At 33.7% G+C, this 72,089-nt stretch overlaps 1 long non-coding RNA gene across 1 annotated transcript; it reads right to left on the bottom strand.

The window, feature by feature from the left end:
• Nucleotides 1-34,462: 34,462 nt before the first annotated feature.
• Nucleotides 34,463-62,380, bottom strand: LOC102136531 (uncharacterized). Its single transcript, XR_279148.3, has 5 exons — nt 61,416-62,380; nt 60,602-60,677; nt 54,272-54,322; nt 39,715-39,815; nt 34,463-37,668 (listed from the first exon to the last, which is right to left on the bottom strand). It is a non-coding gene; the product is annotated as an uncharacterized lncRNA (long non-coding RNA).
• Nucleotides 62,381-72,089: the final 9,709 nt, after the last annotated feature.

The raw sequence follows: 72,089 nt of genomic DNA, 5'->3' as shown, positions 1-72,089 counted from the left end.
ATCTAGGACCACTAAGTTGACAAGTTGTATTGAATGCTTTTTGGTCGTGAGTGTGGGTCGCAATTTTTTTCTTCTCTATATACCACTTATTTTTGGTTTGGAATCAGATTTTTAGATAGTGTAATGTGACAGCTCTAAGATGTGGTATATTTTATTTTTGAGGGGTTCTGTTGTTTGTTTATGTGCGTTCCTAACTTAGCTGGATTTATCACTGTGATATTTGTTTCCCTGCATTGTTTCCCCCAAGTGGCTATCTCTCACCAGATTTTATAATTTCCATTTATGGTTTTTAGCACGGCTAAAGGCCAGTCTTGCGGTTGTATAGTTTATTGGTCAGCCAAGATTTTGACAGCGGTTGTGCTCAAATAGTCCAGGCTCTGCTGGCTGAGCTATATGTTGTTGACATTCAAACTTGTAACCAGTTCTTAAGTGTCTCTTGAGTTTCATATTTTGTTTTGCTCTCTTGGGTCTCCTGAATATATACAGTTATCAGTTAACCAGGGGTTTGGGGATTTCTGAAGAGATTCTCATCCGTATGTATTTCTCACTTCTATTTTCTTCCCATTAAATTTATGATCAGTCTGCTAATAACTCTAAAAAGACTGATAAACTGCTGATTTTCTCGATCTGTTTTTTGTCTCCCATTCTGAATTGAATCATTCACCTTTAGCAACTACAGATCCCCCACCCTCACCACCACATCCTTGAGGCAAGAATCTACTTAGCCCGAGACAGTAGGAATAGGAGGAAATAGGGGAATGGGTATGATGGCCAAAAACTCAACACATTTCTTACACAACACTGTAAGAATTTTTTTAAGTAAATTCTCATATTTTAAACTTCATTTGTCAATTTTCAGTGCTCTTAATGATTGTTCTAGAAAATTGCCTCCCAGATTTTCTTGTTTTCTACAAAGACAAATTATACGACCTCTTTCTGTTGCCCCACCAGAAGTTAGAGACTTATAATAAGTTTACCTAACTTAAATTCTTTCTTTTCTTTTTCTTTTTCTTTCTCTTTTTTTTTTACTACTTGCTTTGTGGCCTAACATATGTTCTACCCGGGGTATGTTTCTTGTGCGTAAGAGGAAAATGTGTGTACTGCTATTGTTATATGGAGTGGTTTGTATGTGTCTGTTAGGTCCAAATAGTCTATACTGTTGTGGGTACTGATGTCTTCTACTATCATTGTATAAGTGTTTTGTTTTGTTTTTTCCTCTTCAATTCTGTCAATGTTCGTTCATGCATTTTGGAGTTCTGATGATGGGTACCTATATCTTTATAATTCTTATGAATTCTCCATGAATTGAGCTTTCTCATGATATTTTCCCTTTTCAGCCTCTCATAATAGATTTTGACTTAGTCTATTTTGCGCGATGTTATACAGAAGCCCTGCTGTCTTTTAATTACGGTTTATACAGACCAGTTTTCCATCCTTTCATTTTTAACCTATGTCTGTCCTTGTATCTAAAGTAGACAGCATATGATTGGATCACGGTTTTATGTTAATTCATCCTGCCAATTCATATCTTTTGAATTATAAGTTTAATACATTTACATTTAAAGTAATTCCTGAAAGGGGAACAGTTTTGTCAGTTCTTTTGTTCGTTTTCTGTATGTCATAGATTTTTATTGTCTCTTTACCCTTACTACTGTCTTCCTTTGTGTTTATATTTTTGCAGGAGCATGTTTTGTGTTTTGAATCACTTCTTATTTCCTTTTCTGTATATTCTGATATATTTTCTTTGTGGTTATCATGGAGAGTACATATAATGTCCTGAAGTTATAATAATTTTAAATTAATATCAACCTAACTTTAGTCACATACAAAACCTCGACTCCTTTTCACCTCTGCTCCTCCATTTTGTCATAGACTTCATAATTTACATTGTATATATTGCATCCAATTAGCATAGATTTAGGCTTATTTTTATGCATTTGTGTTTGCATAATTATAAAATAAAAATTAACAAGGCACAGTAGCTCACACCTGTAATCCCAGCACTTTGGGAGGCTGAAGCAAACAGATCACTTGAGGTAAAGATTTACAGACCTGGCTGGTGAACATGGTGAAGCCACCTCTCTACTAAAAAATACGAAAATTAGCCAGGCAGGCTGGCAGGCGCCTATAATGCCAGCTACTTGGGAGGCTGAAGTGGGAGGATCACTTGAACCCAGGAGGTGGAGGTTGCAGTGAGCTGAGATCATGCCACTGCACTCCAGCCTGGGCAACAGAGACTCCATCTCAAAAACCAAACAAACAAATAAACACGAAAACCTATAGGAACAAAACAATACAATTATGTGTGCGTGTGAGTATATTGATTTTTTTATTTGTCTGCATACTTACCTTTACTGAAAAACTTAATATTGCATATAGCTTCAAGTTATTCCCTAGTGTCTCCTTATTTTAAAATTAATAACTTCTTTTATCATTCTTGCAGAGCAGTTTTATTAATAATTAACTCCCTAAATTTTTGTTTATCTAGGAGTGTCTTAATTTTTTCCTCAATTTTGAAGGATAGTTTTGCCAGGTGTATGATTCTCCACTCATAGCTACTTTTTTCTTTCATCACTTAAAATATCATCTCACTGCCTTCTGGTCTATGTGGTTTCTGAGAAGTTCACTGATACGTTTACTGAAAATCTCTTGTATGTGATGAGTTACATTTTCTTTCTGCTTTGAAGATTCTTTTTTTTTTTCTTTGTCTTTCAAAAGTTTGATTATAATGGATTTCTGTGTGGGTCTTTTCGGTGTATCCCACTTGGAATTAATTAACTTCTTGGATTTGTGTATCATACTTTTTTCCTCAAATTTTGGAAGTTTTTCGCTATTAATTTTAAAAATAGTTTATCTTCTCTCTTTTCTATTATTCTCCTGATGATCCCATAATGCACTTCTCACAATGAAACTTCCTGGTTTCCATAAGTCCTTTAGGTTCTGTTCACAGTTTTTCATTGTTATTTTTAAATTTACATGATTTCTTCAAGTTTACTGATTATTTTATCTGTTCAAATTTTATGTTGCACCCTTCCAGCGAATTTTTCAATTCAACTATCATATATTTTGGGTTCCGAATTTCTATTTAGTTTTTTGTATATAATTAACTTGTTTTTGTTAATATTCTCATTTTGTTCATGAATCATTTCCTGATTTCCTTCACTATTTTTCTCATGTTTCCCTTATCTCTTTGAGTATATTAAAGACAATTATTTTAAAGAGTTTTTCTAGTATGTCTACTGCATGTGTTTTTTCAGACTGATTATGTGATTATTTTCTTCCTTTAAATGGGCCATGATTTCCATTTCTTTGTGTGACTTATGCTCATTTTTGAGAATTACACATGTTAAGAAACGGCCAAGTTCCCCAGCCTGGACAGTATGGTGTAGAAGACCTTTGCTAATTAGTGGTTTTTTGAGCCTTGATAGCACTCTGGGGTGAAGGATTAAGATTTTGTCAGGTATAATTTTTAGATATGCTGCCTATCTTAGCCCATGTGTGTGCTTCTTTATTTTTCCCAAAGTTGCTTTAAGTGCTTTAATTCCTGCAAAAGTCCCACTCTAGCCTCCTCTCAGTGTCTTAGATATTTTGCTTTATTCTGTTACCCATAGCCTCTTGCCTCAGGCATGCATGGGTCTGATATTCCCCTGTAGTTTCCATGTACCATGATACCGCTGTCTCTGCGCCTTCCAGCCTAAGAACCTAATTATGCTGCCATTCTGCTCTGATCTCTACATCATATGAGACAGATACTGGTCCTTCAGGCAGATTACAGATGGGCCAAATCACTGCAAATAACTTTCCCTGTACTTTTTTTTCTTTTTTTGGCTCAAGGGAAGTAACCTGAAATTGTGCAACTTTCTCCCTTCTCTGCCACACTGGGAAAGGAGTAGGGCGAGGGTGTATAAACATGCCACACATTTTCCTACCATTTTCCATGTGACTTTTTCTTGAATGAGTGTTTTTACGGTTGCTGTAAATCTTGGAATAGTTTCGAGAGTTCCTGTAAAGTTTTATTTATTTAGACTATGGTTGTATATTTGATGTTTATATGTGGTAACAAAAGTCTGAAGCTTACTCTCAACTTAGTTTTTTAAATGTATCATAAGATTTTGTATAGAAAATAGTGACTTCTCATCTTTAATAGTTAAGACATCTCATTCTTTAGTTATTTTTTTTTTATTGAGGTATAAAAGCACTTCAGTAGAGCAAAGAAGTCTCAACATACTACTTTGGTTGTGGAAATATAGATTGCTAGCTTCTTTAGTCTAAGGAGTGCTTATCTAGTTAGATCTATGCATATATATGACTGTCATCTCTTGAGATACTTGGAATCAAGTGTTTTTTTATAGGTGGAGTGCTCATTGCTGCCTATTCAGAACTAAAATGACATTTACCTTTACTCATGTGGAGATGCCTGATAACTCATATTTATCACATACTTCACAGTCATGAAGACTGAACACAATGGATCTTTCTTAGATTTATCTTGTAATCTCTCTTTGATTCCTTTTGGTGGTCGATTGGGGAAATATAGAGAAAGTATTAGCTCACAAGATAAAATAACTTATGTTTGGGTAATTATCCTGTATTAGTATATTTGAAAATATCTCCTATTTTTTTAAATAAAGAAACACACTACTATAAGCCCCTGGCCATTAAATGTCTTTGTTACCATGGCCACATGTTTTTACCGGTGTAAAGAAGATAATTTTCAGTTGCAAGAACTATACACAAAGCTTCAATTCATGTATTAAACATATGCACATGTGTTATAAAGCTGTATAGCACAGTGAAGAGCACAGTGATTGGATAAGAGCATGGATTCTGGCCCTAGACTCCCTGAGTTTAAAGCTTAGCTTTATTACTTACATATGTCCAGACTTATCTTTTTCAGTATTAAAATGGTGGTAAAAGTATTATTTAACAAAGGTTTGTTATTAGAATTAACTTGTTTAAGTCCTCTTAAAATATAGACTACTTCTTGAGTAACAATATACCTTTCATAAATGTTATATAATCTATGTTTTTAGATATAGGTATGTGTAGCTATGGATGTATACATATTTGGGAAAAATCAGAATTTTCCAAAACTAAATAAAATGCCCAAGTTCAATTTTACTCACCTACAAATTTATATCATTATTTTATTTAATTTGACTTCATATTCAAAATATTACTTATAGATTTTACGTTCAACACAACTAAATGCAAATACCCATATATTCATGCATAAATATCATGTTCATTGAAATGCTGGATTTTCCCAATGAGAGAAACCAGTTTAGGTTTATTTGTTACATAAATAGGATGACTATAACTAGGGTGGATATAAGTAGAATAATAAACACCTTTAAGAGGAAAATTGGTAAAATAATTAGTTATGCTATGATTACATGCTTAATCCAGGACTGTTCCAGAAAATTTAGGGGGTAAATATTTAGTTTCAGGGTCCATAGTTCTACGGCTAATTGTGAAATCATCAGGATATAATTTGAAGTTTCAAAAAGATCATAAATAAAATATAGATAAAATAAATATTACCAAAACAGAAACCGTATCATAATCCAGTCTTGGCCCTAATTGTATTAAATTGGTTAGCCCTACATTATCTATTTAACAAATATTGAATGAACTCTCTATTATTGGATCTAAAAAATTGGATGCTTTTATAATTTTAAAAAGATAATGGACAAAAACATGGAGTATCACATAATATTTAATTTTTTTAAAAAAGATGGATAAACCAGTATGAACAATCTAGAAAGCTTCAAACTCAAATATGTCACTAGTAATATTAAATATGTAAAAATGAAAGACTACTCACAGTGACAAAGAATGTCAAATAAGGATAAAAATAAAATAGTTTTGCTATTTACAAGACACACCTGTTGAAATAAAACGTTGTAAATATAAATAAAAGGGTGGAAAATTTATCATGTAAATACAAAAGCAAGACAAAAAATAAAACCTACAGCTAACATCACACTCAAGGGGGAAACTGAACGCTTTTCCTCTAAGACCAGAAATAAGACAATTTGCCCACTTTCACCGCTTCTATTAAACACATTACAAACAGTTTTAGCCAGAGCAATTACGCCCAAAAAATAGGCATCATAATTGGAAAGCAAGAAGTACAATTATCTCTTTTCACAGACATGATTTTATATGTAGAAAACCTTAAAATCTGTCTCTTTCTCTCTTCTCTTTCTCTCTCTCTCTCTGTTCCCCTATCTTCTGTCTCTCTCTCTCACACACACACAAATGAACACATACACACAATGATTAGAGCTAAAATAAATTCAGAAAAGTTTCAGAATAAAAATTACCATGCAAAAATCATGTTTCTGTATACTAACAATGAACAATCAGAAAAGGAATTTTTAATAATTCATTGACAATACTATCTAAAATAATAAAATACTATACTACAGGGCTACAGTAAACAAGACAGCATGGTACTGCTGCAAAAACTGACACATAGATCAGTGGAACAGTAAGGAGAACCCAGAAATAAGACCACACCTACAACTATTTGATCTTCAACAAACCTGACTTAAACAATGGGAAAACTATTATCTATTCAAAGAAAGTTGCTAAGGTAACTGACTAGCAATATGCAAAAGATTAAACCTGGATTCCTTCCTTACACTTTATAAAAAACAAACACACGACGGATTAAAGACTTAATGTTAAACCCAAAACTATAAGAACCCTGGGAGACAACCTATGCAATACTATTCAGGACATAGAAACAGGCAAAGGTCTCATGATGAAAATGCCCAAAGCAATTACAACAAAAGCAAAAATTAACAAATAGTATCTAATTAAACTAAAGAGATTCTGCACAGCAAAAGAAACTATCAAAATAGTAAACAAACCACCTACAGAATGGGAGAAAATTTTTGCACACTATGCATCTGACGAAAGTCTAATATCCAGCATCCATAAATAACTTAAACAAATGTACAAAAAAAGCAAACAACTCCATATAAAAAGTGAGCAAAGGACATGAACAGACACTTTTCAAAAGAAGATATGCATGCAACCAACAATCATATGAAAAAATGCTCAAAATCATTGGTCATTAGAGAAATGCAAATCAAAGCTACAGAGAGATACCATCTCACACCAGTCAGAATGGCTATTACTAAAAAGTCAAAAAATAACGGACTCTGGCAAAGTTGTGGAAAAATATGAATGTTTACACACTGTTGCTGGGTATGTAAATTAGTTCAGCCACTGTGGGAGTCAGTGTGGCAATTCCACAAAGACTTAACGACAGAAATAACGTTTGACCCAGCAATCCCATTATTGTGTATATACCCAAATAAATATAAATTATTCTGTTATAAAGACACATGCACATGTATGTTCATTACAGCAATAGTCATAATAGCAAAGACATGGAAACAACATAAATGCTCCTCAATGATAGACTGGATAAAGAAAATGCAGTACAAATACACCATGGAATACTATGTAGCCATAAAAAAGAGAGATATCATGTTCGGTATAGGGACATGGATGGAGCTGGAGGTCATTATCCTTAGCAAACTGACATAGGGAAAGAAAAGCAAATACTGCATGTTCTCACTTATAAGTGGGAGCTAAATGATAAGAACACATGGCCACATAGAGAGGAACAACACACACTGGGGCCTTCAAAGGCTAGAGGGTGGGAGGATGCAAAGGATCAGGAAAAATAATTAATGGGTACTAGACTTAATACCTATGTGATGAAATAAACTGTGCAACATACCCTCATGACACAAGTTTACCTATGTAACAAATAGGCCCTTGTAACTCTGAACTTTAAATAAAAGTTTAAAAAATAAGAAAATACATAAACAATAAAGGATGAAAGAGGCTTATAAACTGTAAAGCATTGCTGAAGAGAATTAAAAAACACATAATTATGCAAATATTGGTGAAATATTCACACGTACCCAAAAAATAAAAGATAAAAAATAAATTAATTAAAGGAAACACAAATAAGTAGAAAGACATCCAGTATTTATGGATGAGAAGAATTAATAATATTTTAGATGCCAATACTAGCCAAAAAAACCTACAGATTTAAGACAGTCCTTAGTGAAATCCCATAGATATTTTTGCAGAAATAGATAAATCCATTCTAAAATCCATATGGAATCTCAAGGGACCTCAAATAGACAAAAGAATCTTATTTAAAATAAAACAAACCAAACAACAATTTGAGGCTTATATGGTTTGCCGGTGTCCTCACCTAAATCTCATCTTGTATTGTAGTTCCCATAATCCCCATATGTTAAGGGAGGGACTCAGTGGGAGGTAACAGAATCATGGGTGTAATTACCCCCATACTGCTCTTCATGTGACAGTGAATGAGTTCTCATGATATGATGATTTTATAAGATGCTTTTCCCTCTTTGCTTGGCACTTCTCCTTCCTACCATTATGTGAAGAAGGACATATTTACTTCCCCTTCCACCATGATTGTAAGTTTCCTGAGGCCTTGCCAGCCGTGTGAAACTATGAGACAATTAAACCTCTTTTTCTTTATAACTTACCCAGCGTTGGGTATTTCTTATAGCAACATGAGAACAAATTAAACAGTAAATCATACCCAGTAATGGGGTGCTGTTGTAAAGATACCTGCAACTGTGAAAGCAACTTTGGAACTGGGTAACAGGCAGGGATTGGAACAGTTTGGAGGGCTCAGCAGGAAAAAGGAAAATGTGGGAAAGTTTGGAACTTCCTAGAGACTTGTTGAATAGCTTTGACCAAATGTTATTAGTGATACAGACAATAAAGTCCAGGCTGAGGTGGCCTGAGATGGAGATGAGAAACTTGTTGGGAAGTAGTGCAGAGGTGACTCTTGTTATGCTTTTGCAAACAGGCTGGTGACATTTTGTCCCATCCTAGAAATCTGTGGAACTTTGAACTTGAGAGATGATTTATGATATCTGGCAGAAGAAATTTCTAAGTGACAAAGCATTCAAGAGGAAGGAGAGCATATAAATTTGGAAAATTTGAAATCTGACAATGCAATAGAAAAGAAAAACCTATTTTACTGGGAGAAATTCAATCTGCTGCATAAATTTGCATAAGTAATGAGGAGCCAAATATTGATCTCCAAGATAATAAGGAAAATGACTCCAAAGCATGTCAGAAACCCTTGAGGCAGCCCCTCCCATCACATGCCTGGGGGCCTACAAGGAAAAAATGGTTTCATTGGCCAGGCCAAGGGCCCCCCTGATGTGTACAGCCTAGGGACTTGGTTTCCTGCGTCCTGGCCTCCCCAGCCATGGCTAAAATGGGTCATGATACAGCTCAGGCCAAGGCTTCAGAGGGTGCAAGCCCCAAACTGTGGCACCTTACATGTGGTATTAAGCATGTGGGTACACAGAAGTCAAATATTGATGTAGGGGAACCTCTGTCTAGATTTCTGAAGATGCATGGAAATGCCTGGATATCAAGGCAGAAGTTTACTGCAGGGGTGGAGCCCTCATAGAGAACTTCCGTTAGGACAGTGTGGAAGGGAAATGTGGGGTGGAAACCACCACACAGTGTCACCACTGGGGCACTGCCTAGTGGAGCTGTGAGAAGGCGGCCATGGTCCTCCAGACCCCAGAATGGTAGAACTACTGGCAGCTTGCACCATGAGTCTGGAAAAGCCACAGACACTCAATGACAGACTATAAAAGCAGCCAACTGGTGTGGGGGAGGGTGCTGTATCCTGCAAAGCCACAGGGATGGAGCTGCCCAAGGCCAGGGGAGCCCACCTCTTGCCTCAGTGTGACTAGGAAGTGAGACATGGAGTCAAAAAAAGATGATTTTGGAGTTTTAAAATTTAATTACTGCCTCATTCAGTTTCAGACTTGTATGGGACGTGTAGCCCCTTTGCTTTGGCCAATTTCTCCCATTTAGGAAGGGCGTATTTACCCATTGCCTATACCCTCACTGTATCTAGAAAGTAACTAACTTGCTTTTGATGTTACAGGCTCCTAGTCAGAAGGAACTTATTTTGTGCCAGATGATACTTTGGACTTGACTTTTGGGTTAATGCTGAAATGAGTTAAGGCTTTGGGGGACTGTGGGGAAGACATAATTGTGTTTTGAAATGTGAGGACACGAGATTTGGGAGGGGCCATGGGCAGAATGATATGGTTTGGCTATGTCCCCACCCTAATGTCATCTTGAATTGTAGTTCCCATAATCCCCAGGTGTCATGGGAGGGACCCAGTGGGAGGTAATTGAATCATGGGGGTAGTTACCCACATGCTGCTGTTCTCATGATATTCTTGAGATCCAATGGTTATATAAGGGACTTTTTTCTCTTTCTTTGGCACTTCTCCTTCCTGCCATCATGATCTTGTGAAAAGGATATGTTTGCTTCCCTTCTGCCATGATTGCCAGTTTCTTGAGGCTTCCTCAGCCATATAGAAATGTGAGTCGATTAAACCTCTTTTCTGTATAAATTACCCAGTCTCTAGAAGTTCTTTATAGCAGCATGAGAATGAACTAATACAGAGGCTTCATGTTTCCTGCCTTCAAACTTATAAAATTATATTATCAAAATCTTGTGGTGCTGCCATGAACACATATGTATAAACTAATGAGAAAAAACAGAGAACACAAAAATAAACACTCACTTACGTGGTTAAAGAATTTTCAAGAGTGCAATTTAATGGAGAAAGGACAGTCTCTTCAATAAATGGTACTAGGAAAACTGGATATGCACTTGCAAGTAGAAAATGTGGTTAGAATTTTACCTTACAGAATATGCAAAAACTTAACTGAAAGTGAGTCAAAAATCTGATTATAGATGCTAAGGCTAAAAATTATTATTATAATTTTTAATTTTTGTGGGTAAATAGGAGGTGTATGTGTTTATGGGATACACAACCTATTATGATACAGGTATGGAATGCATAAAAACCATATCATGAAAAAATGAGGCATTCATCCTCTCAAGCACTTATCTTTTGTATTAAAATCAATCCAATTACTCTTTTAGTTATTTTTAAATGTATAAGAAAATTATTTTATTAATTATAGTCTCCCTGTTGTGCTATCAAATAATACATCTTATTCATTCTTTCTAAATATTTTTTGTATCCATGAACCATTCCAACTGCATTCCCTCCACCCCACCCCACCCCATAACCTTCCCAGCCTCTGGTAATCATCTTTCTACTCTCTATCTGCATGATGTCAATTATTTTGATTTGTAGATGCAACAAATAAGTGCAAACATGTGATGTTTGTCATTCTCTGCCTGGCTTAATTCACTTAACATAGTGACCTCCAATTCCACCCACAGTGTTTCAAATAACAGAATCTCATTCTATTTTATGGCTGAATAGTATTCCATTGTGTATATATACCACATTTTACTTATCCATTTATCTGTGAATGGACACTTAGTTTGTTTCCAAATCTTATCTATTGTGAACAGTACTGTAGAAAATATTGGAGTGCAGATATTTCTTTGATATGTTGATTTCCTTTCTTTTGAGTATATACCCAGCAGTGGGATTGCTGGGTTGTATGTTAGCTCTATTTTTACTGTTTTTAAAGAAACTCCAAACTATTCTCCATAGTGGTTGTACTAATGGACATAACTACCAAAAGTTGTACAAGGGTTCCCTTTTTTCCACATCCTCCTTAGCATTTGTCATTGCCTGTCTTTTGGATAAAGTCATTTTAACTGGGGTGAGATGATATCTCATTGTAGTTTTGATTTGCATTTCTCTGATGATCAATGATTTGGAGTACCTTTTCATATGCCTGTTTTCCATTTTTTAATATTTTTTCAAGAAATGTCTACTCAAAGCTTTTGCCCAATTTTTTATTTGATTATTATGGTTTTTTTTTCCTATAGAGGTTTTAAGCCTGTTGTATATTCTGGTTATTAATCCCTTGTCAGGGGGTAGTTTATAAATATTTTCTCCCATTCTGTGGGTTGTCTTTTCACTTTGTGGATTTTATTTGTTGTGCAGAAGCTTTTTAACTTGATGTGATCAAATTTGTTTATTTTGCTTTGATTGCCTGTGCTTGTGTAGTAATACTTAAGACATTTTTGCCCAGTCTAAAATCCTGGAAAGCTTCCCCAATGATTTCTTTCTGTTGCATAGTATGAGGTCTTAAATTTATGTCTTTAGCTTGAGTTTTGTGTATGGCAAGAGAGAGTGGTCTAGTTTCATTATTCTGCCTATGGATATCCAGTTTTCTCAGCCCTATTTATTGAAGAGACTACCTTTTCCCCAGTGTATATTTTTGGTAACTTTGTTTTAATTAATTCACTGTAGGTGTGTGGATTTCTTTCTTGGTTCTCTATTCTGTTCCAGTGGTGTATGTGTCTGTTTTTATGCCAGTAATATTCTTTTTTTTGGTAACTGCAGCTCTGTAGTATAATTTGAAGTCAAGTAATGTGATTTCTCTAGTTTTGACCTTCTTTGTTCAGGATAACTTTGGCCATTTGGGGTCTTTTTTGGTTCCATATAAATTTTAGCATTGTTTTTCACATTTCAGTGGAGAATGTAATTGATAACCTGAGAGAGGTAGCACTGAATATGTAGATTTCTTCGGAAAGTGTGGACATTTTAACTATATTCATTCTTCCAGTCCATGAACATGGAATATATTTCCATTTTTTTGTCTTCTTCAATTTCATAGTTTTTATTGTAGGTATTTTTCACTTCTTTGATTAAGTTAATTCTAACTTATGTGTGGGTATCGTAAATGGAATTACTTTTTAAAATTCTTTTTCAGATTTTTCACTATTATCATATGGAAGTGTTGCTGAGTTTTGTATGTTGATTTTGGGTCCTGAAACTTTACCAAATTAGTTTATCCGTTCGACTAGTTTTTTGTTATTGTTGTTGGGGTCTTTAGGTTTTACTAATATAAAATCATATCATCTGCAAACAAGAGTAATTTGATTTCTTCCTTCCCAATTTAGATGCCTGTTATTTCTTTATCTTGCCTGATTGCTCTAGCTAGGTCTTCTAGATCTGCAGAGAAAACATCACTGAACTCAAAGATACAATAATAGTAATTGATCAAATTTAGACATAGACAAAATAAGAAATGAACAGAACCTTTGGCATATGTAGAGCTATAAAGAAAACTTCAAACATGTGTGTCTTTGGAAAGCTAGAAATAAAGCTAAAAGAGGGTGGGGCTGAAAAATTTTTTTTAAAAATAATGGCTATCAAATTCCCATATTTGGAGAAACATATTAACCTTCAGTTTCAAAAACTGAGTAAGTACAAAGAGAATAAATTAAAAATAAAACCGATGCCAAGCTACATCACAGTCAAACTTCTGAAAACTAAAATTAAGAATGTTTGGAAAGCAGACAGGGAAAAACAATGTATTACTAATAAGGGAAAACATTTGGAATGGCAGGGTTTTTTTTTTTATCAAAAATTCCAGAGACAAGAAGAAAGGTCCACAACATTTTTCTAGTGCCAAAACAAAACAAAACAACAAAAAGAAAACTAGCTACTCACAATTATTTATCCAGCAAAAGTTATCCTTCATATATAAATGAAAATCAATAAACTTTTTCATTACATATGTACCCTAAAAACTAGCCAAAGTGCATTTTAAATCAGAACAGAAATAAAATAGAATGAACCCTGTGGTCAGGCATCATGGCTCATGTCTGTAATTCCAGAAGTTTGGGAGACTGAGGTGGGTGGATAACCTGAGGTCAGGAGTTTGAGAGCACCCTGGCTAACATGATGAAGCCCTATCTCTACTAAAACTACAAAAAAATAGCCTGGTTTGGTGGCAGAGATCTGTAATCCCAGCTACTCAGGAGTCTGAGGCGGGAGAATCGCTTGAACCTTGGAGGCAGAGGTTGCAGTGAGCTGAGATCATGCCATTGCACTCCAGCTTGGGTGACAGAATGAGACTGTGCCTCAAAAAAAAAAAAAAAAAAAAAAAAAAAAAAAAAAAAGTAACATTGGCAAAGAAGAAATAACAGAAGAAACAAAAATATAGGTAAATATAACAGATTTATCTTCTGTAGTTTTTAAAATTATGTTTGATAGTTGAAACAAAAATTTTAGTGCTGTGTCATGTAATTATCAATGAATATAGAGTAAGTATTTAAGGAATTGTATTATAAATAAAGAAGTACAAAATGACATAAAATGTTTAGGTTTTCTATACTTTATTTGCACTGGTAGATGCTGCGCTGGCAAGTTATATTTAATATATAAATATATATTATATAACTATATATATTAACTAGAGCAGCTACTAAAAATGTTATACATAGAGATAAGTTCAAAAACACTATAGACAAACAAAAATAGAAATTTAAAAAAATTCCACAAAACCATAGGAAGGCAGAAAAAAGAAAACAGAAATAAAAATAGAGAATAAACAAAAAAAAGGTAAACTTATATATAAACTTATCAATAAATACACTAAATATAAATGATCTAAATACATTATTTAAAAGATAGAGATTAGTGCAGTGGATAAAACAAAATGACCCAGCTATATGATGTTGTGCATTAGCTCTATAGGGATGCCAGAGCAAAGTACCACAAACTGGGTAGCTGAAAACAACTGACAGTTGTTCTCTCATGGTTCTGCAATGACGAAATCAACATTCAAGATGTAGGTAGGTCCATGCATATTTAGGAAAGAATGCATATTTTCCTCTACTAGCTTCCTGTGGTATTTGCCAATTGTTGGTGTTCTTTGACTTGCAGCAACAGCACTTCAAATTCTTATTCTTTAGTTTCATGACATTCTCCCCTCAAGTGTCTCTGTCCAAATTTCTCTCTTCTTACAAAGACACAAGTCATATTGGATTAGGGATCTGTCATTCTTCAGTATGATCTCATCTTAACTAATTACACCAACGATGTCCTTATTTATAAATAGGATCACAATTTGTGTACTAGAGGTTAAGACATCAATGTATTTTGGAGTGGACAAAATTCAACTCATAACATGTAGGAAGGCTAAAAGTTAAAGAACAACAAAAAAGATACAGTATGAAAACATCAATCAAAGGAAATTAAGCATGAGCACATTAGTATTAATAGACAAGGAAGATACCAGAGCAAAGTTATTTATGGGATAGATAGTTGTCAGTACGTAATGTTAAAGGGGTAAATCCACCAAGAAGACACAGCAATCCTAAAACTACATGCACGAAACAATTAACTCCAAAATATGTGAAGCAACATTGATAAAACTGAGAGAAGAAACAGACAAATCTACAATTTTGGTGACTGACAAATCAGCAAGATGCTAGAATAACTCAACACCATGAACTGATAGCATCTAATTGAGATTTACAAAATGCACCTTCCAACAACATAAGAATACACAATTTTTCTCAAGTCCTCATGGAACATATGCACTGAGAGACTATATCCTGGGCCATTAAATAACTTATAAAGAATTTGAATATAAGATATAAAAAGTGTTATTTAACCATAATGGAATTAGACTAGAATCAGTAACAGAGAAACACCAGGAATGTTTTCAAACATTTGGAAAGCAACTAGTGCATCTCTAAATAATCCAAGGGTCACAGTCAAAGACCAAAGAAATTTTATAGATAGATAGATAGATGGATACATTACAGGTATAGATATATAATCAAAGGGAATATAAACAGAAACAATTCATATATATCTAAATAAAACTGAAAACATAGCATATAAAAATTTGTAGAACACAACTAAAGTTATGCTGATAGTGAGGTTATAAACTGGATGCTTATAAAAGGAGAAAAGGTTTTAGATCAATAATCTAAGTTTCAACATCAAGAAATTATAAAAAGAACAAAATAAATCTAAGGGAAGAAGAAGAAAGGAAATTGTAAAGAAAGAAGCACAAATCAGCAAGATTAAAATATAAAAATAGAGAAAGTCATTAAAACAAAAATCAGGTTATTTCAAAAGATTATTAAAATAAATCTCTAGTAATTTGGACAAGGAAACACAGAGAAGATATAAATTACTAATATCAGTAAGAAAACAAGAGATGTCACTACAGTTGATGCAAATATCAGAATGAGTAATTATGAACAACTCTGTATAGATTAATTTGACCGTTTGGAAGAATTGGACTAATTCCTTACGCAGTGAAAACTGGCAAAACTCCATGTGAAACAGAATATTTGAATAGTCCTATAACTATTAAGTGAACTGAATTTGTAATGGTAAACTTGAGGTAAAAGAAATCTCCAGGCCCAGGTAGTCTCACTGGAGAATTCTACCAAATGTTTAAAGAAAAATTAACACCAGTTAAAAAAAAGTATTTTACAGAAAATAGAAGAGTAATTTCTATCTCATTATATGGAGCAGAATAACCCTGATACCAAAACTAGATAATGAAATCTCTAGAGGAGAAAATTATATACCAATATTTCTCATGAATATTGATGACAAAATTCTTAATAAAATATTAGCAGATAGAATTCAACAATATCTAAGTACCATGACCAACTTGGATTTATTCCAAAGATAAAAGGCTGCTTCAATATTTGAAAATCAAACAATGTAATCTCTCTTTTTATCAGGCTAAAGAAAAATAAATCATATGATAATTGATGCAGAAGAAAATGAAAATATTCAACACCCATTAATGATAAGAACTATCAGAAAAAAGGTAATAGTAATTTCCTCAGGTTGATAAAAACAATCTACTCCAAATCCTCATCTATATCTAAAGTCATATTTAATGGAAAGAAATTGAATGTTTTTCTTATGAGATTGGGAACAAGGCAAATAGAGCTATTTTTGCCTTGCTATTCAACATAATACTGGAGGTTCTAGCCAGTACTACAAGACATACAAGGAAATGCAAGGCATAACAATTGGAAATAAAGAAATAAAATTATCTCTAGTAGCAGATGCTGGAATAGTCTACGCAGAAGATCTTGTGATGAGCAGGTGTACTTGTTCCCAAGGTCTTCAGTAATAAAGTGCCCAACTGGGTAGTTCAAAATAACAAAAATATATTGTCTCACAGTTCTGGAGTCTAGAAGTCTGAAATTAAGGTGTCACCAGAGCCATGATCCCTCTGAAACCTGTCAGGCAGAGAAGGGGCAGATACTTCTCTGCCTCTTATCCCTCTGGTGCTCGTTGGAAACCCTTCGTACTCCTTGGCTTGTAGGTACTTCACTTCAGTCTCTATCTGTTGTGGCATAGCCATCTTCTCTCTGGACATCTCCCTTCTCTTATAAAATCACAGGTCATATTGGAGTAAAGACTTACTCTATATCCAATATGACCTCATCTTAACTAATTACATTTATAACAACTCTATTTTTTAAATAAGATCACATTGTGAGTTACTGGGAGTTAGGACTGCCACATACTATTTTGGGGGAACACAATTCAATGTTTAACTGCAGCAAAAGCCAAGTGAGGGATAGCTATTCAGAGAGCCAAAAAAAAAAAAAAAAAGAAAAAGAAAAAAAGAAAAACAGAGTTTAAAGGAGGACATAGTACCTTTACAGTTTTTAGTTTTGTTTATGTTTTCATTTTTGGGTCTCTCTCTGTCGCCCAGGCTGGACTGCAGTGGTTTGATGTCAGCTCACTGCAACTTCTGTCTACCTGGTGCAACCTCTGCCTCCTGGGCTCAAGCGATTCTCCTGTTTCCGCCTCCCAAGTAGCTGGGACTACAGGTATGCACCACCACAACCCGCTAATTCTCATATTTTTAATAAAGGCAGCCTTTCACCATGTTGCCCAGGCTGGTCTTGATCGCCTGTCCTCAAAGGATCTGCCTGTCTCAGCCTCTCAAAGTGCTGGAATTACACGCGTGAGCTACCATACCCAGCCTTTCACACTGTTTTAAGAGACTACCAACATTCTTTTTTTTTTTTTTTTGGCATAGCTGTACAGTCTCTGACTTACAGTGGTTTGGTTTATGACTTTTTTTAGTTTGTTTTGCTTTTAGGATGTGTTTCTCAGGAGGTAATTCCATTATAAGTTGAGGCGCATCTGGATTTACAATGATTCAATTTATGTTTTTTAACTTTACGGTGGGTTTTGGGGTATCAATTGCATTTTCAACCTAGGAATTTTTACTTATGATGAGATTATTGGGACCTAACCCTATCACAAGTTTAAGAGAATCTGTATTTATTTTTCTCTTAGACTCCCCATGGAATAGAAGTGTTGTTCAGTAGAAATAATCAGGAGTTGAAATCATACCAGGTAAAAAATAGAAGCAGTAATTTTGAAGGTGCTGTCAGGAGAGTTATTGAAGTGGTCATGAACTCTAAAGTTATAGAGGCGACTATGTAAAGATAAGAGATAAATGTACGTAGTATAAAATAGAGGATTCAAAGCGCTCATGAATGTAATGAGGTCAAAGACCAAGTCAATGTAACTGAGAACTGGAAAATGAGGAAGTTGTGGTCCAGGAAGAGAGTGTTTGACTTTAATGCCTAACAGCTAGAATAGTTCTGTGATTATGGGCTCAGGACATGCATAGGAGGATCAGTATGTGAAAACAGCAGAGTTGCTTATTTTTATAGCTGTGAAATGAAAGAATTTAGAGACAAGGGGAGTGGATTTATCATCTTTGTTATAGCATCACCTATGATGATGACACAACTTGGCCTGAAAAAAGTGTTTCAGTCATATTCCAAAGTCTCCTTTAAAAAAGAGAATGACCAAGTAATCAGTATATAATAATAGACCAAGAAGGGTTAAATATGGTATGACTTGGATATATGAGCCCATGTAATGGGTAAAAAAAAAAGGGTTTGGAAAAAGCATTAGGGAACAATACACACATGTGAATTACACAGAGTATGGAGCAATAATTAATGTTGAGTTGAATATTGCTGGTAATGTTAAGAAGCATAGGTAAGGAATTGAGGCTTGAGAAAGAAATCAATATGATGGGACTTTGAATAACCCTTCTCTAATGCTTTAATTCTACATCCAATCTAGAGTCATGAGATGTTCCTTTCTAATAAATATTAACATATTATTTTATTACTTAGGATGGAAGTTTTTCTCTACTTGGTTATATACTTCCCTGGCCATTTTCTAAAGTACACTGCAAATATTTTAATAGTTTCTTGATAACCACTTATACATACCAAATTTACTTTCCCAGAATAAAGTGCTAACCTAAGGATTTAGCTATTTGTATCAAATAGCACTTTCTGGGAAAGTGCTAACCTAAGGATTTAGCTATTTGATACAAACTGTATACTACAGTTTATTATTGGCATACTATTCCTTTAGAGTTAGTTTTTATTATAGACTGCTGAGAAAGATGATACTTTTAATTTGTTGTAGCTTTAATTTCAATAAAGAAATATTAGTAAAACCTTACCTGTTTTACTGCTACCCGTTTCCCAAATATCTGTTGATGTTTGAAACTACTTGCCCTTGCACGAATGGCATTAAATCCAGCATTTTTTTTTTTTAATTTCTTTTGATTGTGTGGATTTCAAAGGAGTATGGACATGTAATCAATCCCCTACTAAGTACACAGAAAAAGAAAACTGGAATATTTAGGAACAAACTAGTAATCACTACATATAGTACTAATAAATCTGTAGAAAGAAATTTCTTAATAGGACCCATAAATCCCTAGGAAGTCTAGTAAATTACAGGTCTGTATAAACTCTTTGAAAATGTTATAAAATGATAAGTTTTTGGATATATCCATTGCCTTTGTCATATCATCAAAGGTTCATGAAGTTCTTTCATTAAAAAAGCATGTAGAAATCATATTATGTATCCAGAAAGTAAAAATATACTTACAAATAGGAAAAGTACTGAAAATAACTGTGTAGCACTTTACCCATAAAAAGTGACTATATTTGAAGTATTCTAGAATATTTTAGTTTGGACCATATTTCTTATCCCAAAATTTCTGTGTAATAATAGGCAATATTACTTCTTAGGAATTCTAGATTGTTCCATCTCATCTTTGCAGCAGTAAAATCAGGACATATGCTGATTAAGGGAATTGCTTTAAATTCACTGGAACAAATACCATCTTGTCTTGTAACATTAATTTTAGAATGATTCTCTTTTTCCATTTAGCACATCTAGTTCTAGGTTAAATGATGTATCTGTGATCTCGGAAAAAAACCAAGGTAGATGAAGAGTTATATTCCATACTAAATTGAAAGTTTCATTCTCTTTTTTCAGGCTTTTAAAGCACAGGGCAAGTTTATATTGCTCTTTGCTATTTCTTCTCTTTAAGAAATAATCCACTTTGCCATCAAAATAGAGTAGATGAATCTGGCTCATTAAAAATGTTGTTATAAAAGTGGTTATGATGATGCAGATTAATTTCCAACCATTCAGTGCTTTAAAAACTTTAAAACATTTATTATTGCCATGTTTATGTGCTGTGCTATTCAGTAAAATGACAGCAACATTTTATCTCAAGCAGATAGAGAATAATGTATTTTAAAGATACATTTATTGGACATTTTACTGAAAATACAGGGTTGTAATAATGCATACAACAGCATTATCATAAATAGTAGCTATAGTAAACAGCAGTTAAAAAGATTTTATGGGAAAAATAGCTAAAAAACCGCTTTCTCTCCCAGTCTAGGATATGTATTTTGAAACTGTTAGAGAATTCTCCTAAGTCTATATAGTTAATGGGATGTTTGCATTTTACTAACATAAGAAAAAAGTTGATAAAAAATTCTCACTGCGATTTTTGAATGTCAGAGGTTCATATATTTTTTTCTAGCTTAATTTTGTAAGCAGCGCCTATACATTCAAATTAAAGTAAGAAATCAAAGACATTACCTAGAGTAAAACAAATCCTGTTATTTTTCCCTTAATTGCCTAGATTGTTTATGTACGGAAGTGTTCAGGCTTTAAAAAAATCTAGATTGTTGTGTGAATTTCTCACTCCCCATATTGTTATTGAGATTGATTAATTTTTGATTACATAAACATGGTGGGATTAAACTGGAATTTTTGACCGGAAATGCATTATAAAACATAAGATTAGTTTCGTAAAGAACACAAAGAATTTGGAGAAGATTTTTTTAATTGAATGGATTTTTTAAATAAAAAGGATTGAGTAAACATTTATATATTAGCAAATGTGAGTTTACAATCTTTCTTTTTATATTTCTTATAAAATAGACAAGAGATATTAACGTCACCCGTTATAAAGGGCAATCAGAAAAGCCACAAGGTTTAGGCTGGGAGAGAAGATATGTACTTCACAGCTCCCATGAGATTTATGCCACATAAAATAGACTTTTATGACCCTGGATGAGATTGTGTTTTAGTTTCAGACATATCCATTTTTTATGGTCATTAAAAGTTATTGAGTTAACTGCTCATTATACAGTTTAATCTGCACCCTTAGTTTTGATCTACTTTCAGGACACCTGAAGTACTTAAGTTAAATTAAGAGCTCTTCCAAAACTTTAAAAATGTGTACAATTTGGCTTCAGGTATAAACGTGGCTGAAATTCAGAGAGATTTTGCTGACTTGATGAAGTGATCCTTCAGTTACATACATTACAAATATATTTTCCCAATCCATTGCTTCCATATTTATTGTCCCTAATAATTTTTTGAGGAAAAGTTTCTAATTTAAAAGCAGTCTAGTATATTAATTCATTTACTTTAAGACTTATGTTTTATACATCCTTTTTAACAAAATTTTCTGTACCACAATTCAGGAATGTATTCTCTTAGTATTTTTTGGAAGCACTGGGGATCTATATTTCTTGTATATTTGTATCAGTGATCCACTTGGAATTGATTTTAGGTATAGGATTATGGTATGGTGGAGTCAAGCTTCACTGAGGTAAATTCATAATAGAATTCTAATATTAAATAAACGTGTAATTAATGAACATATCAAAATTAAATTACAGAATATCTTGATAAAAATGTCCAAATGTTGAGGCTACCTGTGTATTCTAGAGATGTCAAAGCCTTAATATGTATAATTCATTATGAAGAAAGGAATAAATTTTATACAATATGCTTTTCAAAATGGCCAGACAGTATGTAGCTAATTGAAACAAAAATTAAAATTAAAAAAACCCCTTGACATTTAAAATGATTAACATGGAAGTTTGATGTTTAAAGTAAGTAATTCCCTCATTCCTTATGTTGGATTCAAATTTTGTGAAATGAAGAGGGCCTAACTGAATTCTGACTATCATGATTTGTTTTATATGCCATATTTCCTTACCGAAGCTTCCCAGTGAATCTAAAATATTAAAGTGGATTTTGATAATTCTTCTGGATAGCAATTATTTCAGATTTGCTTAGGGCCTCCACTGATGCCTCCACACTATTTCTCTTCCTCTTTCATGTAAAAACTCACTTGCATTTTGATCTTGTCATTTCTAGATTAGCTGTATTCAATTTCTAATTGTGTCTATCTCGTATAATAATCACTTGATCACTCATTTTATTTACTAAAAAAAGTTTGTATCTATCTTAAGACTTACTGTCAAAGGACAGTTGCATCACGTGAATATAATGACAATCTTTTTTTCTTCTTTCTATTTTTCTTCCTTCTGTCTTTTTCCTTCTGTCTTCCTTCTCCTTATTGCACTGTGAGTACAGTGTTAATTGATGTGGTGATAAACAAGCATCTTTTTCTCATTCCTAATCACAGGAGAAACTTCCAATATTTCAAAATTGAGTATGATTTTTGCAGAGATTTCTAGGTGCTGTTTATTGAATAAGAAAATTTTATTTCTGATTACTAGCTTCTGCAATGAATAGACATATAACTTTGAAAATTACTGTATTTTCCTGAATTTGAGTACATAAAACTTTCCTTTCTTATACTTTTAATATGGTAAATTACAGACATTTAATTTCTATTGTTAAACCAATTCTAAAATCCTAGATTAAGTGTATTTGGTCTTGATTTTCATGTGTTACTGGATTTGACTTACTAATATTTTGTTTGGGATTTTATTTTTCTGTATTCTTGATAGAAGTCGACTTAGAATTTATCTGTTTCACTGACTGTATCCTAGTCTGGTTTTGTTATTAAAATAATAATGACCTGATTTTTTTTTAAGATGAGATTTATTTCTTATCTTATTGTTATTCTAACAATTTTATTTGAATAGTTTTATTTTTTCTTTAACTATTTGGAAGAAATTGCTGATAAAGTCAACCTAGACCTATAGATTACTTTTTTGAAATATTTAAAAATATGAATTCAATTTCTTTTACAAATACAGAACTGCTTAACTATACTATTTGTGTCAACTTTGAAAATTCTACTTTCTAGGAATTTGTTTTTGTCTTCCAAAATATATGGGCAGTAAATTGCTCAATGTCGAGTCCAGTTCCCGGTGACAAACCTATGAGTGATCTCTCAGACCTCACCATAGATAATTTCAGAGGTTTTAAATGAAAGGCAGGTAAAGCTAGGAAAGCTGCCCTTCCCACACCACAACTGGTGCAGCTAGTGCACTGCAACCTCTAAAGGAAGCTACAGTCAAGATATCAGCACCCTGGCCGATCATGGTCTTTCACATATTTACCTTCCCGGTCTGGTGGTGCTCTGATACCTAGGGCTCTTTATCTGAGGTATTTCTCAGGCTCTTCTGAGCAGGCCTCCTGATAGTAGGAGGAGAGGAAAACGTAAAAGGCGCTTTTTCTCACTGATGCAATCTCCAGTAGTTTTTTCACTCCTATTGCCCCCTGCACTCCAACGTACCTGCCATAGTCCATAATAGTGCTAGAGATTTTTTCTTGAAGATCTCCCCACAGTGATACAAACTCCACATCTGCTCTCATCCACCCTACCCTGGAGTATGCATCATTTCATGTGGGAAGATGGAAATGGGGAAGTTGGAGCTTTCACTGGATTTAGGGTGTTGCTTATACCACCGCAATAAGTGATAAAGGGCTTAACCCATTCACTTTTGGCTTATTGCTTTGTTGTAGTGGGTTTTTTTTTTGTATTATTTTTGTTTATTTTTTAAGTTGTACATTTATTTTTTATATTTTTATATTTTTTAAATTTTACTTTAAGTTCTGGGGTACATGTGCAGAACATGCAGGTTTGTTACATAGGTATACATGTTCCATGCTGGTGTGCTGCACCTATGAACCCGTCATCTATGTGTTAAGCCTCTCATGCATTAGGTATTTGTCCTAGTGCTCTCCCTCCCTTGCTCCATACCTCCTGACAGGCCCCAGTGTGTGATATTCCCCTCCCTGTGTCCATGTGTTCTCGAGTTCAACTCCTACTTATGAGTGAGAACATGCAGTGTTTGGTTTTTTGTTCCTGTGTTAGTCCGTGTCCCTGCGAAGGACATGAATCCGTCCTTTTTTATGGCTGCATAGTATTCTGTGGTATATATGTGCCACATTTTCTTTATTCAGTCTGTCATTGATGGGCATTTGGGTTGGTTCCAAGTCTTTGCTATTGTGAATAGTGCTGCAATAAACATATGCATTCATTTGTTTTTATAGTAGAATGATTTATAATCCTTTGGGTATATATCTAGTAATGGCATTGCTGGGTCAGATGGTATTTCTGGTTCTAGATCCTTGAGGAATTGCCACACTGTCTTCCACAATGGTTGAACTAATTTACACTCCCACCAAGAGCGTAAAAGCATTCCAGTTTCTCCACAGTCTTGTCAGCATCTGTTGTTTCCTGACTTTTTAATAATCACCATTCTAACTGGTATGAGACAGTATCTCATTGTGATTTGATTTGCATTTCTCTAATGACCAGTGATGATGAGTTTTTTTCTTATGTTGACCACATAAATGTCTTCTTTTGAGAAGTGTCTGTACATGTCCTTTGCCCACTTTTTGATAGGATTGTTTGTTTTTTCTTGTAAATTTTTTTAAGTTCCTTGTAGATTCTGGATATTAGACCTTTGTCAGATGGGTAGATTGCAAAAATTTTCTCCCATGGTGTAGGTTGCCTGTTCACTCTGATGATAGTTTCTTTTGATGTACAGAAGCTCTTTCATTTGATCCCATTTGTCAATTTTGGCTTTTGGTACTGGTACCAAAACAGATATATAGCCCAATGGAACAGAACAGAGGCCTCAGAAATAACACCACACATTTACAACCATCTGATCTTCCACAAACCTGAGAAAAAAACAATCACTGGGAGAGAATTTCCTATTTAATAAATGGTGCTGGGAAAACTGGCTAGCCATATGCAGAAAACAGAACCTAGACCCCTTCCTTACACCTTAATACAAAAATTAACTCAAGATGGATTAAAGACTTAAATGTAAACCCAAAACCATACATACCCTAGAATAAAACCTAGGCAGTACCATTCAGGACATAGACATAGGCAAAGACTTCATGACTAAAACACCAAAAGCAATTACAACATAAGCTGTACATTTATTCTTTAAATTTTATTTGTATAAATTTATGGGGTACATGTGCCCTTTAGGCTTACTGCGGTAATGAGCTATTTCAGTCACCTGAGTTAGAGCTTAGCTCTAACTCTCCCAGCTGAACTGAACTCATGACAAATATATTAATAACATGTAATTACCATTATATATCATATAATCTATAATTATCATTATATATCATATAATCTATTGTATAATAAATAGATTAATAATAGTATTATTTGTTTGACGTCTCTGGAAGCCACGATACTTTTTTTGCATTAAAGAAATCCTCCTTTGAATCTTCTCTCTCACCCTTTCTCTTTCTAGATGAGTCTTTCTAGAGATTGCATTAATTTTTCAAATCCAAATTTGTTATCTATTTTCTCTTTTACACATTTGTTTTATTCACTTTTTTGATAATGATTTGCTTGACAGTTTTATCAATTTCTGTTACAATTCCATTAATATCTTCTGCCTGTTTCCTCTAGATGCAATCTTAACTCCTAAGGATGAATACATAATTGATTTTCAGCAAATTTTTTCTGATACACATAGGAAAGGGTATAAATTTATCTTCTGAATGCCTTTATCTGCATGACATCATTTATTATGCTTTATTTGTATAATTACCCAGCCCAATTTTTCTTTCTTTTTTTTTTTTTTTAAGAGACAGTCTTACTCTGTCGCCCAGGTTGGAGTGCAGAGGGGCGATCTCAGCTCACTGCAAGCTCTGCCTTCCGGGTTCACGCCTTTCTCCTGCCTCAGCCTCCAGAGTAGCTGGGACTACAGGCGCCCGCTACCACGCCTGGCTAATTTTTGTATTTTTAGTAGAGACGGGGTTTCACTGTGTTAGCCAGGATGGTCTCGATATCCTGACCTCGTGATCTGACTGCCTCGGTCTCCCAAAGTGCTGGGATTACAGGTGTGAGCCACCGCGCCCAGTCTCAGCTCAATTTTTCTAATTTGTATTTTTTTTTATTTTGATCCATGGATTATGTCAAATGTTGCTACTTACATCTCAAATATCTGGAGGATTGTTTTTTTTTTTATTTTTCTGTTTCTTTTTATATTCTAGTTTAATTTTATTGTAGTCAAATAATTGCCTTTATGATTTAAAATTTAAAAATCTTGTTGAAGCTTTTTTATGGCCAAATATATGGTCAGCTCTGCTAAATGTTTAACGTGTAGACCAGAAAAAAAATGTGGATTCTGCATTGTCTTACATATATCAAAAGTTTAATTTTGAACTGTGTTCTGATTATTTTCTGTTTAGTTTTGTATCATTTATAGCCTACTTGTTCCTACAAGTAGGAGGTGGTGTCTCATTATGGATTTTATTTGCATTTACCTAATGTCTATGATGTTGAGCATCTATGTGTTTATTGTCCATTTGCATATCTTCCTTAGAAAATATCTTTCATGTCCTTTGTTCATTTTTAGATTGAGTTTTTGGTTGCTGTTGTGGAAATGTAAGAGATTTAAAAATATATATTCTAGATACTAGACCCTTATCAGAAATATAATTCATAATTTTTTCCATTCTATTGTTGATTAATTGACTAATTAGCTCAGGATATTAACATTTTATTCTATTTTTTAAGTCATAGTACCTGGAAAATAGTAGTCACTCAATAAATGTTTGTTTAATTGATGTAATTAATTAGATGGTGACACCTTAGTAATCTTTTGATATGCATTATGACATGTGTGTTTTACTTTGCCCATTACCAGATATTTTGCCTTTCAAAATATATTTGGAGTTATATATTTTAAATATTTAAATACTTAATTGAAATATTTTAAAAGACACTTTGAGTCAGTAAAATCCATTGTTTGAGAATAATGACTTAAATTTCTACAAATCATAGTATGCTTAGGTAGCATTTAACTTATAAATATCAACTACTGGGAAAAATAATTTTTAAAATATAAAATTTTCCCGAGTTTCTCATCACACAGCTATGAGCTAAAGAAAGCTATTGTATTTGTTTTAAATATAGTTGCTTTATTATTTCTTAAGTATCCTGTCATATTTCAATAATCACTTGCTAAAAACATATGAAACAAAATAAGGGAGTCAAAACAGGAAAGAAAATGAGACATTTTTCATAGATTGTACAGCTTAGATATTTCATTATTTGACCTAGTTAAAAAGTTGGAATAAGTCAGATAGGCATTATCTCATTAATTTCTACTGTTATATTTCATATATTCACAGAACAATAAATGCACTTTTTTTCTATGTATTTCCTTTCAAACATACGAGATAATATCTAAACCAATTAAGTCAGTAATAATTGGACTCGTGTTTCTTAGAAAACGACAGATTGAAAATATGAACATTGATATTTGTAGATATAAAAAGTATAAAATACATAGTATAATGATGCCTTTTGAATTTTAGCTTTAGAGATAATTATTTCTTTAGCTTTATTTCTTGTCTTTTGTTTGTTTGCTTTTGGTAAGAGGAATGAAGTATGAGAGCTTAAGAGACTTGTCCAAATTGACCCAATTAGAAAATAATGAAAGCCACAAAATAGAAAAGCATTTCCATGAATTTTGTCACGTAAAGTGTATCTGACAAACCTCTGAACCAGCAATTCTAAGCCCAATCAGATAAATATGCCATGCAAAATAATTATGTTCTCATGTGCCGAAATAAACTAATTATTCAGTGAAAATAAAATAGTCAAGAGTTTATAACAAAGAACAGAAGAAATAATCAAGTTGGTATTCAAATGAATAGAATACCATAGATTATGATCTATTGAAGGAATATATAGAAGGAACAATGTTAAATCACTTAGGTATTAAAAATATCTAATGACAAAGTGGTTTTAATTTGTGGCTAATATTTCATGAGATAACTTTTTCAAGGTTCCGACAACATATTTATAAAGACTCAGAAGTAAATAAATAAATGCTCAGACAAATTTTTAAAAGATAGTTTACAAATCTACCTCTTGCCAATATCTTGAAGACATTTTGATAATTTGGCCAAGCCTAATTTATTATACTTGCTTTATTTTTGTAAAAGCTATCAATATTGATTTGAAGGACAGAACTCCCAGTAAGCAACAATGAATGGTGAATAACTCCAACATACAAGTGCCTAGCATTAATACAATTTATCTATGATGTCAAATAATATACTGATACATGCCGTGTTAAAAACATGGAAAACCTTATTGGTAGTGTATCATGTGCATTTGAATTCTACATATACCCCACTTATTTCGGTTGTCAGGCAAGTATCAATAAAACTATGAGAAGATGCTTTTCAAATTCCCAGTGCTAGTGAATAGCCATATCATGAAAGTCGAATAGTATCTTTGTTTCCTTCTCTCCCTCATCCCTTGCACACACACATAAATTCACACACACAAAGTTGGCAAGTACTAACAATTCTATAGTCTAAATAGTTGTAAAATCTCTTATGTCTGACCCTGCATCAGTTTTTACGTAAATTATCCTCACCTCCCAATGATCACCCTTCTCCAGTACTGTCAGTTTGAACAGGATAATTTACATAAAACATTAATTTGATTATATCACTCCCTTAGCTAACCTATTATTAAAAGGAGTTCCATTTATTATCTTTGAGTTGTTTTACCTTATATCTTGTGATCTGACCTACTTGCTATATCTTCCTGACCTACTTGCTATATCTTTCTTTACTGTGAATTTTGTACCCCATACTCCTCATAGGTCATTAAATAATTTATTCAAAATTATTTAAGAATGGATTATTTATTATTTATTGACTTCTATATCTTCATTAACTAAAATTATCTAATGACTTCTCATAGGTCATTAGATCATTTATTCGAAATTATTTAAGGAACAACTACTTTGCACATGGCACCATGCAGGAACTGGAAAGAAACTATGAGACAAATATTTAAATGAGAATATTTGGATATTTATATACATTTTACTGTACTTTGCAAACAGCACTTTTTAAATTGATAATTGTGGCAACCCTACATTAAGCAAGACTTTTAGTATCATTTTACCAACAGCGTATGCTCACTTTGAGTCTCCTAGTCACATTTTGTTAATTTTCATAATATTTCAAACTTTTTAATTAGTATTATATCTGGCAGGGTGGTCTTGATTACTTATCTTTGTTATTAATATTGTAATTGTTTTAGGGCACCATGAAACATGTCTGTACGATACGGCAAACTTCATAAATGTTTTGTCTGCTCTGATTGCTCTTCAATCGGCCTTTTTTTCTGTCTCTCTTCATTTCCTCATGATTCTGTATTTCCAGAGACACTGCAATATTTAAATTCAGGCAATTTAATTATTCCACAATGGCACCTAAGGGTTCGAGTAAAAGAAAGAGTTGCATGTCTCAGTTTAAATCAAAAGCTGGAAATGATTGAGCTTAGTGAGGAAGGCATGTTGAAAGATGAGATAAGCCAAAAGCTAGGCCACTTGTTCCAAACATTTAACTAAGTTGTGAATGCAAGAAAAAAGCTCATGAAGGAAATTAAATGTGATATTCCAGTTAAGTGATAAGTGATAAGAATGTGAAACATCCTTATTGCTGTTATGGGGAAAATTTTAGTGGTCTGGATAGAGGATCAATCAGTCACAACATTCCATTAAGCCAATGCCTAGTCTAGAGCAAAGCCTTAAGTGTAACTTTATGAAGGCTGAGAGAGGTGAAGTAGCTGCAGAAGAAAAATCGGAGGTTAGCAGAGATACATTCCTGAGGCTTAATCAAAGAAGTGATCTCCATAACATAAAGGTGCAAGGTGACATAGCGGGTGCTGATGTAAAGCTGCAGCAAGTTATTCACAGTATCTTACTAATATCATGATAACAGCGGCTACGCTAACCAACAGATTTTCCATTTAGATAAAACATTCTCATACTGGAAGAAACTGCCGTCTAGAACTTTCATAGCTTGGAAGTAGAAGTCCATGCCTGGCTTCAGAGATTCAAAGGACTCTTTGTTTAGGGAATAATGCAGCTTTATTGACTTTAAAGCCAATGCTCATTAACCGTTCTGAAGTTCCTAAGGCCCTTAAGAATTACAATAAATCTTCTCTACCTATGCTCCATAAATGAAACAACAAGCCTGGATGACAGTACATCTATTTGCAACATGGTTTACTGAATATTTTATGCTCTCTATTGAGACCTACTGTTCAGGAAAAAAGATTTCTTTAAAAATATTACTGCTCATTGACATGACCATTAGTGCACCTGGTCATCTAAGAGCTCTGATGTGAAAGTACAGATTAATGTTGTTTTCATGCCTGCTAACAGAACACTGATCTGCAGTTCATGGATCAGGGAGTAATTTTCAACTTCAAGTCTTATAACTGTAGCCATGGATAAAGGATAAATTTCAAGTCTTGTTTTATTTAAGAAATATGTCCTGCAAGGCTATAGTTGCCATAGATTTTAATTTATCTGATAGATGTGGGAAAAGAAAATTGAAATCCTTCTGAAAAGGATTAATGATTTTTAGATGTGATTGAGAGCATTCAAGATTAATTGGTGGAGGACAGGATATTAACATAAATGGGAGTTTAGAAGAAGTCGACTCCAACCTTCATGGATGACATTGAGGGGTTCAAGACTTCAGCAGAGAAAGTAACTGCAAACATGGTAAAAATAAAAAGAGAACGCTAATTAAATGGCATCTGAAGATATGACTAAATTAGTGCACTCTTATGAAATTTAAATGGATAAGGAGTTATTTTGAATGAACAAAAAACGTGGTATCTTGAAATGAAATCTATTCCTAGTGAAGATGTTATAAACATTGTCTAAATGAGAACAAAAGGTTTAGAACATGCCATAAACCTAGTTAATAAAGCTGTAGCAGGGTTTGAGAAGATTGACTCCAATTTTGAAAGTTCGATTGTGGATGAAAATGTAATCAAACAGCATCATAAACTACACAAAAATCTCTCACAAAAAAAAGAGGCAATCAATGCAGCAAACTGCATTGTTGTTTAAAGAAATTGCCACAGCCACCCAAAATTTAACAATCATCACCCTAATCAGTCAGCAGTCATGAACAAGGCAAGATCTGCCACCAACAAAAAAGATTATGACTCATTGAAGGCTCTGGTGATTAGTAGCATTTTTTTTTAAGCAATAAAGTAGTTTTAAATTATATACATTTTTAAGATAAAATGTTATTGCACACTTAATAGACTACATTATCAGGTAAATGTAACATTTATTGAACTGAGAAACCAAAAATACTGTGTGACTCACTTCATTACAACATTGACTTCAGTGGTCTTGGAGCAAACTCATAATATGCCTGCAATATGACTGTATTAATATTCCATATGGACAAAAGGGAAAATATAGTAACCCTTAACCCTATCTATTATAAAATATGCTCAGTATGGTATCATATTTTTAATTTCAGAAAATGATAACAGAAATACTAAAATGACATTAACCACAAAAATAAATGCCCACATTATATATATGTATATATATATGATTTCTAAAATTTTGTGACAATATTAGACATATTTTTATTACCCAGAAAAAATATTGTGAAAATGTTTTATCACAAATATATTATTTTACCAAACTTTTCAATAATTAAATGTTATATAAAGTATGTGGCCTCAACTTGGAGCAGAAAACACAGGAACAACATAAAAGCAAATAAAAAAGTGATGTTGACTTACATCAGAAATAATTTCAAGATAGTATAACAATTTTTTTTGAAGAATTAAAATTTATGACTCTGTAACAGAAACCAGAATGAACAAAGTAAAATAAATTTAAAAGTGCTCCTACTGGAAAAGCACCAGTGGTAAATAAATACAAGTTTCTTTGCTCCTAGGTAAATAAATGGAAAGGTGAAATGGCTTTTAGTGCTTTATTTTTATTTTTTTTAGGTCTCCCTAAAAGGTCTCCCTCTGTCACCCAGGCTGCAGTGTTGTGGTACGATCGTAACTCTTAGAGCCTCAAACTTATGGGCTCAAGTGATCCTCCTGCATCAGTCCCCCAAGTGACTAGGAATACTACTTGCCTGCATGTATTATTGACACTATGTGCATGACACTATGCAAAGCCAATTTTTAAAAATTATTTTATTGTAGAGACAAGGTCTTGCTATGTTGCCCAGGCTGGTATTGAACCACTGGCCTCAAGCCATTCTCCCACCTTGGCCTCTCAAAGTACGGGGATTACAGCATAAGTTTCCACACCTGGTCTTCCTTTTTGAAAGGAGAAAAATAATGTAGAAATATGATGTAACGTATGATTTATAAAATATAAACCATGTTATATAAAAATTACGGTAATAGACTCAAATATAATAGAATAATAAGGAATTAGAGAAAAACATGAAGAAAATAGTATGAAATTCTTTGCGAAAAATCACATTTTTTCATATGCTATTTTTTCATATGCTATTTTTTAAAAAAGAGATAATAAAATAAGTGGAAAACATACCAGAAACATTAAAATGTGCACAGTAAAAGGAAGAACACAGTAAGAAAGCATTAGCAAACTAACACAAGAACAGAAAACCAAACACCACATGTTCTCACTCATAAGTTGGAGTTGAACAATGAGAACACATGGACATAGGGAGGGGAACATCACATACCGAGGCCTGTCAGGTGTGGGGGTCTAGGGGAGGGATAGCATTAGGAGAAATACCTAATGTAGGTGATGGGTTGATGGGTGCAGCAAACCACCATGGCACGTGTATGCCTATGTAGTAGAAATACCTAATGTGTATACTATGTAACAAAACTGCACATTCTGCACATGTACCCCAGAACTTAAAGTATAATAAATAAATAAATAAGATAATTAAAACCAAAGTTAGCCTCATAACGATAAATGTAAATGGTTTAAATTATTTCAAAAGTAAATGACACTCAAAATTTTTGTGTGTGATGTGTTAAATAACCATATGCGATTAAGATGAGGAAAATCTAAACTAAGCACATAAAATGCCTTATTGTCATCTACATCTAGATTTTCCAGATCAATATTCTTTGGTCCTTTGTAAGATATAGTTTCCCTTTTTCGTGTTAAAAACAAAACTATTGGTAGAATAAGCTGTATATTATCTTTTCAGAAAAAAGCCTAAATTTCATATGCTCACCAAATTCAGCCATAATTTTGTGTTAATATAATGAGGCCATTATTATTTTTCCTGTTAATTTTTTATGGTACCACTCTTAAACATTTTTGAAAATTGTTGAAAAATAAAATGAGCACAGCCAACCAAAAGTACAGTATGAAATGTTTTTTAGTTTGCACTCTAAAGCAATTTCAAGTAAATTAAACTGAATTGAAATAGTAAGGAGAAAAATCACATAATGAAAATTCAAATTTTCCATATTTATTCTTGATGGGTGCAAACATATAACTATAGTGTGAAATCAATAAAAGAAAATATAGCAACAACATCACCTTGGTATAATACAATATTAAAGTCTTAACATCTGATATAAAAAGTTAGCTCCTCATGGCAATATCCACAGAGACATTAGGGAGCATAACTTAAAATTATATTTCTTGGGTATCAAATGCTTGAGGTCCCAGAATATGCCAATTTTCTGTCAATATCTGCAACCCAAAGATCTATTACTTACTTGGGAGAGCATCTCATCTTTCTACAGATCTCACTGTCACCCAGGCTGGAGTGCAGTGGCAAGAATTTGGCTCACTGGAGCCTCAACCCATCTGGGCGCAAGTGATGTTCTCTTCTCCATTCAGCCTCTGAGTAGCTGGGACCACAGGCACATGCCACCACATCCAACTAATTTTTTTTTTTGTATCTTTTGTAAAGATGAGTTCTATTTTGTCTAGGCTGAGAGAATTGCCTTTTTAAAAATGATAAATATTTTCGTATAGGAGAATTGGAGCAAAATTCACCCCTAGTTATCTAAAAGATTATATCTTATAATCTAGTTATCAACTAGATTATAAAAATAAATTAAACGAATGTGTCTCTTAAGAAAGGTTAAGTATATGGACATCACAGGCAATTGTACTTTTTAGATTGCATAGTGTGTGTATAAAATTAAAATAATGTTTATATAAAATAAAATATAGTAGAGGAAAATGAACTGGCTTTATAGAAAATACAGAAAAAATGTGCCCTTGTTCAACTGTTTATTACCTCGATATTTGTCAAAGTATATCACATATTTTAATTATTTCAAATTAGAAATTAGATTAATCTGAATAGAATACGATGTAGCTTGAGTAAAAAAGTCACCCATCATTCATCCTGAGTGAAAAAAAGACAGTTATATAGGCCAGTCAAGTGAGTTTATTTTATACACAAGCCCACACGTGCACACATACCTCAATTGCTTATCACAAAATGTCTGTAAAATGCCTATTATACTTCAGTGTTTTGAGAAAATATTTCTCAGAGTTGTTAAGTAACCTGCTCCATTTTAAACGACTAACTGATGACAGTCTGAGATCCAAAACTAATTCTGTCTGATTCAGATATCTGTCTTTTGTTTATTTTGTTTTTGCTTGTAATTTTTTGGTTTGTTTTCAAAATACTTGAAGGTATGTACAGTTCCATTACCAGATGGATTTTAGTGGGAAGCAGAGATGGGGAGAGAATGTCAGTTTTGGAGTGACCTTAACAGCTGCTACTAGATGCATAACCGTAAGTTATAAAGGAATATAAAGGAGAATGCCTACAATCATATCCATGTCCAAATAAGGCCTTCATTCCCAAACTCAGGCCATTTTGAAAATAGTTGGGGGTGGGGATGTGAGACCATATGATATTTTAGAGACCATATGACATTTGAGAGACAATATAACATTTATTTTTGTTTCCTAAAACACAGAAAGCATCTCATGAATAACTCAATTTAAAAACAGGTAAAATGAGGGTTTACATGGGTAGCCTGGGAGACACCTAATAATTCCCACAAAAATTAACTATTTCTTTTAAAAACAGGAAAATGGTTAAGGCTTATTGTTTTGATGTCTGTAATTTGAAAAGAAAGCAGAGGGGAAAAGAGGCACCATCATAAACACTCTCAAATTTATGTCTTGGCATAATGTAGAGAAAAAAGAAAATCCATAAAACTTTGAGTAAATACATTGTTTCAGTACACAAGATAAGACACCATATACTCCTTTACAGCCAAATATTGATTCCACACTCAGTCTTAGAGTGAGGAATAGAGGGAGAAAGTGCCAGGAAAAGACTGGTGAAATGGAGGATGAAGATACATGAGATAGCTCACTGATACCAGCAAAGCCTTGGTGGCTCCGTGCTGAGTTAAGGAAGAGATTTGAAAGCAAGGATATTTCCCTGGAGGCAGTAAAACTGCCTCCTGGAAAGAGAGCAAGCTATGGGGTTAGACGTTTAATAAAATTTTAGGTGAGAGAAAGAGTCCAGGACTTTCACCTAAATTGCACACCAGTTGAGCTCATCTGCTTGTTGTCCACATACTCAGGCTAGGGAAAAAGTGGGCATATTTCAAAACTCAACCCTTAAATTGTAGCTTGATGTGAAAAAGTAGAGACAAATTCGCCCATGCTACATCAAAGTGTAAGAAGTGTCCATCTTAAGCTGGGAAACCTGAAAGTCATGGCAAGTATAAAATCACTTTTTAGTAATAAGACAAGGAAAAAAATAGCATAAAAGAACATGCAAACAAAGTATTAGGAATCCATCCTATGAAATGCAAGTTTTAAAAATGACACAGTGTCCAAGAATAATTATACAGAAGGATGCAATTAAAACAAAAATTCCAAGAATCCATCAAGGACAGACACACAAAATTAACATGAAATGAGAAATTCAGAGCCAAAAAATACATATGTGGCTAAAATAACAGTTTACAAAATAACATAATTAGAAATAGCAAAGAAAAGAAAAGTATCTGTAATGTAAATAATTTTAAACCATTTTATAGAGTCAATGTTTGGCAAGGTTGTCCACAAGTAAATACTTTTTACTTTTGTTTGTGGCAACCCTACATTAAGGAAGTCTGTTAACATCATTTTACCAACAACATGTGCTCACTTTGAGTCTCCTAGTCATATTTTGTTAGTTGTCATTGTATTCAAACTTTTAAAAATTAGTATTATATCTGGCATAGTGCTCTGTGATTACTTATCTTTGTTATTAACATTGTAATTGTTTTAGGGTACCATGAAACACATCTATACAATATGGCATTGTAAATTGGTGTCACTTTTGCACAGGAATGTGGTAATATGGAGCAAAATTTAAAGTGTTTGTATGATTTGACTCCACCATAATCTCAAAATTTAATCTAGAATATACTAACAAAAACATGTCAAGTTATGAATAAGAAGGCTTCTCATAACACTACTTGTTTAGCATCAGATTTCCAATTTATAACAAATTGGAAACAACCAGGATGTCTCTAGCTAGTAACCTAGAAAAATATGTAACCGATTAAAAATTTAGATAAAACTATATCTTTTGTGTGTATTGGGGATATATGAATAATAGTCACACTTCTGAAGAAATAGATACAGATACCATAAATATGAAGAGCTTTCTTATTGACAAAGATGACGCTAACAATGTGGCATAATCACTAGTCAGTTTAACTACTTTATTCCCAGAATTAAACATATCCATGTGTCATTAAGGATCTCCACAGGGTAATAGTGAACCCTGCTTTAGTAAACTCATTAAATTGTGAAACAGAATTAAAATAAATTGAGAACAGAGTGCTCCCAAAAGAGGTAGCGACTTGAGACACAGGTTCACACCTTTATTTCCTCTCTCTCACCGATCTGATAACTCTCTGCTTCCTGAGGGAGAAGGACACAGATGATAATGAAAAAAAAAAAGTTATCCTCTTGTTAACTGTACTGTCTGAAGGAATGAGTGGAAGTTTTTTTTCCTTGAGCCATGGCCAGAAACAACTAGAGGAATAAAATATTTCCTCTAATGATGTGAATAAAGCAAAGTGTGGAGCAATGTTATCTTACAAGCATCTTTATGCAAATTAATGCATTTTTTTGTTGTTATTTGACATCTCACTTCATAAATGAGATTCAACCTGCATGTAGGAAATGAAAAAGATGATCTTGACTTAAAGAAAACTAACATTTCATCCATAAAAGTAATTTTTGATTTATGGGCTGAACTTGCCCATAAAAACGTTGTGAAAAAGAAAGTTTATCTTCAACTTTCTTCACCTTCCTGTTTCCTTTTCTATGTTTCCTTTTTGCTTCCAGATCCCACTATTTTTTTCTAACAATATTCTTTAGGCTATATGTGTCCATACATTTCCTGGATCTTCATCTCTTATCACAGAATGTGGAGTTAGTATCTTAAGTCATTACGTATCCTTAAAAAAACCAGGTAGATCCATATTAAACAGGGTTTCATAGAAAGGTATGGATTTGAATTCTGTTTCTTTCCTTAGTGTTCTAGATGTAATTTATTGAGCAAGTTACTTTAGGTCCATTAGCGCCATTGTTTTTGTTTTTTCCCATACTTAAAATACAAATATCTATAATTAACTACAGTTTTTCTTATTAAGAAATTCCTAGATGAGTGGACATTTAATTAGATTTTAATTATTAAGCAAAAGCAGGAAATACCATGACATTTTTCCAATGGTGGCTATCAGGATTTAGAAATAGTCCATTAAAAGGCTTATTTTTAAGTGAATTTTTCTTCCTGGAGTCCATGGGCTATGTATCTTGATATATATATATATCACAGTTGTATGACTATAGACCTGACCACGTCATAATCAGGAGACCACAAGGTGAATTGGAGACATACTCAGTTAACATGTGCAGTTCTAAAGTATTTTTAAATATCCGTATGATCATTTGGTTTATTTGCCTAAAAACAACCATTAACACATGAAAGAATTTTGTGAAAAATCCCTTGTCAATGTGAATTAATTATTCTTGACCATTTAAGAGAAATACCTATATAATAGCTACCAAAATTGTTAGACTAAACCAATTAGTTGGAGTAAGGATGCTACATAAAAAGATTAATTCAGTTATAAATTAATTGGCCTAATACCAGTTAATATGGAATTTCCTTTATATAGACACAGCCTAGCATTCCACACGAAAATGCACTATACTGTGCCAGAAAGAAAATAAAATGAATGCATAAAGTATTAGCAAAAATTGTTTTAAAATATGTAGTAACAGTTTATGACAGACTATCAGTAAGAGAATTGTAAATTTGGAAACAAAATCTCATTCTTCTCCACTTAATCTCTTCTTTTTCTTCTATTTTTTATTAAAATATTTCAAACATCTGGAACTTTACCATTTAGGAACTTTGTGGTTAATTTACCTGGTAGAGCATATTGACATGTAACTCTCAAAATTATTTGTTGTGAACTATGTCTGAAACCGTGCATTGCTGTTCTTGTATCTATCTACTTTATAATCCTTTCACTCTCTCTCCCCTAAAATGTGCTGATAAAGCTAGCATTATGTAAATGTTACTAGTTACTATAATCAAAGAAATGCTTCTACGCAGGCATTTTCCCTTTCCATTCTATGAACACCCACATACAGTATGTGTGTATATGAACACACATATACATATGTGCACACACACATATTATTTATTTTTAGAAATGAGCCTAATCATATATAATATATATATTATATATATGCAAGAGACACAGCTTTAAATTATACAGAATGACTAAGTTGTCATAGAGCCTGCTATCTGAGTGGAAGACTATATATTGGATTCTTTTTATAGCCAACCAAAAAAATAAAAAACAAAAAACAGAAGCCCCTCCCTCCAATGTTTGTCATTTAAGTCCCAACTGTGCTGTAGCCTTTAACTGTGTAAGACAGCAAGACAGCACATTTTGTAGATTAAACCAATAAACTCACAAACATAAAAGAAACAAATCTCATAATTGCGGATTTCAATTAAAGGAAGGGAGATCAAAGCAAACATTCTGCTGGAAATTACACAGCTGCTATCTATACAAAATGAGAAAAACGTCTAGAGCCAGCCATAATTTTACAGAGGCAAAAAAAAAAAAAAAAAAAAAAAAAACCATGCAGCAAACCCTGCAGTAGGACAGATTGTCTATGCTCCTCACGTCCCAATCAGTAATACAGAAATATTGAGTAATAAATTCCTTGCCTCTCTCCATCTGAAAAGCTCCCACCATCTGTGAAAGACAATTTGTAACAGCCTCAATATTAAGATTCAGTAAACAGACAATCACTCCCCTCGTGCCAAGCCGTGGCTACATTTGGAGAAAAGCATAAAGCAAAACAATTAGTAACACCGAGACCCCTCTATTACAAATTATCCAGCCACCAAAACAACTAGTTTCAATTGCGGTTTCCCTTCAACTGGAGAGGAATGCAGGAGATCCTGCATATTTGGCTACCTCCGTGGCCCATGCGTAGGCCTCATTCTAATGCGTTGAATTATTATTGATGGCTGAGGCAGTTCTGCTCTGCTGGTGAACCAATAATGTCAAGGCACTACCTGCAAGATTAATTATAGGAGAGAATAGGCTGAGGTTTCTTGGGACTGAGACATTAATATAGACTGAGCATCAGTTTCAGGGGATTCAACAGACAGCTGAACTAACGCCTCAAACAACGTGACTCGCACTAAATCCCGGTAGCTGTATCTTAGCAGCATGTGGAAGCTTAGAACAATTGTTTTTAACTATGAGGTACAGCGCATTCTGTATAAAAAAAAAAAAAAAAAAACCCTAAAATACAAAATCAACGGTTCTACCTGAGTTACAAATTCAACCTGAGCTTTGCGGAGAGCATAGATGATACTATTTATTTCACCACAAAGAAAAGGTGACACCACTTTCCTCATGCGTTTGTCCTTGGAACATGTAAAATATGTTCTTATTTACTGCATTTTCTAGGGTTTTGAGTAGGGTGACAAATCTTCCTGGTTTCCTTGGAAAAAATCTCAATTCCCACTTGGTATCCTGGAGTGATTATTAAAAACACACACATTTTATTCTTAAACTCTCGTGGTTTGGATGATAAGTTATACAGTCACTTTAGTTCTAAGGCATATGGAGCCTGAAGCATTTTCTCACTGTGGCTATAGCCATCTTTTATGTAAATATTTTATTTGCTTGTCATATGCAGGTATTTGTACACTTTCTTGGAAATAAAAATTTTAAAGAAGCTGAAGTGTGAAGTTAAATCGAAGGATATGCTACATTTGTAATCTTAGTGAAATTTAACTTGGGGCTTCTGCTTCATTTTGGCAAATTCAAAGTTGTATGATATAAAATTATATTATATATGTGTGTGTGATACATAAATGTATATACAAATATTTAAATATATGTATATACCCATATGATATCAGGTAACATTCATTTGATTCTTAATTCTTAATCTGTACTAGACACTCATCAAATGATTTTACATATTCTAATTCTTGCTTTATAGATAAATAGATATGTGTGTGTAAATATTTATGCATATATATAGATGTATGGAATCTGTATATATCTATATGTATGTGTATATAAATATTCCATAAATCTATATATGTATGTGTATATATGTGTGTATACATATACAACATATATGTGTATATATACACATATACATATACACATATATGTGTATATATACACGCACATATATACACGTGTGTGTATACATATATGTATGTATACATATATACACATATAAAATATGTATGGAATCTCTATATACTCTCTATATTCTCTCTATATATTTTATTAATATTTTCAACTGAAAAAAGTGAGGCACAGATGGATGAATGATCATGTTCATGGTTACAGAGTGAGCAAATAGTAATGTCCAGATTCAAATTAAAGAACTCTGTCCTTAGTGTACAGTCTGTAACCAGTTAACAAGCTCTTATAATTCGTATGTGTATGCATTTAATACATGCATTGCGGAGGTTTCTGTATCAGTCTCACTATTTAAATCATCTGGAGTATACCAGAGAAAACAAACCATGGTAGCAAAACTAGTAAGGCTAAAGAATTACAACCATGCACTGCTGAATTTGTTATTGTAACTAGGAGGCCATTTTGTATTCTAACATGGAATCGTTATCTCGAAATAATTTATTTTACTTTGCAAGTTAATGCTATTCTCGACTATCTCTCTATTTTCTACCCAGCAGCAATCAAAAGGAAATTGAAAAAAAAAAAAAATCCACGATAGATTTGATCTATTGTCTTAAAATGTCATGACTGTGGAGCGTATGATAGTTAGAAATAAGTTATCAGGCATCTCCACACGAGTAAAGACAAATGTCTTTGTCAGTTTTAAATAGACAGTGAGGAACACTCCGCTTGCGAAGGAAACTAAATTCCAAGTAACTGGAAGGACTGCCTTTATATATATGTATATGTCACCTATCACCTGCACTTCTGTTTAGAGTGTTTCAATAGAAAATTTATAATTAAAAAGTCTTGTAATCTGAATATACTATATACAGTTATGCATGTTAAGAGTCTGTCTAGTTTTATTGGTGTTATTATTTCACATGAGGAAAACACAAGAATAGAGACAACACATTTTGCTAACCAGAGAGGATGAGGAGCAAGGGTCAACCTGTCTGTAAGATTCTTTCCATAGTGCCTCAGATCACATTTAAAAGACTAAGTTAAACAAAGTTTAGAAAGATTCTGTAGCTTTTCTAGCATTCCATAGTTGTACCTGCCTCCAGGAGATTTTCATGCTAGTTGATAAAATGGTCCTCTTTCTATGGCTGTCCATCCTAAATATACTCTTTAGTTATTAAATAAACATTATGTTTCAGGCACAGTTCAACACTGGGGTAGATGCTTGAGCAGTGAGGTGAATGAGACACACAAGGAATCTGCCCTCATAATGTGTAAAACCTTGTGGACAAGGTAAGTAATGAATATAGAAATGAAAAGACAACTGGAATATTTGCTTACTCTTCTTTTTGCTGATGTAACCTTTAACACTTTTCTTCCTTTTAATTCAGTGTCACCTCTGACTTGTCTTATTTCTGTTATCAGTACCTCGCCAAATTCTTGTGATTTGATATTTCAGGGAATTTCCTTCTTGTTCCTCTTTTCCTTTCCATTCTTATGAGATCTTCAACCACAAAAGGCATGTTTAAAATTTATGATAGCAGCTATGAAGTCTTTAGTATTATTTCCTTGGGTTTATTGATTTTCTGTAATTATCTTTCTAAAATGAACTGCATCTTCTTTTCTTATATATTGTTTGGCTTGCTTGTCTTTATGTGTTTATATTTGTGACTGTCATAAATTTATTTAAAGTTTTTAGCTCAGAATTCTCCGTTTGAATTTTATTATTAAAATATGATTTATTATTAATTCATTATTAAAATGTGGAATTTGGGTACCGTGTGTTGAATTCATAAAACTCCGTAGTTAATGGCACATCATTGTCACTGATCTGTGTCACAAAACTCTTGAAAAATGTTATTTACTTTATTCTGTATTCTTTATTCCTATTTTCCTCTCCCTTATACCACATAGAAAGACATTTTATAATATTTAACATGGGAAAAATTTTGGTATACTTTTTTTTAAAGTAGGCATTTATATTCAGTGCTTCAATTTTAAGTTTCATAATAAAACTATTGGATATTTGATTTTAGAGATTCGTCCATGTTGTTGTTTTCATATCTAGTCTTTTAACAGCTGGCCAGGGTTTCATGGTGCATGCTCATCAAAGCAAACTGCACACTTGCCTGCTGATGTACAACTTGCCACAACAAATCTCACTGTAATACCATACTTGAATATATTCCCTTATACTTACCTATGAAATAAGGTCTTTGGTTGTATACCAAGTCGATTTTCTGCGTCATAGCTTATGAAAGGAAAGAGTTAACAGCAGGCCTGTGATCTGTTTTTTCCACCTCTTCTTTAGGAATGGGACAGGATGAAAGACTTTCCCATCAAACCATCTTTTAAACATATGAATGTCAAGACTTCTACAAAACATATGTTGATATTTTCTAGTGGGTGAGTCCTTATCTTTGAAATATTGTGGCCAACTCTATGAGTTTGCCAGAACTACCACAACAGAATACCATAGACTGAGTGGCTTCAACAATAGAAATTTATTTTTTCACAGTTCTAGGGGGAAGAATTACAATATTGAGGTACCAACAGGTTTTATTTTCTCTGGTGTCTCTCTCCTTGGCTTGTGGATGTCCACTTTCATGCTGTGTGTTCACATGGTTTTTCCTCTGTGTAGGCACATCACTGGTGTCTCTTTGTATGTCAAAATTTCCTCTTATGAGTACACAAATCCAATTGAATGAAGGTCCACTTTAACAGTCTCTTTTTAACTTAATTATCTCTTTAAAGGCCCTGTCTTCAAATACAGATACATTCTGGGATACTGGGGATTACAGCTTTGACATATGAATTTTGGGAGAACATGATTCAGCCTATGTACCTGGTTGGTCTATGTTGCTTATTGTAAATTCACCTAGAATATCATTCCCTTAGAAAATGTCTTATAGACCAGATAATTTTCAGATCATAACATAAAAATATTTCATGACTTGCATAGCTCCCTTTTGTGTAAGTTATACCCTTCTAGCATAGGTGAGACCTATATGTTAAATCTGTGTCTGACACACTGTAAAATAAAAACTTAGGACTCAAGAACAGTCCTGGATTTCTCCATGCCTCTTCTAGGCTTCGCAATTACCCAAGAGTTCTGTAAAAGGGCCGTATATGCAAAGTGGCCTCCAAGTGCCAAAGGAGCAAAGAAGCTGCAGAAGGAGGCAGACAAATCCAGTTTGTTGGTTTTGAGTGATTTATTAAGGGAACTTGCAGAAAGAATAGTGGCCTTGGGCAACCACAACACAGGTAGATTTTTACACTGTGAACTCTCAGACCCACGGCTTATACCTTGGGGAAAAAGCCTATGTACGCTGGAGGAATGTGTAAGTTGTTGCAGACATTTCAGCCTATAATTTCCGGGACTATAAGGGTTGTTTTGGAGGAAACTTGCTGTGAATAGGTGTTCTTACATAGGAGCAATAATACATCAACTAGACATTTTGACGGCATTCCTGAACTGGGGTTAGTCAGATGTTATATGGCAGATTAGCATTTAATAAAGTCACTCTTGTCCCTATACCATGGTCCTGAAATTATTAGTACATTTTGATATTTAATAAGATCTCAGATTCATGTGTGTCTTACTGAACAACTAACACTTTTTGTTGTGATATGCAGTTTTAGAAACTGATAGGGTTTTTTGTTCTTATGTCTACACATTATCAGTTCTTCTATCACTCTATTCATAAGGACTTTAGAATCATAACACTTAATTCACATTTTTAATTTTAAAACATATTGAGGATCTATTGACCATATTTTTTCTACCATGTTATTAAATAACTCATTACTATGTATTTTTTTGTATTAAAAAATGTTGAAAGGTATTCAAAAAGAGAAGCCAAAATACCTTGTAGTATAAGAAGGAATAAAAAAAATACAAAAAATGTATGATGACATGTATCTACCATTTTATTATCATCTTGAGTAAATTTATTGCCCCCAAAATTTTGTGTTCTGTTTATCCTTCCCTCTTGCAACTCCTGTCAACCACTGATCTCACTATTTCCACAGTTTTGCCTTTCCTACATGTCATATAGTTGAAATTATACAGTATACAGTCTTTCTAAATTGACCTCTTTCACTTAATAATATATGTTTAAGGCTCCTCCATGTCTTTTTGTAGCTTTATAGCTCTTTCTTTTTAAGAGTGAATGATATTCTATTGTTTTAACACAGTTTATTTATCTGTTCATATACTGAAAAAAATCTTGATGGCTTCCAAGTTTTTGACAGTTATGAATAAAGTTGCTATAAACATGTGTGTGCAAGTTTTTATAGACATAAGTTTTTAACTCCTTTGGGTGAATACCAAGAAATGTGCTTACTGAATAGTATGAAAGGAGTATGTTTAGTTTTGCAAGAAACTGCCAAATTTTGTTCCAAAGAAACTGCACAATTTGCATTTTCAGTAGCAATAAATGAGATTTCCTATTGCTCCACATCCTTGTCAGCATTTGATGTTGTCAATGTTTTAGACTGTGGCCAATTCTAATATGTATGTAGTAGTTTTTTATTATTGTTTTAATTTTCATTTTCCTGATGACATATAATGTGAAACATGTTTTCATGTGCTTATTTGCCATCTGTATGTTTTCTCTGGTGAGGTTCTGTTTAGGTCTTTCACTGATTTAAAACTCTAGTGTCTTTTTATTGTTGAGTTTTAAGGGTTCTTTGAATATTTTACCTAATAGGTTTTTTTTTTAATCAAATGTGTGTCCTGAAAATATCTTCTCTCATGCTTGTGTTTTCATTCTCTTGACAGTGTCTTTTTCAGGACAGACATTTTTAATTTGAATAACATCTATTTTATTAATTTTTTCTTTCATCAATCATGCCTTTGGTGTTGTATCTAAAATGTCATCACCAAATCAAAGGTCATCTATTTTTCCTTATGTAATCTCTAAGTGTTTTATGGTTTTTCAATTTAACATTTAGGTCTGTAATTCATTTTCAGTTAATTTTTGTGAATGGAATGATCTGTGTCTAGAGTCATCTTTTTGAATGTGGATGTCCAAGTGTACAAGGACTGTTTGCTGAAAAGACTACAAAGGATCTTCAAACAGTTCACAAAAATTTTCTAAATTTTCCATGAATTTCAACTTTTCTCACAAAAATAAACTTGCATTGTCTTGTTGTAACATGTCTAAACAGGACCTAGTTTGAGGTACTAAGAAGAATATCACACCAGTTTGAAAATAACACCTATCAGAGCAACATGAATTCTGATAAAATGAAGCAAGAACAAGCATCAAATTTATGGTAAGGCTTGAGCAGAAACATAGAGAAATAATTGACCAAAAGCCTATGGGGACAATATCCAAAATAAATCGGCAGTTTACAAATTATAACTGATGTTAAGAAGGGATGAGATAATGTTGAAGCTGAAAGCTCAAAAGAGCAGACCATCCACATCAGTTTATGAGAAAAGAAAACAACAATAACAACAACAACAAAAAACTTATTTGTGCCCTAATTGAAGAGCACCAAAAATTAACAGCACAAATAGGTAACAACCTGGATAAGTCAATTGGTCCAGTCTACAAAATTCTGATTGTAAAATCAAAGGTGAGCAAACTTTCAACTTTATGGGTGCCAAAACCATTGCACAGAGATGAGCTACAGATAAGAGTAGAGCTTTCAATTGAAATTTTAAACAAGTGGAGTCAATATCATGAAACATTTCTTTGAAGAATTGTAACAAAAGATGGAACATGGCTTTAGCAGCATGATCTTGAAGACAAAGAAGAATCAAAGCAATGGTACCAATATGTGGAAGTGGACTAGTCAAAGTAAAAGCAGATCAGTCAAGAGCAAATATGGCAACAGTTTTTTAAGGATGCTCAAAGGAATTTCGATTGTTGACTTTCTGGAGGGCCAAATAATGATAACATCTGCTTATTATAAGAGTGTTTTGAGAAAGTTAGCCTCAGCTTTAGCGGAAAACACCTGAGAAAGCTTCACTAGAGTCTTTTCTCCACCATGACAAGGTTCCTGCTCATGCCTCTCAAACAAGAGCAATTTTGCAAGAGTTTCAATGGGAAATCATTAGGCATCCCCCTCGCAGTTTTAGTTTGGTTTCTTTTGATTTCTTTTTCTTCCTGATGTTAAAAAAATCTAAAAAGGGTGGCCAATTTTCTTCAGTTGATTATGTAAAAAAGCATTGACATCATTAAATTCCCAAGACTCTCAGTTCTTTAGGGATTGACTCAATAATTGGCACCATCTCTTACATAATTGTGTTGAACTTGGTGGAGTTAATGTTAAAAGTTTTTATCTTTAATTTTTATCTTTAAATTCCAGTTTTCTACATATTTTAAAAATTTCCCTCATATCTTTCCTGCATCGTGTTGCCTTTGTCCTTTGTGAAAGATCAATTGGCTATATTTATATGGGTTTATTCCTTCACTCTCTATTATTTTCCATTGACCTATTTGTGTATTTCTTTGTCAATACAACCCTGAATTGATTACCCTAGCTTTATAGAAAGTCTCAAAACGGGGTAGTATCTGTCCTCCAACGTTATTCTTTTTCTTTAATATTGTGTTTGCTATTCTGCATCTTTTGCCTATTCATATCAATATTAAAATCAATTTGTCATTATCCATAAGATAACTTGTTGGGATTTTATATTGGAGATTATATTGAACCTGTAGATTAAGTTGGAAAGAATAATATCTTTACAGTATTGAATCTTCCTGTTTATGAACATGAAATGTCTCTCCAAGTTTTTAGCTCTTCTTTAATTTCTTTCATCAGAGTTTTGTACTTCATATAAATCTTGAACACAGTTTGTTAGATTTATACATGAATATTTCTTTTCCGGGTGCTAATTAATGTAAAGGTTATTGCATTTTTTAATATGCAAAAGTTACCAATGTAAAACACAACAAAAAAGTGCTTGCATCATAAATACATTAGTTGCAAATAACAAAAAGCCCAAATATCAATGGCTTTAACATAAAATAGATTTACTGTTTCCTTATATTTACAAGATGCTCCTTCATGTAACAGACTGTATTCCAGGTACACAGAAGAAGGAATAAAAACCAAAGAAATTTATGAGACTTTTTTTTAAATCAGGAAGATACTAAAACTCTCACCAAAGCCTTTTATCAAATTCCTCTTACATATTATTGGCTAGAATTTTATCTCGTGATCAAACTTTGCTGCAAGAGAATATAAAAAGGTGTGTATTTTGAGCATTACATGTTGAAACTTCAATATGGATATTTTTACAGTGGGGAAAAAAGAGTACAACAGATATTGAATAGACAACTAAGAGTTAGGGCTAAATTAATACTTCAGAAACGTACGTGTAGAACAGCTGAATATTTGAAAGAACAGGCCAGCAAACATATTAGACTTGAGTTCTCTAATTTATGTATTTATTTTAAATTAATATAAAAATAACCATCTGTTTCTGTAAAGCATATGGTTGTTAAATAGATATTCAATAATAAAGTTTGCTTTGTTTATGAAAGAAATAGTTGCTTGGAATTTTTTACAAGAGACATTAGCAAATGATGCTAGGAATAAAAATTTATTCATAATGTATCTATTTTGCAATACTATGAACAAATAATCACCATTAGAAAATGTAAAAGGGACCTGGGGTTTTAGTAAATCTCTGACATATCCCTTGCCATGATCACAGAATCTGTATGTATATCATCTTGTATAATCTGGCCAATCACTACTCTTTGAAGTAATCATTCCTTTGATTGAAATTGTAGCTTCTTTTGTTGCATGAAACTATTTTTAACAGATTGCATATTTACTTGAGAAGTTGTATTTTTATATGACTACACTATACATATCAGAAATATGACTTATTCATTTGTATATCCTTGTATTATCTAACCAATTTTTAGCAAAGTGGGTTCCTCACTCACACTTGTAGAACAAACATTAATAAATCGAACGAATACTGATGGCCTCATGATTCCACAAATTTGTTGTGTTTAGCAAATTTGTCTGAAACATAATTTCAACTCTAAACAACATACGAACTAAACTTTATGCTCCTGAGGGGTGTGTGTGTGTGTGTGTGTGTGTGTGATTTTCACATTTTAGTAACAATCTATAAGCTAGGGATGCTGTGCAAAGTTCAGTAGATGTTTTTATGGGTTTCTGTTGTTGCTATTGCTGTATTTTATACCTTCATAATGTCATGAGAAAATTTATGAATTCACACATGTTGGTTGATATGATTTGGATGTGTCCCCACCCAAGTCTCACCTTGAATTGTAGCTCCCATAATTCCCATGTGTCATAGGAGAAACCTGCTGGGATGGAATTGAATCATGGGAATGGGTCTTTCATGTGCTATTGTCATGATAGTGAGTTAATTTTCACAAGATCTGATGGTTTTATAAGTGGCTTTTCCCCCTTTTGCACTGGAATTCTCTATTGCATGCTGTCATTTAAGACACGATTCTGCTCCTCATTTGCCTATTGCCATAATTGTGAGGCCTCCCCAGCCATGTGGAACTGTGAGTGAATTAAACCTCTTTCCTTTGTAAATTATGCTGTCTTGGGTATGTCTTTATTAGCAGTGTGAGAATTAATAATACAATAAATTGTTACTGGGAGTGGAGTGCTATTGTATAGATACCCAAAAATGTGAAAATGACTTTGGAACTGTGTCACAGTCAGAGGTTGGAACAGTTTGAAGGACTCAGAAGAAGATAGGGAAATGTGGGAAAGTTTGGAACTTCTGAGAGACTTCTTGATTGGCTTTGACCAAAAGGCTGATAGTGATATGGACAATAAAATCCAGGCTGAAATGGTCTCAGATGGAGATGAAGAACTTGTTGAGAACTAGAGTAAAGGTCACTGTTGCTATACAAAGAAACTGGTGGCATTTTGCCCCTGCCCTGGAGATCTGTGGAACTTTGAACTTGAGAGAGATGATTTGGGGTATCTTGTAGAAGAAATTTATAAGCAGCAAAGCATTCAAGAGGTGACAGAGCATAAAAGTTTGAAAAATTTGCAGCGTGATTCAGTAGAAAATAAAAAACTATTTTTCTGCAAAGATATGCAAGCCAGCTGCAGAAATTCATGTAAGTAACAAGGAGCCAGATGCTAATTTCCAAAGCAATGGGGAAAATGTCTCCAGGGCATGTCAGAGACCTTCATGGCAGCCCCTGACATCACAGGCCTGAGGCCTAAGAGGAAAAAATGGTTTTGTGGGCCGGGCCCAGAGTCCCCTTCACTGCTCTGTGTAGTCTCCAAACATGGTGTTCTGCATCCCAGCTGTTTCAGCTCCAGTTGTGACTAAAAGGGGCCATCACACAGCTCAGTTTGTTCCTTCAGAGGATGCAAACTCCAAGCCTTGACAGCTTACATGTGATGTCGGGCCTGTGGGTGCACAGAAGTCAAGAATTGAGGTTTTGGAACCTGCATCTAGATTTCAGAGGATGTATGGAAATGCCTGGGTGTCCAAGCAGAAGTTTGCTGCAGGGGTGGGGCCCTCATAAACAACCTCTGCTAGGGCAGTTCAGAAGGGAAATGTGGAGTTTGAGCCACCACACAGAGTCCCCACTGGAGCACTGCCTAGTAGAGCTGTGAGAAGAGGGCCACTGTCCCCTAGACCCCAGATGGTAGATCCATTCACAGCTTGCTCCACGTGCCTGGAAAAGCCACAGGACCGGAACTTCCCATGCTGTGGGAGCACACCTTTTGCTTTAGCATGAACCGAATGTGAGACATGGAGTAAAAAGGAGATTATTTTGGAACTTTAAAGTTTAATGACTGCCCTATTGAATTTCAGACTTGCATGGGGCCTATAGCCCCTTTGTTTCTTTCATCGGATATTTACCCAATGCCTGTACCCCCATCGTATCTGGGAAATAACTTGCTTTTGATTTTATATGCTCATAGGTGGAAGGGATTTGCTTTGTCTCAGATGAGAATTTTGACTGTGGACTTTTGAGTTAATACTGAAGTAAGTTAAGACTTTGGACTGTTTAGAAGGCTTATTTGGTTTTGAAATGTGAGGAAATGAGATTTGGGAGAGGCCAGGGGTAGAATGATATGGTTTGGCTCTGTCCCCACCCAAAAGTCTCATCTTGAATTGGGAGGAATCTGGTTGGAGGGAATTGAGTCATGGGGGTAGGTCTTTCCTATGCTGTTCTCATGATAGTGAGTTAGTTCTCATGAGATCTGATAGTTTTATAAGGAGAATTTTCCCTCTTTTGCACTGCACTTCTCTTCTGCCTGTTGCCATGTAAGACATTACTGCTCCTCATTTGCTTCTTTCATAATTGTGAGGCCTCCCCAGTCATATGGTACTGTGAGTCCATTAAGCATCTTTTTCTTTATAAATTACCCAGTCTTGGGTACATCTTTATTAGGAGCATGAGAATAGACCAACATGTAGTTTCTCTATTTTATAAGATTTGTCTCATTTTTGCCTATTTTTAATAAGAAATTATATTTTGTATATATTTAATTTGTTCCAACTTCAACACTTGTGGGAACCCTTATAAGGTTCTTCCCTCAAAGTTGCTCATGTTTCATGCTGAGAACCTGTGAATATGTCAAGAGGGACTTTACAGATGCAGGTATGATTAAATTAAACATCTTGAGATGGAGGGATTATCCTGTATTATTTAATGGAACTAATGTAATCACAAGGATGCTTATAAGACAGAGGCAGGAGAGCCAACCTCTGAGAGAGAGAGAGAGAGAGACTTCAAGATGTTACACTGTTGGCTTTGAAAATGGAACAAAGAGCCAGGAGCAAACAAATGAAGGTGGCATCAGGAAGCTTGAAACACAGAGAGAGATTCTCCTCTAGAGCCTTCAGACTCTTTAGCCCAGTCAGACTCATCCTGGACTTCTCTCCTCCCCAAATTATGCAATTTTAAGCTACTATATTTTAGGTAACTGTAACAGCAGTAATAGGACACTAATACAACTCCCTACCACAATTAATGAAAACAGTCTCTTTTGGATGACACTTAAGAGTCTCTTTAAGTAAAATGTTCAATCCCTACGAGTCCTGCTTAATCCCTCTTACGTACTCAAAATATAGGCAGTGACTTACAGTGTTTTTATATTACAGAGTTAAAGAGGACCCCAAAACTATGCAGAGACCATGGCTCCTATGTCTTCAGTCAACTTTGTTCTTTTCTGATTATGCTGCAAGTATTGACTTATCGGTCAGTCTTTTACCATTAAGTATAATGTTAGATGTAGGGTTTTTTGTAGATTATCTTTACCAAGCTGAAGGAGGATACCTCTCTATTCCTGTTTTCCTGAGAGATTTTATAATAAATGATGTTGATATGTTTCACATTTTTTTCTGCATAGATTGTAATAATCAAGTGATTTTCATCTTCTAGGCTAAAATAATGTGTAGTGGAATTAATTAATTTGTGACCCTTGAACTAGTCATATGTTCCTAGTGTAACCTTTATTGGTCATGGTGTATGACTGCTATTACTAAATTAGACTTGCTAACATTTAAAAAATGATTTTGTGTTTATATTCACAAGTGATAGACTCCATAATTTTTGTGCTTTCTTTTTTTGATATCAGATATCAGCACAATAGTAGTCTTATAAAATAAATTCAAGATTGTTGCTTCCTCTTTACTTATCTGAAAGAGTTTGTAAACTCATATTAATACTTCAAAAGTTTGATATAATTCTTGATGAAAACCATTTGGGCATATAACTTTCTTTTTCAGGAGGTTTATAATTTAAAAATCCACTTGCTTAATAGCTATAAGATTATTCGAATTACCTATTTCATCTTGGATGAGTTGTGAAAATATTTTCAAGACTTGGTCCAGGTTGTCTAAGTTGTCAAATATATGTGTTTTAGAGTTGTATATAGTATTCTTTTTTGCCTTTTTTAATCTATAGGATTTATAATTGTATCCTATTTTTATTCCTGATATTTATACTAATAATTTGGTTATTCTTTTTTCCTTACTCTTACTAGATACATGTTAATATTATTGATTTTGCCAAAGAATAAACTCGGTTGTTTTCCAATATTTATGTTTTTATTTTTTATTTTATTCACTTATAGTCTTATTATTTTCTTTCTTATGCTTACTTTGCATTCATTTTACAGCTTTTTATATATGTTCTTTAAGTGGGAGAGTAGATGATTTATTTGATTCTTTTAATTTTTTTGAAAGTCTTTATTTATAGCTTTACATTTCTTTCTAAAAACCGATTTAGCTGTCTCCTACAAATTTTGGTAGGTTGTCTATTCCATTTTTTTATTTCAATATATTTTCACAAATTCCTTTGAGACTCTTTTGACCCATAGATTATTCACAAGTGTCTAGATAATTTTCAAGGGTTTGAATATTTTTCTGTTATCTTTTTGTTATTGATTTTTAGTTTGACACCTTTGTGATTAGAGAACATACTCTGTATGGTTTCTAGGGTTTTACATTTTTGAATTTTTTTTTAATGTTCCAGAACATTATCTTTCTTTGGTTATGTTCTGTGGGCATTTAAAATTAATGTGTATTCTCCTGTTGTTGCTTGGCATGTTCTAGAAATGTTGATTATATCTTGGTGGTTGATGGTGTTGCTGAGTTTTACTGAAATTCTGTTTAGTTGCTCTACTAATTCTTCAGAGAAGGGTGTTGAAGTCTCTGATCTTTGTTGTGGACTTGTCTATTTCTTCTTCAGTTTTTTCAGTTTTCACTTCACATATTTTATGGCTCTGGTGTTCAGTGCATGAACTTTAAAATTGCTATGTCTTTTTGGTAGATTGCCCTTTCTATAATTATATAATGTCCCTCTCTGTCTCTAGTAATTGTCTTTGCTCTGAAGTCTACTTTATCTAATCTTTTATTCAGGCTGTTTTCAAGTTAATATGATTCACATTTTCATGATTTGTCTTTATCCATCCTTTTACTGTCAACTTGCCTATAACATTATACTTGAAGTGAATTTCTTGTTGACCAAAAATAATAGTCATGTTATTTAATCCACTCTGCCAATATTTTTATTGGACAATTCAGATTATTTCCATTTAATATAAATATTGATGTTAGGTTTAAAGCCTATCATTTTATTTTTATTTTAGTTTATCTCTTTTTTTATTTTTTTTATTTTTTCTGCTTTTATAATGAGTAGTTTGTTTTTTGACTTGCATTTCTCTCTGTGTGTGTTTTTATGTATGTATCTATTTCCTTTTTTTTATAAGCTTTGTTGGTGGTTGTGCCAAGTATTTATATTTATTTATATATATATATATATATATATATATATATATATATATATATATACGCACACACACACATAATTTATCATGGTATACTAGTGTTATCATTTTTATCAGTTCAAGTGAAATATAGAAATCTTACCTCTGTTTACATTGTTACTGCTCCCTGCTATAACTGTCTTAAATACTTCCTCTACATATAATAAGAACAAAATAAATCAGTGATATAATTTTTGACTCAATGTCAATAATAATTTAGATAACTCAAGAGAAGAAGAGTGTTTCATATTAGCTGATTTTTTTTCATTTATTTCTTCATTTTTTGCTTTATTTTTAAAGAATTTTTTCCCTTTTATTTATTTTTTAATTTTCAATTTTTATAGATACATAACAGCTGTACATATTTATGGGGTAAAAGTGAAATTTTGATCCAAGCATACAATGTGTAATAATCAAATCATGGTAATTGGGATATCCATTACTTAAAGGACTTTTTTTTGTTGTTAGAAACATTCCAGTTTCTTACTCTTACTAGATATATGTTAATATTAACAGTTTCACTTGTTTAGTTATTTTGAAATATACTGTAAGTTCTTATTAACTATAGTCATTCTGTTGTGCTACTAAACACTAGATCTTATTCCTTCTAACTATATTTTTTATACCAATTAAGAATTCCCACTTATTCTGCCCCTACTCACCCTTACGATAGATTTACTGGCAACAAATTATCTTAATTCTCACTCCTGTGAGATCATCTTGATTTTCCTTTCATTCTTGAAGGCTATTTTCACTGTTTATAGGATTCTGAGCTTTCCTGGCCTCCATTGTTTGTGAAGAAAAATTTCTGTCATTATAATAGTTTTTTTTTTTTTCCTATACTTTCAAAAGTATAATGAAGATATATCTTAGTGACATCGATTTATTTAGTCTTATTTTGTTTGGTGTTCATTCAACTTCTTGAATTTGTATCTTTTATGTTTTTTGCCAAATTTGGGAAAGCATTCCCCTATTATTACTTCAGGTAATTTTTTACCCCAGTCTTTTGTCTTATTCCAGTGCTTTGATGACAGAAAATGTAGATATTTCACTATATGAGAGTTTGCTACGTAATGATATTTTGGTCAATGATGGGTCATATATGTTATGGCAGTCCCATAAGATCATAATAGCATGATTTAACTGTACCATTTCTATGTTTAGATAAGTTTAGATAAACAAAGACTTACCGTTTTGTTACAGTTGCCTACAGTATTACGTGTTGTACCAGTTTAGCCCAGGAGCAATAGGCTTTGTAGTATAGTAGGTTATACCACTGAGATGTGTGTAAATATACTCTATGATGTTTGCACAATGACAAAATCACCCGAGGATGTATTTCTCAGAATATATCCTCTTTGTTAAGTGATACATGGCTATATTTTCACACGTTGCTGGAGAATTTGTGTGTAATTTTCTCAGTTTTGCAGATTGTTTAATTTCTGCCTGCAGCCTCTCATTCGTTTTTGTTTTTGTTTTTTTTCTCCCCTCTATTCTACCCATTCACTGAACTTTATATTTTGGTAATTGAATGTTTTAATTCTAAAATTCAATTTGGCTCCTGTTGATATGTTCTATTTCTCTGCTAAGATGTTTCAACTCTTTGTTGACATATCCTTTTGTTTTTTAAGGACATTTGTTTGTAATTGCTTACTGAAGCATAATTATTATAACTGTTTAAAATATTTTTAGATGATATGAACATCTCTGTCATCTCATTGTTGGCATCTATTGCTCACCTTTTTAATCAAGTCTGGTGTCTTCCTACTTCTTGGTATGATAAGTGATTTATTATTGAAGACTAGACATTTTTGTGTTATTTTGTGAGACACTAAATTTTCTTTAAACTTTCTGTTTTAACTGGCTTTCTGTGACACTGCTCCAGCCGAAGAAGAAAAGCAGCTGGTTATAAATACAAGTCCGGGTTCCTTACTCATCCTTCATTGAAACCCAAGGGGAGTGGTCTTTTGATGCACTAGGTGAGTGCTGATGTGTTGGTGTCTCACATGAAATCTACTGACATGATGGTGAGAGTGGGTTTGTTATCACTGGGTAATGGTGAAATCCCTGATTCTCCAGTAAGCTTTCTCTGATGCCACCTAGGCATCGAGGAGGAGGGACACTACATTGCTGATGAGTGGGGTGAAAGTCCATGTTCTTCATGTGGTTTTCACTGACATTGCTGGACAGAGGACTTGTTACAGGCTGATGGTGATGTATTGGTTTCCTATTTGACTTTCTCTACCATCAAGACAGCAGTTATTTTTTAACAGACTTGTGATTGTGAAAATCAAGATTTCTAATTCAGTCTTTGCTGACTCAATTTGGAATGGGGCCACCATTTTTGTTGATGTTGTTTTCTTGATTTGTTTCTTGGTGTTTGCCTGGAGTAGAGTGGTTATTAGGTAAAAGTTTTCTCTCTAGCTAGGCTGCTTTTCTCCTAATCCTTTGACTAGAGAAAACAGTCATTTTCTGGAGATTTTTTTGTCTGTGCCCATTGGCATTTTCAAGCAGACAGCTTTTTCAGCTCCAAGTCTAGTATACATGAAACAAAAACCAAACCCAGGAAACTATCATTGTGTTGTTTTTTATTCCTGAGGTCCCTTGCTGGTCTGCTGTCTTCTTTATACCTATATAGATCTTTTTACACTTATTTTATATATAATGTACAAGGTTTTAGCTATGATTAGTGAGAGGAATAGGAAAAAGTATTTCTCCTCCATCTTCCCAAAAGTGGAAGTCACTCCTAAAAATGTGGTTTCAAGTTTCTAATGTTAGGAATTTTATAGATGTCTGTTTTTCTTATTTCTGACTATATTCCATAGGAATAACAAAGCCAGATTATTTTATTCCTTTTAAACCAATTAAATCATACACACATCTTAATGAATATTCCATTTTCATCTGGAAAGAATGCATGCTCTTCTGTTTTGAAGTAGAATGTTCTATAAATGTAATTTAGAAAAAACTGGTTAACAATGTAAACCTTCTATATTCATATTTGTTTTCCCTATAAATGTTATATAAATGAATAGCATATGTGTGTTGAAATCTCAATCTTATAGTGTGACTTTATCTATTTCTGCTTTCAATTATTTTGATTTTTGCTTCATATATTTCAAAGTTCTGTTATTAAGCATGTATACATTTGAGATTATTATGTCATCTTGGTGAACTAGTCTCTTTATCATTAAAAAACATCCCTCTTTGTCCCAGGGAATATAAATTGTTTTGAAGTCTCTTTTTAATATTAATATAGGCACATAATATTTTTATAGATAACAATGTCAAGGTATGGTCTTTTCTACTTCTTAACTTGAAAAACAAAACACAATGAAACTATCTTTTAACTTTTGACCTGTTTACAAGTAAAATTGCTTTCTTGAAGTCAGCACATAGATTGACTTTGGTTCTGTATTAATTCTATCAATGGCTCTCTTTTATTTGGAGCTTGTAGCACATTTACAATTAACTTACTTTTCTATAATGTTGAGGTTGAATCTATCATTTTGCTCTTCATTTTCTTTTGTTCTCAAGGTTCTTTTCTTCTTTTTTTGTCTTTTCTTGGCTTCGAAGATATTAATTATTTTTTAAAATTATTTTATTTTCCATATTAGCACATTATACCCACTGGTCCTTTATTGCATAGAAGAATGAGCACCAGACAAATAGAAAAATGAGTTGAGTTGTGCTGTGTGCTTTGTTTTGTTTGTCATTAATTGATATTAAATTGACCAAGCTAGATGGGCATAGTGGCTCACATCTCTAATTCCAGCACTTTGGGAGGCCAAGGCTGAAGGATCACTTAAGCCTAGGAGTTCAAGACCAGCCCTGACAAGAAAGCAACACACCATCTATATAAAAAAATTAAAAATTAGCAGGCATGGTGACATGTACTTATAGTCCCAGCCACTCAGAAGACTGAGGTGGGAGAATCAGTTGAGCCCAGAAGTTCTAGATTGCAGTGAGCTATGTTCACACTCCTGCAGTCTAGCCTAGGTGACAGAGTGGGACCTTATCTCAAATAAATAAATGAATTTTTTAAAAAAGCACATTTATCTTTTTTGACCTCTTTAACCAACTGTAGTATTAGACAGTTTTAGCAGCTTAATTCTGTTTTATTACCTGTATGTAAACCATCTTAATATACTTGCACAGCAAGCTTATAAATAGAGCTTCTAAATTTTTAATTAAATGATTAATTAATCTTAACCAAATAAATCAGATAAAACATCAAATATGCTTTGAGGCATAAACCAACATTATCTGCTCCAAATAATATTATTACATATATACAAATATTTTACATGGAATCTTCACTACTTAAAAAATTTAAAAGCAGATTTTAGCAACATTTTTCTTATTTCAATTAGTGTGTTAATCATGTACAAGCTATTGCAATTCATGTTTACAATTCTACAAAAACTTAAGTAGTTACAAATTCGTATAAAATGATATAGTCATAAATAAAATTCTGAAGTTGAAAATATTTGTTTTTATTGTCTTCTAATTTTTATTCTCTTCCTTATGAAGTGTAATAACCCGTGAAGGTGAGACAAGCATTTAAATTGCAAAAAAAAAAAAAAAAAAAAAAGAAGAAGAAGAAGAAAAACAATTAACTAATTCAATCAACTGGATGAGTTCTTCAATGCACCAGGGAAGAATATCAAGCTTTAAGTAGTAAAATATTTTAAGTAGTAAAAGTTTCAAATAAGGAGTGCAATAGAAAATTTTGTTGCAACAAGATAACTTCAAAGAAACCTTAATTACATATTGGTTATACTTTTCAAAACTTTTTTATAAGCTATAAAGGAATGCCTTCATATCATAATATCTGATATAGTAGTCAATTTTTTATAAAAGGACCCTGAAAATTTTATTTTTATTATTATTATTACTCCCTGTACTTAGTAAAGGTAATGGTAAGTGTTTATGCCTCATTATGAAATATTAAACACAGTATTACAACAAGCAGATATTATTTTAAGGTTCTCTTTTTTCCCAACATAACATGTTTCTCAAATATTTTTGAGATACAATTACCAATATCCTTTAAAATTCTGTTTATTCTTGTTTAAGCATTTGGATTTCAGAAAAACATTATGTCACTTGAATTTTTTTTAAAAATTTTTATTCAAACTGTGAACCCAAAAGTATTTGAGGCACGTATCAATCAATTTAGAAAGTTTCTTTTGCCAAGGATAAGGATTCACATGTAATAAAGCCATTCATATGGTTGGGGGACCTTAGAATTTTATTTTGGTTTACATTCTCCTCCTTCTGGCCAAGGTTTGCCGGAGATAGCATCAATGTCCACCAAATGTTTATTTTGTTTCATAGCATTGCCAGGGCTACAGGATTGTCTGCCCCAGGTCCATCCTGTCCCTTAGTGGGACACTCTGTGGCAAAGGGACTTAGAGTCAAGAGACTTATAGTCAATTAAATATTCTAGGCCAGATAGGAATGAACATGAACAAGGCATTCATTATCTCTTAATTTTTTTGTTGTTTTAAAGAACCAACAATCAAAAAGCCAAAGGCTTATATTTAACTTCTGTGTGTTGAGCTACTGCAATCTTGTTTTTAGTTACAGACATATAACAATTCACTATATAAAGCATAACATTGTTCTGAAAAATAAATTTTAAATATATATATTTATCTGCACAACTCATAACTGGGAGTATTATACTAAGGAGGCTTGGTCACAAAGTATCATCATCCTCCTAGTAATTATTTTCTCTTAATTCTGTGGGAAGCAGGAGATTCCTTATGGTTGAGGTGGATGAAAAGGTGCCACATAATAGCTCAGAAAACAAAGTCCTTTGTTTTACTAGCCATTTAGGTGTATTTGTACCCATCTTTGATTTGGAGTGTCTGACCTTGATCTACTTCTATACCTCAAAACCAGCCCTTACAATCTTATGTGACAACCTCTTCCATGATAGTCTCTGGGCCTAGAGGGAGGGGGCTTCTGTAGCCTTAAACAGCAGGGCATTTGCAGTGAAAAACAGATCAGGCCCAGTGGAATGCCAAATGAGGCAAATTTACATCTTTCATGATTCAATCTGCACTCAAAAACAAAAGTCAGGGCTGAAATATAGTAAAAAGTGTTATAGTTTTACTTTGAAACAATTTCTTCCTCTCTCTAGCCCTCCTTTCCCATTGAAGAGATATTATAGTAAGACTAATTTATGTGCAAAATAAGTTTTAGGCTTATTGTACTTTGCGTGATTATTTGCATAGATTGCAGCAAGAACTGATTGCCATATAGGCTCCTTTTAAGTTGGCTTTCTGAAACTTTACGTAAAAATATGTTATTCTAGTCAAACTTTGGTAAAATAACCAGTGTCTCAAATTGTCCTGTTTTAAAAGAAAAGACTCTTACTAAACTTATGGAAATAACTATATTTTCATAAAATCAGAATACTCACAGTTTCTGAATTTTGGAGAATTCAGAGAGAAAGGTAAATTTGCTCACAAAAACATACTTCATCCAATTGCTCTAAACTGTACAAAAACAGAAAAGAAAAAGATTTTCTAGAATTTTCCTTGGAGCAGCACAGTTCCAAACAAGATGTTGTTTGTTCACCTTGGAACTGCTATTCACATGCTAAGTAGCTCTTCTTAGATGAGAGCTGTTTATTAGGTACTGTAGAATCTAGCAGCTCCTTACATAAAGTTACTTCTAGGGAAAATGGAGGCTCTCTGCTCATGAGAATTTCCTTCTGCCATCTCTAGGTAGTAAGATTCGATTTAAACCATTTTTATTTTATTATAGAACTCTTTGGGGCACCATTACTTCCATTAGCATAGGGGCAGCTTCAGTTAACATTTCATAGCAAGGTGGTAAATGCCCCTCAGGTGGAAATTCTCTAGTCCAGTAGTTGTCATTGGGAAGTGCTTACAGTCTTTTGTCATAAGCTCCAATAAATGTTCCACAAAGGACTATGAAGTGGAGGATTTTTCCTGACTAGCACTCCAGCTTTTGCCCTATATTCTGTGGGCTCAGGCAATCTTATTAGTTCCTATGTGTTTAGCATGTCCATGTTCTGTGCGGGAAACGCATGAGGGGAGAAGAAAAGACACACACACAATACCTTTAAGAGTAAACAAACTTTATCTCATGTAAATGGCAATGCAGATGTAATAAGCAAATGATATAATAAGCAAATAATATAATAAGCAGACTGACATAATAAGCAAATTGAATAGGAAGGGGAGAAGGGAAAAGATTTTTACACTCACTAGACTATGGAGGATTCACCACCAGACTGGATAGCAACAGCCTGGGCTCCAGAGTCAGCTACTTGTCCATCCACAGAGGAGGAGAAGTCTCATGACTTCAGCGCAGTCCGGGACCCTAGCTCTTTTTGTAACAAGTTATTTGGCATGAGGCCCGGTCACGAGGGCCCTTATGACTGGGCTCAACAAACACAAAAATGTCAATTTGTTTTCCCGATTGTCTATTGTTTTTCAATAACTAACATATAGGAATAGATCGAAATAGAGATTTCTCTGAGATAGCACTGGAGAAACACCTCAAGGGGTTCACACAACCTGTTCCGGGACTTGGTGACCATTGTTTGTGTCTACGTTCAATTGAGTTCAAATTCAATATTTAACTTTTTCTCCACAGTCCAATGAACATGTCTCATAGAATAGACTTACATGCCTTCGGTTTTATGGTACTAGATAGGGAAACCTTCCCCTGTCAGATACAGTATCTATTTTCATAGCCATTTATGTAAAGGAGTCACAACTACCTTTTATGAAATCTGTTTAAACATCTCAAATTTTATAACTCTAGTAATTTATACATTTTTATGCTTTGGTCCCAGAACCTTTTTTTTTTTTTTTCCTACCCACAGTCTATTTTACCTTTTCCCTTGAAAGAGGATCTGGGTCCCCAGCCATGGGTTGAGCCAAGGAACTCAGTCTCTTTTGTCAATCTTTATCATAATTTGCCTTAGCCTTGCTTCACGAAATATTAGCTTCTTATTATAACCTTTGCCTTTTGATATTTCTTAAATTTCCCCAATTTGGGGTAAATGCAGAAAATGGATGCGGGGCCTTTTAATGTTAGAGAATGAACAGGATGGGTCATCATAAAGCCAGTCCCACCGGGCTTACAAATATGAAGCATATTAACTGCTTCATCTGGGGTGCTCTACTTGACATTTTTAGGGAGAGTTAGGCAGTTTCCTTCTTAGGGTAAACAGACCTTACAGTGGCATTTATCTGGTCACTGGGCAGGTTGTTTTCTCAGGAATAACCTCCTGTGCATTTGTTTTACATGTACTCATCAGCAAATGTTTAATAGTAAGCTATGGGCCTTGCGTAAACTTAAACAAGCCCTTTCATTCTGTAGCATTTAAGTTAAAGATTCTGTCCTTAAAGTAGTTATTTGTACAATTCACTATAGCAAAGATTTCTCAGGAAACTGATGATACCAATCTACAAAATGGAACAATTCCTTTACGTTATACACTCTTTTTAATAGTTGCTTGGTCTTGCCATTCTCCTGCATTGACTAACTTCTTGGTAACCACAGGTCTAAGAGGTAAGTTTTATTGCCCTGGCTTAATTTTTCATTTTGTGTGTAGCTTTCAGGCTGGTGGCCTGACCTGAGACAGACCCACATCTAAGCTTGGCCCATCCTTAAGGCCAAACCCGGCACTATTTTACTTTCAGTTAGCTGTTACAGATAACAATAACCAAGAGATTGAATATTTTGCTTTTTTCTTATTAATTTGCATTTCTGTAATTAATTAGTTCGGTGAACTAATTCCCTGAGACTGAGTATGATCCATCTCTAAATTCCACTGTAGCTTTTACCTTTAGTAATTGAATGCAGCCCAGCTGCAGCTCTTTAAGATGGGTAACCACGTGGCCACTCAATAATCAAGTTTTCCTGTGACCTGCCTTTTCATTTTTGTCTTTACTCATTTAGTTTTATTTATACGATCTTTTTCTTTATTTTAAAGCAACTCTGAAACAGTCTCCAAACTAGGAAAAAGAATTACATTTTCCTTAGCAAAAACCACATCATTGTGTTTTTACAAACTTCACCAAAAACACCTTTTATTGGCTATTATTTTAACTCTTAATAATCCAAAGTGCCAGTGAAAAAAACTGAAGTTATGTAATGTAGCATAATATAACTTTAAATTTTAAACTACTAGAGATAATTTTGAGATTAAATTTACCAAATTAAGCTTACCAAAGTTTACCAAGGTCATGTGAACTAAAAAGGATCTGAACTAGCTTCTATCAGTCTGATAGGCACTTTCTTTTCTTTAAACGAATTGATTAGAGCACTTTCATATAGTTTCGTAGTGAAATATCACTTCCACATGACACATACAAACATATAGATATAGCAGACATGCCACAAGAGAAGATCCAAAAGATTTTTCTTTTGCTTATTTTCAAAAATTATCTCCCTTACTTTAGATAATTAATTTAAAAAGTTACAGGAACCAACAAAAGGTGAAAGAGAGAGTTACCATCCCAGGCCTTGCAAAAGAGAGAAAGAACTGAAGCAACAGGTTGCAGTTTCTGAGATATTAATCTGAATAATTTCAAAAAGAAACATTATAGAATTTAAAAATTAAAAACTTCTCACCATAAGAGTAACTCAATATTTTTAATAAAATCTTCTAATCGGTTTTTTAGTTTTATATTTAACCGTTTTATATCAAATTTCAATTTTTGGAAAAACAATTATAATTTTAATTATAGTCAACTTAATCATATAACATTTTTATAATTTCCTTTTTTATTAGTATCATTATGACTTACACAGACCATTCACAACATTTTTGGACTTTCTGGTTTGTCTCAAATAGCCCTCTTTTTCAGACAATGAATCATTTTATTTTAGGACAAAAATTCGTCATGCAAGATTTTTTCTCATATGATATTGCTTTCAAGATTTCATAGCAAAAATATCTCTTCATATCTGTAACTTTCTTTACATCTCTCTTATTTCTTGGTTTATTTCATCTTGTTTTATATATAACCTTTAACCTTTGGATTAGACAAAATTTTACCTTTTAATAAAAATATATTTTAAATATGTTTTTTTCTATAATTTTTAATTTGGTAATTGCCCACTTAACTAATTAAAAATATTAATTAAAAGTAACATCAGATATAAACCTGGCAGAAAAATATCTATTATTTAATATAAACTTAGATTCTAAATTATATGACAAGTTTGTTTACAAGCATTTTTTCTAGTACAAGCATTTTTCCTGGTTATTTAATAGTTTACCTAGATTATTTATAAAACTCTGAATATTATCATTTGAAATTATTTTTCTGTTAACCATGTTTAAACCTACGAATTTCAGTTGTTCACCTAAGTAAAACCTTAAGGTTAAAAATACAGGTATTTTACCCGTAACTCAGAATTTATCTGTTTTCATTAAACCAAAAAATAAATGTTTTATTTATTAAACATTACACAAGGAAAGACCATTCTGTTTTGGGATGGGATTATAATTTTATAAGTGTTTTGGCAAATTTTGAAACCTTATAATAGTATTCTGCACCCGTAAGTATAAAATAACTTGATTAATTAATGAAAATAAAAATGCTAACAATTCTTAAGACATTTCTAATACTACTTAACCAATATTTTTAAAGTCACCTTATTTATTAAAGATTTTACTTAAGTCACATGAACTTGAAAAGCATTTGGGCTTCTTATTTATGTGTACTCTTTAACTTTAAGCCAATTTGGTATCTAGTGGCCAAAAACACATAACAAAATATGTGTATGTACACATAAAACACACATACACACTCATACAAACAGAGATCCTATAGCTTTTGCTTCAGAACCATAGCTATGAGATATTCATAGAAACACACCAGTTTGGGGGTGGGGGGGGAAAAGGTTGTATCTAAACTGGTTTTTATCTCAATAGAAAAGTAACATCAGATGTAAAGCAGGCAGAAAAGAAATCAATAGAGAACTTAAGAACTTTATAGTTGCAGGTAGACTTTGGGGCTCTGAATTTTTTCTTGATGTAATTTGTCCATCAGTTTTAAATGTGCACAAAGATTATAATATATAGACCAGCTGGAGTACTAGAAAAACATGACATGCCTTTGAAATTTCTCATTTTACACAAACACTTGCAAGTATAGGTGCCGTAAAACTAACGGGGTACCCAAAAGGAAGCCATTCTCTTTTGACTTTTCTCGTTCTTAGACTATTTGTCTCTTCCTCCTCTTCTTCTTCTTCTTCTTCTTCTTCTTCTTCTTCTTCTTCTTCTTCTTCTTCTTCTTCTTCTTCTTCTTCTTCTTCTTCTTCTTCTTCTTCTTCTTCTTCTTCTTCTTCTTCTTCTTCTTCTTCTTCTTCTTCTTCTTCTTCTTCTTCTTCTTCTTCTTCTTCTTCTTCTTCTTCTTCTTCTTCTTCTTCTTCTTCTTCTTCTTCTTCTTCTTCTTCTTCTTCTTCTCTTCTTCTTCTTCTTCTTCTTCTTCTTCCTTCTTCTTCTTCTTCTTCTTCTTCTTCTTCTTCTTCTTCTTCCTTCTTCTTCCTTCTTCTTCCTTCTTCTTCTTCTTCTTCTTCTTCTTCTTCTTCTTCTTCCTTCCTCCTCCTCCTCCTCCTCCTCCTCCTCCTCCTCCTCCTCCTCCTCCTCCTCCTCCTCCTCCTCCTCCTCCTCCTCCTCCTTCTTCTTCTTCTTCTTCTTCTTCTTCTTCTTCTTCTTCTTCTTCTTCTTCTTCTTCTTCTTCTTCTTCTTCTTCTTCTTCTTCTTCTTCTTCTCTGCTTCTTCTCCTGTGTCTGATTCTGCTTCTGCTTCATTTTTCCAGCTGGGACCTAGGGTTTAGTATAGTAGATTGAAATGTGCTGGTTGTAGGTGGGACTCCACATTGTGTCACCATTGAGTTGCTTCTGTCCTCTTACACATCTCAGTTATTCTCTATAGAGGTATTGCACTTTCAAAAAACCTCAAAATATTGAGCACCCAGCTCCTATATGCATTACTTGACTGATCCCTTTTAAACTAATGTTGTTTAGGGCTCCCTGTAGGACTGCTGTATATCATGGGGTGTCAAACCCCCAGACATTTCCAGTTGGCCTTTGATCACCCAGGGACACCTTTTGGCTGAGAAGTGCAAAATGCCTTGCCTCTTTGGAGCTGAGGAAACTCAGTCTCTCATTTAACTATAAAAATGACAGTTCAGTTTCTCACGCAAATGCAAATACAAGCCAAACAAGCTTAATTTGGAGAGAAAAGGTGATGGAGGAAATCCTATAGAATGCACCTCCAAATTGGAATTAAGATCCTAAATGACAACTTCTTAGTGGGGAGGGGGGAACCCACAGCTAAGACCACTTTATCTAGACTGTCCTCAGCCACCCCTAACTATCTTTTGCCAAAGTCAAATCTTACATTACAAGGTGATCTCTGATACCCAAAAACCAAAGAGGTCAGGTAATGTGATACAAGAAAGCAGGGCTGTAGACCCAAGAGGAATCTGTCCATGACTCTTGAAACTTAACAAACTAAAAAGAACACCCCCAAAAGGAGTGAGCAGTGCCTTTGTTCTGTGTTCTTTAAGGGGTTTGAGTCATTAGAAGCCTTCTCTAGATTTTCCTTGGTACCAAAGATGGCAAAAGGGGAAGGCGGAATAAAGTGGAGGAAAAGGAAACAGAACAATGTTTTTAAGACAAGAAGCAAACACAAAAACCAAATGCATGTCTTCGTTGTTGTCACTGCTGTTGTTGTTGCAGCTGTGAGGAATTTTAGCCAATTCAGAGGTCTTGTTCCCTACAATTCAAAATTCTTACTTGGATTAGATCAAGTCAGGTAACGTTGGTCAAATTTGATGAGAGAAAGACTGGAACAACAACAAAAAACCCAACAATATGATTAATGAGCACTCTAAATTAAGACCAGTTGGTTGTCAATTTTAACTTTTAGTCATTGAGGACAATTTCTAAGACAAAAATCCCCAATTCAGCTACTTACCTAGGAATGGGGCCCCGGCTCAAGACTGCTCTTTACCATCTTAGAAGCAAGAAGTAGAAAACCTCTCAAAATCACCTTCTCTATTGGAAATTAGCTGAAACTCCAGAAAGCAGTTATTTGCTTTCCATTGTCATTTAAGCAGAAAAACTCGCCTTCCTTGTTGGTAGCAAGTAAAACTTCAGAAAAGGAGTTGTACAGCAAAATAAACCACTCATCTCAACCAAATTTGGAAAGACCACGAATTCTCTGGAGGTGGGGGAGCTCCCAGACCTCAGCAAATTGTCCTATTGGTTTGAGCTGTAAGGATAACTCAAGCTGGTACCAAGTACCAGTAGGAAATTTGTTAAAAGTCAGGGACACCTCTACTCAGAATTCTGTGGTTACTAATTTGGAAACCCAAAATTACCTGAGACAGGTCTCAATCAATTTAAAAAGTTTATTTTTCCAAGGTTAAGGGTGTGCCCATCACACAGCTTCAGGAGGTCTTGATGGTATGTGTCCAAGGTGGTCAGAGAACAGCTTGCTTTTATGCATTTTAGGGAGACACAATGCATCAATTAATACATGTAAGATTTACATTGGTTGTATCTGAAAGGGTGGAACAAATAGAAAGGGAGGGGGCTTCCACGTCATAGGTGGATTTAAAAATTGTCTGATTGGCAATTGGTTAAAAGAGTTATTATCAATAGAAATAAATGTCTGGGTAATAATAAGTGGTAGTGGAGGCCAAGGTTTCATCATGCAGATGAGACCTCCAGGTAGCAAGCTTCAGAGAGAACAGATTGCAAATATTTCTTATCAGATTTAAAGTCTATGTTGATACTAATGCTGGTTGGCTTTTCCTGAATTCCAAAAGGGAGAAGGGGTCCATTCATATATTTGGGGAAACCTAACTTTTATTTTGGTTTAAAAACTGACATTCCATTTTGTATATTTATGATGTTTTAAGAAAGTAATTTTAAAGTTTGAATGGGTTAAGACTAATAGGGAGTCAAAACACAATAAGTAATTTGAACATCACAGAGAAACTAATATATGAATTCATAGCTATAATTTGAGATTAGAGTAATGAAGAATTAGCAAAGGTAACACAAAAAGAATAGACAAAAGAGGCAGTAGATGAAGCACGTAAATAAGACTCCTCTTGGGGCTGAGTTCCAGACCCTGTTGCAGATGGCTTGACTGTTGATCAATAAGTGGCAAGGCAATTGCTGTAATCTTGTGCCAGTGGAATTTATTTTTGTTCCAATGCTGCATATCATTTATTAGCATCTATGATAATAGATAAGTACTTGGGTATTGTCTTGCACCTACTCCAACTAACATACAAATAATAATTTTCCTCCCCATTGTTCAAATATAGTTATAAATAAATTTTTGATTCTCATAATTTGATGTTTATATTATACATCGACATAAAAGTTAGGCCAAGCCTTGTAGTACACGATTAATATTTCTTATTTCTTTGGAAAATTTTACTTTTTTAAGAGTTAATCATTAATGTTTTCATTTGCTTTGTTTTCTATAAGCTCAATGGATCAATTTTCTAAAACATCTTTTAACTGTTTTCATACAACATAATTTTTTTATATTAATTATTTGTTCCTGGAAGATATCAGTGCTGGATCATTATGAACTTGGCATCACCACCAACCGTTCAACATTTTCTTCTGCAGTTTAGAAGAGAATGTAGCACCTACAATTCTCAACATATATTTACTGTTATAGTTTTAAATTAGAGTTAACTGGTGAGAGACACTGCTGAAGATTTAAAAGGCAGATGAAAAGGTGAAGATTTTAACTGGAGAAGGTTGTTGTAGCCAGATGCTTGGGTCTGTTTGAAAAAAACAGTAGTGTCCATAAAACCAGCATTCCTGCAGCTGTAGCTGAAACTGGAAAGAACTTCCTTGAGTTTCTAGAAAATTTCAGTTGTTTCCTGTTTAGGCAGTATTTCAAAACCACTTGCTCTGGTGCCTCAGGCTAGCACTTTAAGTGGTAATTTCCCTGACTGGAATTCCTTCCTTCTCGTCTTGGGAAATCCCCTTTCCATCTCTAAATATTTGAGTCCCCTTTTCCTTGCTTTACACATTTAAGTACTTTCCTGTATACTCAATCTGTTTTATTGCAGTACATTCACCAGTATCGTTCTGGAAATTAGTGAACGGGAACTTTTTTTGGTCTTTGTTGTTGTTGTTGTTTGTTTTTGCCCTTTGCAAGCCAGGAAGCACATATAGTTTGTATTTATATTGATAAATCATTCAGTTACTAAATTCAATGTAGAAAACGTATTGCTGCACAGCATTCTAAATTTTTGTTTATGCAATGCCTTGTATGGCTCCCTTTTACTTTGTTTTTCGTTCCGGAAGTTTTTTGGCGTTTTCTCTTTGTTCCTAGAATTCTAAGATTGCACAGTGACATGTCTTGGTGCATATTCACTTTTTTGAGGTGAAATGTATATTTAGTAAAATTCTCTACTTTTAATTAAATAATTGATGACATTAGGGAAATGTGTAAATTAATGTAACTACCCCTGCAATCAACAGCTAGAATATTTCAATCATCCTGTTACATAGTTTAGACTTCTCTAGAATTTCATATAAGCACACAGTCTTTAGTGTCTTTTTTCTTTAACTTAGCATACTACTTTTGAGATTCATCCGTACTGTTGTTTTGTCAGTACTTTATTTCTTGTTGATGAGTAGTATTACATTTTATGAAGATACCATGATTTGCTTATATATTTTAGTTGATGTATCTTTGGGTGTGTTTGGAGAAAACACTTAGACTATGTTTTTTCTCTGCTCTCACACCACCACAACAATAATCAACACAGAAGACTTCTGTGACCAGATGTGGGTGGTGGTTCTCTCCACCACTAAGCAAGCAGTCTGTGCTGCAATGGACACGAACAGGTGTCCTTCAATACAATTGTGACATTGTCTACCCAGAGATAGTGTCAGATCCTGCACATTTGTTAGAGGCGGTAGAACCAGAGCAACTCCATTTTGAATAGGAGCTGGGTGAAATGAGGCTGAGACCTACAGGGCTGCATTCACAGGCGGTTAAGGCATTCTAAGTCACAACATGAGATAGGAGGTTGGCACAAGACACAGGTCCTAAAGACCTTGCTGATAAAAACAGGTTGCAGTAAAGAAGCCAGCCAAAACCAAGATGGCAATGAGACTGACCTCTGGTCATCCTCACTGCTACACTCCCACCAGTGCAATGGTAGTTTACAAATGCCATGGCAATGTCAGGAAGTTGATGTTTAGCTCTATCTGGTAAAAAAAAATGAGAGGCATGAATAATCCACCTCTTGTTTAGCATAGTATCAAGAAATAACCATAAAAATGGGCAACCAGCAGTCCTTGGTTCATCTCTGTCTATGAAGTAGCCATTCTTTTATTCCTTTACTTTCCTAATAAACTTGCCTTCACTTTATGGACTCACCCTGAATTGTTTCTTGTCCAAGATCCAAGAATTCTCTTGGGGTCTGGACTCCAGACACAACACATTGAGGGCTCAGTCTTACCAAATTGTTCCTCTTTTCCACCAGTTGCAAATCCAGGACCCTGGAACTTCTCACTACTAACTTCAAGTTCAGATTCCCATGATCCTCTCTTCAGGTTTGACTAATTTGCTGGAGTGGTTCACAGAACTTGGGGTTGCACTTAACATTTACTGATTTATTACAAAAGATAACAGATGAAGCGATGCATAGGGAAAGTCATCCGAGAAGGGGAATAGAGCTTCCATCTTCCCCTCTCCCCACCACCAGGCTCATCACTCTCCAGGAACTCCCACTGACTCAACTATTCTGAGCTTCTCAGAACCCTGCTCTCTTGGGTTTTTATGGAGACTTCATTAAGTAGACATGATTAACTAAACTACTTGCCATTGGTGAACAACTTGGCTTTAGGCCCCGTCTGAGAGTTGTAACCCTCTAATCCTACCTTTGTCTTTCTCCTGAGAAGCTCCATTCTGAATCTATCAGTCAACATTTGGATACGAAAAGACAGCACTTTGGAGATTCCAAGGATTTTAGGAATTGTATGCCAGGAAACAGGAAAGAACACTAAATATATATTTCACAATATCACATGGTGGTTTGGGATATTTGTCATTTTGAATACAGTTGCCATGAACATTTACAAACATGTCTTTGTGCAGACATATATTTCCCTTTCTATTGCATAGTTACCCAGGAGTGGATGGATTACCTAGGAGTGGACTTAAGAAGATGCTGCCATTCAGTTTTCTAATGTTGTGGTATAATTTTTATTCCCACCATTGTGCTGGTAACCGATGGTGGAAACCCATGCCATTTTATTTTTGGGAGTTTTGTTATAGCATGTCTTTGATAATTTCTTTCTCTTTTTGCCAAAATCATTAATTACGTTTAAGATATTCTGTGTAGAGATTTTAATTTTATAAATTTTATGATAAAGCAGAAATCCATAATATTTTTCCTGCTTTGGGGCCAAAAAGAGTGAGACTAACGTGTGTCAAATCTAAATTTTTCCTTTTTTGGAAAGACGACATTAAGTCTCCAGAGCACAAAAATTCTACAAAAGGAAAGAAAACAAAATATACTATTTTGATGTTTGTAGTGACATGAATATGTTAGTATTGAGCGATACACAAACATACATTTGCAAGTAACATCTTTATTATATTTTATTGGATCTTCAACATTCTAATTGTTATTCTATAATGGCATTTGCTTTTCTGGATGTTTTTCTTTAAAGACATTTGCTTAAAATGTGAATAGAATGGCTATGCTCTGCTTCTTCAGAATGAATAAAAACAACTTAGTAGCAAAGTCATTTTCAAAGAAGAAATATCAAACTTCAAAAACAATTAAATAGATTAAAGCATTTTCATAAAAGATGTACTTATTGAGAGCTTGGGGAGTTAAACACAGAATTTTCAT

This window comes from Macaca fascicularis, chromosome 7, assembly GCF_037993035.2.
Source record: "Macaca fascicularis isolate 582-1 chromosome 7, T2T-MFA8v1.1".
NCBI classification, from domain to species: Eukaryota; Metazoa; Chordata; class Mammalia; order Primates; family Cercopithecidae; genus Macaca; species Macaca fascicularis.
Note: the sequence above shows the minus strand (reverse complement) of the source record. Positions and strands in the feature narration are given on the sequence as shown.